The sequence below is a fragment of the Pteropus medius genome, unplaced genomic scaffold (genome assembly GCF_902729225.1).
Source record: "Pteropus medius unplaced genomic scaffold, Ma_sr-lr_union100, whole genome shotgun sequence".
Classification (NCBI taxonomy): Eukaryota; Metazoa; Chordata; class Mammalia; order Chiroptera; family Pteropodidae; genus Pteropus; species Pteropus medius.
The window spans coordinates 1,366,102-1,438,190 of record NW_024347732.1 but is presented as its reverse complement, the minus strand read 5'-3'; positions in this window follow the sequence as shown (position 1 = coordinate 1,438,190).

The window sequence follows — 72,089 nt, the reverse complement described above, 5'->3', positions numbered from 1 at the left end:
ATAACTTGTCTAAGATAATAGCTAATAAGTGTCAGGACTTGGATTTTACTGCAAAAATAATAATTTGAGTGAGTAAAGTCAAGGTGTGTGTGTGTATATATGTAAATATATATATATATAATCTACACACACATATATGTATTCTACAACAATAGCTGACTAAAGATGGAAAAAGAACTATATTCTTGTCAAAAATAAAACAGGATGCTTGTTATTAGCATTATGGATCAAAATTGTATAGAATTTTTTTAACATAATAAAATAAGGAAAAGTAATAAAATGTATATAAACTAATATAAAGTAATGAAATGTAATAAATAAAAATTGTTGTTATCTACACAAGGTACAATTGCCTATACAGAAAAACCAGGTGGATTTACAAATTAGAACTAATGAGAATTCAGCAATGATGCCAGATATATAAGCCATATATATTTGGTTATTTCTAAAACTAGAAACAGTATAGATTAGAAAACAATTTTAAAAAGAAAAACATAGCTATTAAAAATCATGAATGTAAAAGCTATTTAATTGCATAAGGCAATGGAAAAAATTATGATGTAATGTTAAGTGAAAAAATGAAGCAATTATATTTATATCTATATTATTATTTTGCTTAAAATACATATAAAGCCCTGCATTTTATGGGTTTTGGTTGTGATTCTTTGGTGTAAGTATATGAATAAAACATCAAATTAGTCATGAGAATTTGAGTGACTTTTTATTTTATTTTATTATTAGTTTCAAGTATACAGTACATTGGTTAGACATTTATATAGCTTATGAAACGATCCCCTTTATCACTCCTCTGGCTCTACACATAGCCATTACATTATTGCTGACTACATTCCTTACGCTGTGCTCCCCATCCCCATGACCATCTATCAAATACTAATTTGTACTTCTTTAGCCCTCCAACCCTCCTCTCCTCTGGCTGTCACCAGATTGTTCTCTATATTTGTGAGTCTGTTTTCAATTAGTTTGTTCTTTTTGCTCCTTAGATTCTACATATGAGTGAAATCATATGGTATTTACCTTTCTCTGTCCAGCTTATTTCACTGAGCATAACCTTTAGGTCCAAGCATGTCATGGCAAGTGGTAGGATTTCATTTTTAATGGTTGAGTAGTAGTCCATTATACATATGAATCATAACTTCTTTATCTAATTGTCTGTTGATGGGCATTTAGGCTGCTTCCATAACTTGACTAATGGGAATAGCACTGCTATTAACATAGGGGTGCACAGATTTTTATGAATTATTGTTTCAGTTTTCTTTGGATAAATACCCAGAAGTGCAATTGCTAGGTCAAAAGGTATATCCATTTTTAATTTTTTGAGGAACCTCCAGACTGTTTCCACAATGGTTATACTAATCTACAATCTCATCAATGGTGTGTGAGGGCTCCCTATTCTCCACATTCTTGCCAACATCCATTGTTTTTTGATTTGTTGATGATAGTCATTCTGATAGATGCAAGGTGATATCACATAGTGGTTTTAATTTGCATTTCTCTGATGATTAGTGACCTAGAGCATCTTTTCAGATGTCTATTGGCCATCTGTATTTCCCCTTTGGAGAAATATCTATTAAGTCTTCTGCATTTTTTTTTTAAATTAGATTGTTTGTTTTTTTGTTGTTGAGTTGTATGAGTTTCTTTTTATATATTTTGGATATTAACCTCTTATTAGATATATCATAAGCTAATATCTTCTCCCATTTAGGTGGCTGTCTTTTTGTTTTGTTGATAGTTTCCTTAGCTGGGCAAAAACTTTTTAACTTGTGATTTTTTTCACAATTCCCTGTGTTTTTCAAGTGCTTATATAAGCCATAGTTTGAAAATCAGTAAAAATCATATAATAAAAATTTTTAAGTGAATTGTCTGAATAGAACCTAAAGAAAAGTCTTGAACAGATGCTTTTAATGAAGTTGGCAATGGTTCTTCTAAAGGATGGAAGAAAACTTAATAGAGACACTAGTTTAGGAAGTGATAAGTTAAACCCCAGGATGGCCTTACAATCACTACAATGTTAATGTCAGACCAAGGCAATGAATTTGGAGAAAGGAGATCCCAATTCCTTGAAACAGTTCACTTTCCAACACCTTCTAATGTCTTCTAAATGATTCTGTGCATGGGCACAAGACTCGCATTTAAGGGAAAAGAAGAAAACAATGGACTTAATAATCAAGGAAATTGATGGTAAATCTGTTATTAATTTTGGTTTAAATTAAATGTAGGATTCAGGAAACATCAAATCTACATGGAACTTTCCCTCTATCAACAAGAGGTACAAGTTTTCTAAAGGTGGCTTGATTCTCTGATAAGTACCTTGGCACAAAAATAAATTTATGAAAAAAATATTTTAAAATATTAAATAAAGCATAATCTGGGAACTCCAATCCAGTATTTGATACTTCATATTTGGTCCTTTTGTATTGAAGGTGTCAGCACATGGATTTGGTATTAGTGAAGAGATCCATGGGGTCTTTTCTTTAGTGTATTCAAGGACTGGGCTGGTGCATATCTTTTGTGGACATAGAGTGTGGTGATTAGGAGGGAAGAACTTGCTTTAGAACAACTTGATTCGAGTCTTAGTTCTGCCACTTTCAGCTAAGTAATTCTGGGCAAATCATTCAAGGTTTCTGAGCCTCAGTTACCTTATTTATAAAATGTAATATCTATGAAGCACATTAACTGTGGGCATTTGAATAGAGAAGAAGCATAAAGAGCTTAGTATGACCTGGTATTTATGCAAAGCTTAGCTATTATTATATAAGGTAAATACAAATTGCTAAACTTTGTAAGGTACTCAATTGTCATGGATATGTTAATTTATAAATAAAGTCTTCCAGCTTACTTATCCTTTCCAGATACTCCAATCTTCAACAAATGTCCACTTTCTGAATTTATGTTCTGTGGTATCATGTGTAGATCAAGTCCAAAGTTCCCTATTCTTGAAGAAAATCCCAAAAGCTTTGAGGACTTTATATTTGTGTTATCTAACTCAGGTTGAGAGATGTTTAGAAAAGGATTCAGGAATAGGAAAGTCCAGAGGATGAGTGCAAGCCAGGTACTGATGAGTCTCCAAACCAAGAAAACTGACTGAATTCATCCAAGTACATCCCCAGAAAAAGGAAACAGAGCCAAAGAGCTGGAAGCCAGACAGCTTCTGGAAACAATAAAGGAGTAAAGTAGTGATGGGAGCAATGCTAGAGGTTCTAAATTCTGCTGAGGACCAGCCTAGCTGATTTTCTGATCGGTTGATTGCTGGACCTAATTTTGTAGTGAATCAGCTACTTTTGAAGTCAGGGTTGGGGTGGGGTGGGGTGTGGACAATATATTTTTCTAATAGCTGTCAAGCATGAAATTATTTTTGAAAGAAAAAGAAAATCAAGTCAATAGCTATCATAATAATCTGAAAACTATCACAAAATATTTTGTCTGCTTATTTGCTGCTGTGGCACACATGATGATAGGCATGAAATGGTTAAAAGGTGAAATTTTGGGTTGTTGGTCTCTGAAGGGGAGAAGTGACATCAATGGAATTATGCAGGAAGCATTCACATAGTTCTTATTTTGTCCATCTCAGACTAATCTGGAAGTTGCTTTTTTTCCTGACAAATGGCATTGACTTTGTATACCCACCCACTTTGGTATTTGAGCAAGATAACTTTTGCCTCTAAGAGAAGGCAGAACTCAACAAAAGCGGGAGGAAAACCATTCCCGGGATATTAAATACCCAACTACAGTCCTTTTTGGAGTGTATTAGAAGTACAGTTACTTTTCTATGGTTTTTATGGACTTAGAGTTTTGGCTTAGGCAGAAATTAGGAATTTCAGGCATTTTAGAGATAGAAGTCTTTATAAAAGACTAAACATATCAGCATAGGCCAAAACTATATAGAAACTATATGAAGCATAAAAGACTATCAGAACCTAGAAAACTAAAAAAAAAAAAAAAAAAAAAATCAAATTGAGCAGTGGCAACAATCTGTGCCACTAAAAACAGAATATTGTTTAAAAACTTAGTACTGTTTTGTTTGCTGACCCCTAATCTCCCAACCTGCATCTGTACCCATAAAAACTGCTTTTCCACCAATTAGAACAGAATGATTGAACTATCTTGCACCTTCCAATGATCAAAATATTCCATTACCTCCACTACTCGGGGACTCTGCTTCTCTACTGGCACACCTGAGTTTCTTCTGCTTTATTGTTTTCTTCCTTTCCCCAAAGACTAAAACAAGCTTTAATAGCTTCCATAAAAAACAAACAAACAAACAAACAAAAAAGATAATCGTTCTTGAGTCCATGTTTACCTTGGGTTAAGGCTTCAGTTTTTGCTTTTCTTTATAAAAAATATCTGAGAAGAATTGTGTATATTCTGAGTCTCTCCTTCTCTGCTCTCCTCCCTTTTTTCCTAGCCCAACTAGGTTTTATCCCCACTGCTATGTTTCACTTATGACTCTCATTTCACCAAATCCAGCAGTTTCTTCTCTGCCTGGCGTTATTTGGCCACTCAGAAGCTCACTCTTAACTTTAATTTGACCGCCCTTTCTTTTTTGAAATATATTCTTCTCTTGAATTCTGAGACATTACACTCTTCTGATTCTTCCTCCTCCTTTGTGCACAAAACAGTGAACTTCTTCAGGGATGCATTCACAGTTTCTATACATATTCTTTCTGTAGAGAATGTATCTTATTGAGTCCCTGGTTTTGAACATTTCACAATATCAAGGAGTATCTATTTATGCTTCTACTTTGATCTTTCCACAGGGCACCAGAATTATGGACCCAATTGTCTACTTAATACCTTTACTTTAATGTCTCATAAGTAGCTCAAACTAAACAAGTTCATAGTGAAACTGTTAATTTTTTAATCTTGATTCATCCTATTTTTAAAAAAAAACTAAATACCATTATCACTAAACTTTTCTCTCAGGTCAAAAATCAAGGAGCCATTATTACTATTTTTTTCTCTTGCTCCCTTTATCCAATCCAGTAGCAAGTGGACTGATATTGGTTTTACCTTAAAAATATATTAAAAAAATATATTCTCACCACCTCTACTACCATCCTGGCTCAAGTTACCAACATCTCTCACCATGGACCAATGTAATATCCTCTTAGCTGGTTGTCGTGCCTCTACTCTTGCTTACTCAAGTCTGTTTATACACAGCAACAAGACTTTTTTAAAATGCAAGTCAAACCATGTGATTATCCTTTTTAAAACTCATGCTTTTCATTTCATTTTGAATAAAATTATAAGTCCTTACTATGACATACAAAGTCCTATGTGAAATTGTCTCTGGCTGTTTTTCTGCCATTGTTTCCTAATTATTCCTCAATACTTAGTACCCCTTCAGTCATAGTTAGACTTCTTGTTGCTGGAACAGATCACATTCATTTCCCCACTGAGCCTTTATACCTGTTGTATTAAAGTTTCTTCTTTTCCTGGGTCTTTGCACAGCTATTATCATTCACATTTTTGCCCTAATGCCAACTCGGAAAGGACTCCCCAGACCACCCTAAAATAAAATAACAACATCCCCTCTTCCATCATTCTCTATGCTCTATTTTGCTTCATAGCGCACTTATCACTAGCTGAATTTATATGTTTATTAGTCCATTTGTCTGTTTCTCCCACTGAAATGTGAACTCCATGAGGACAGAGACATTGTTTTTTTCCCTGCTTGTAGCCCTTGCATCTTGAAGAATGTCTGGCACATAGAATTAAAACTAATGATTCTTGTCATGTATAAACAAAAATAGTGCATATTTATGCACATACAGCTGTCTTTCTCTTTTGTAAGAGAGAAGACTTTTTGCAATATTTAATGTGATTCACTGTCCCATCCCCAGAAAAATTGGGTTAACATCACACAGAATGAAAGGCCATCTTGTTTTTCCTTTTCCTTTTCAGTGCATGAATAAAAGCTAATAGGTAGATGACCAACAGACAGCCAACTTTAAACACAGAGGAAACAAACAGTGATTCTTTCAAGATTCATCAGCCATATGTAACTGTCTTGTCACATTCAGTAGCATTTACATTGCTATTGCTTCCTTTCTCTCACCTTGCTCTCCCACTTCCCATGGCTATCCATTTGGTAGTTGTAAGCCCACAGGCACGAGTAAGACAGGGCAATGGCTGAAAAACAGCTGGTATATTGCTCCAGGGAACCCTGTAATTTAATGTGCCAGTAGAACATGTCTGATGATTTATACATTGATAAATCACAAAGACTGCCTGGGTATATGTTGAGAAGATAGCATTAGAATCTACAAAGATGATTGTCCAAAGCACAAGCCAATATGCATTTAATAGATAAAACTGAAGGTCCTGGTGCTTCTTTGCACTTAAAACAAAAACAAAAGCAAACCTTTGGGCTTTAAAGATTTGTAGAGCTGTATGAGATCTGGTAGCTTCTTTTCTGAATCACATATGTATAAGAAGAGTCTAAGGTAAAAAAGTTATTAAACCTGCCCAGAGTGACACACCAGCCAAGACTGTGCCCTTATGTATTGGATCATATACCAATTTTCAGACACCATCGTACCTGTCTAATGACTTGCTTCCACCAGATTATTTTCCCACTAGAATTGCATGCCCCTCAATAACAATTCCTTAATCCCTCCATATTTATTTCATTTTAACTGTATCAAATTACTTTGACTTTGGATTTCATTAACATAGGCCCATAAGACATGGAAGAAATTATTTGTCCTGGTCTTCATTTCTACAGATATATGAAACACCATTTTCATGAGGCTTCTAACTAAAATCCTTAGTCATATTGATTTAGTGTGGCATTTTCTTCATACTCATAAGCAAAAATAGCTGTACTGAATTCACCTTTATAAATGATGTCAAACCATCCTTCCATTTCCATATAACTAGCTAACAGGTAGTCTGCATCATGGTTGGAGCACAGACCCTAAAGTCACATCCCAGGGCCTTACTTATTTTTCGATTTTCAACATTCACTAGACTTGTCGTTATAGGAAAGGTTCTTAATCTTCCTATATCTCAGTTTTTATATTTACGTAATAGGGATAATAATAGTACTTACCATATAAGATTTACAAGGATTAATTAAATTAATGAACATAACATGTTTAGAACAATATATGGCACATACTAAGTACCACATATATGTTGCTATAAAAAAGAAAATCTTTAGGTGATCCAATACCTTCCAAAGAGTCTTCTTTCTACCACACTTAAGTATTTACTGCAAGGAATGTAGCATATTTTATTTAGATTGACTTTCTGGAGTATAGCTAAACAGTAATAATAATTACTGAAATTTTCACAAATTTGTAACAAAGGAATTTAATTATAAAATAATCCTACTTTTTGTTCCATTACCAAAACCAGAAGCACAAACATAAGGCAAAAAAGGAGAAATCAAGACAACATCCTCATTATTTCAACATCTTAGGAAATATCTTTGAACAATTTGGAAATTCTATTCTGTTTAATATTTTGGCAATAATTTAAAAAGCAGTAATAATGTATGCTTGCAAAATCATCAGAAAATTTGTTTTAGTAAAAGAATAATTTAACATTTGACAAAAATTGTGGCTATCTTTAAACTTTCTCTAAGTAAGAGTTTATTAAAATGATAAATGTAGAATTTATTTACAAAATTCTTTTGTTAGTTTGTGAAAAAAAACTTCAAAAAAACTTTATTTTATAGCGAGAATGTAAGGAGAGAAACTGGAACACAGAGAATTCAGAAACTTTTCTAAATTCTTATCGTTTATGAAAGAATAACATCTGAGACTCAGAAAGCCAAGCTTGTTTCTAAAGTATGATGAGCAGATAACAGCATGGACTCTGAAGCCACAATTTCTGACTTCAAATCCTAGCTGTATGACCCTAAACAAGTTACTTAAGTTCTCTGCCTCAGTTTACAGGAAAGCCTCAATTTTCTCTCCTGTAAAGTGATAATAATATTAGTACCTGCATCTAGGATAATTATATGGATTAAATGAGTTAGTACGTAAAAAACACTCAGAACAATACTCGATAGTGAGTGCTCCATAAATCCTAACTCATTAATTTATCAATTTATATGTCAGAAATTTACTTTTTAAAGGACTTAGTATGAAAAACCACAAAGTAGAAGAAAAGGAGGAGGTGGAGGAGGAGGGGGAGGAGAAGGAGGGAGAATATAAGGAAGAGGAGGAGGGAGGAGGAGTGAGAGGGAAGAGAGAAGGGAAGAGGATGAGTAGAAGATGGAGGAGGAAGGAGGAGGAGAAAGAAGGAGAAGAAGAAAAGGAAGATGGGAAAGAAAGAAGGAAGAAAGGAAGGAGGGAGGAAAGCCCAGCATATTCCAAGATGTTATAGATAATTCATTGGCAATAGGCCCCATGCAGGTAACTTGTTAAAAACGTACTCCCAGGAGATAATGGAAGGAACCAGGAGGAAGCAGGACCTAAAAGGGTAAGAAGCTGACTAAGAATGCGATTTTAGGCAAGTTTTCAGCCTCAGCCTGATCTTACAGGGGAGCTATAGAGTATAAATTGTACTTCTGAGTTTGTCCTAATTCAGGCAAGAACTTTTTACTCCTCTACCTGTCAGTCATTGACTGAAATGCTTCAAAGACGTATAACTTTCACGCACTTTCTAAACCTTCTGTGCAAACAAAACACTCCAGCCAATGATAATTCTCCAAATTTTCCAGTCATGGATGGGGCAGCTAAAAGGAAAAATTCAGAGAGAAAGCACAGAGAGAAATGTTTACAAGGCTCTGAGGGATGTGAATGGGACACCATAGTGTTTACTACACAGGATTTGCCCAATAGGAGCTGATTATGGGTTTGTAGCTTTAGTGCTAGTAAAGGTCAAGCACAAAAAGAAGGAAGGCTCATCTGAAGAGGCGAGTTCTGAGTATACTTGTTTTTCTTAAGCATAGATAATTAAACCCAAGCATGTCTAAAGATTCCATAAACAGCAATTTGAGTGATTTAAATGGTTTTCATGATGTCAGGACAATGAGAAACTTTAAGTAAGGAGCAAACTAATATGCTGTTCAATTTTCAGTAGGAAGTTTTAGTACATTTCATTCTCCCACTTTTTTAATAAGCTCAGTGAGGGTGTGATGTTAATTTTGTCCTGTGTATAACATGTATAACATTTCACTAAGAGATCTGTCACACTTCTCACACTCTACATAGTAAGAAAATTCATGCAGATTGCATGTTTTGGTATTTAGTAAGTGGTATCTACATTTACATATTATTATGTGTATATATAAATACTTATGTGTATAGATATAAATATACATGCATCTACACACTTCTCATTTGCATCCACATTCACAGATATGTGGAACACAAGCCAGAGTGTTATTTAAGATGAATTTCTTGGATTCAGCTTTTACTCCTTATCAGGTTACAGATGCATAATGCTCTGCACTCTAACATTTCTTACCTAACCTAGACATTCGCCAGGCAAATTAGAAAAGCAATTAGTCATTTCCTTTATGGCAGAGAGTTTCTGACAAGCCAAGTCATAAAATAGCTAAGAAAATCTAGTTTCAACTTAAACTTTTTGCTGTTACCATTAAGATGAGATTAAGTTTACCTTTAGTGAAATCAGATAAGGATACTTATGTAAATAGTGTCACCATCACAGAATTAATATGTTATGAACTGTCTGCTCACAAACATAATATTATAGTGGAAGCAGAAGACTTAAGTTAGAATCTCAACTCTAATACTCATTCTATGACTTCATAATGCTATGAATGTCCATTTTTCAGAGCCTCATTTGTAAAGGGGCAATAACAATATAGGGTAATTATTAGAATTAAATTAGATGATATATGAGAAAGTACTTTTGAACTGTAAAGTGGTACATGGTTGTAAAGTTTTAGGTTTGTAGTAGCCATAGTCATGATCAAGGTCAAATTGATAATGGAGACAGAATACACCTAGCTCCCAATATTAATTTACTTATATTCTTCATGTGGCAGCTGTGATATTGTTAGATATACTCATTCTGTCTGACCAGAGATAACATTACAGATCTATAGAATTCACAATGAAAAGAGATATCTTTTAAAATTTGTGTTATTTTAGCATTTGCTAGTATTTTATGCCTTGTTATTTCCAAAGTACTATAAAAACATCTTGGTAATGACAGCACCCGTGACTGTTTTTTTCCTCAATCAGTAAAAGACATTTTGGAAGAGTTGTAATTTCAGTATATGTTTAACTAATTTATCTTGATGTGTATGAATACTCCTCTACTTGCTATATCTGACCAAGACAACAGAAAATTTGGGTGATATTTTCCTGATATTTTGGTGCTGTGGTATTTTAGAAATTGACTTAATTACACAAGTTTCAAACACCAAGCATTCAATGCCGTTCAGTATTTTTCTAAACTTCCGTAAACTCATTTTGACCCACACTCAGTCTTGCCCTGCTGATTTTCAAGCATGAATCCATTGTGGTAGTCTGACACAAGGTATCTGTGTACACTTGGGCAGGTTAGTTAGCCTCTCTAAGCTTCAGTTTCCTTATCTGTAATTATGAGAGGATACATATGCACTTCATAGGGTTAGATGCTATAAATGAAAAGGTTGAATTGGTTCTTGGCACACAGTAAACATTTAATAAATGTTGTTTTTCTTTCTTCCTCCTCTTCCTTCTTCTCTTCCTATTTCTTGTACTTCATTCTTTTTCCCTCGTTATGGCTGGTCTTCAGCAACCCTAGCCCCTCACCCTCTACATGCCATTTATTTTACACCTGGTATTTAAATCTGTCATATCCTAAAATCAGAAATACTCTAGGATACTGTGGTTTATGGCTTAACTGCTATCTAGCCAAAGGGTTAAGGAAACTGTGCGTTTATTCTTAGAAGAAATGGAGTGTTAGTTGCCATATCACTCAACTGCCCTCTGAAGGTGATATGGCAACTAACACCTTGCCCTCAAAGGTTGAGAACTCACCTTCAGAGGGCAGTTAGAGTGATATGGCAACTAACACCTCTATTTGTATGCCCACAGTCCTTGACAAGAGTGATAGTGTCAATATCAAATTATGAGAAAACGGCTTGGCAACATGGGAGATTGTTGCATCCATTTATCTTGTGTAAGCCATCAGAGGTCACTGGTCAAGTGTTGGTTGTCAGGTTTGACCCTGAAGCTTATCCTATTCAGGTGGAAACAACAGAAGGCATTGAGACCAATAAATGAAGATACTTATCATAAGGTGAGAAGAAGAAAAATTTAGAAGACTGTTCTCTGCTTCCTAAAATGTCCGTCAAGAAGAAATTCTCTGGGCTATGGATAGGCTGCTTTTCCAAAGAGTTTTATTATGATTTAGACAACTAGTTCCTTAGAACAAGGAAGAATATATATTATTATTATGATTCCTCCCCTGATTTTCAGTAGGCTTGTTTAGTTTCTTTAAGTCTCTGGTTCTGTAATGCTAAAATAGCATTCATAGCATCATGAAATCTAAACATTGAGGGACTTTTCAAGTCATTTAGTCTCCTTAATTTAAGAATTTTTTTTAGCATTTCTGAAAAATGGCCAAGCAGCTTATCTCATGTTCTTCTGTAATTATATTCTCTCTGATATTGATCCACAATCTGATCTCATTCAAGAATGGGTTCAAATACTTGTATTTTAGAAGAGAAACATACCTTAGAAATGATTGTATCTACACATTTCAAACTTTGTTTTTTTAACCAGGATCATCTTCCTCTTTCTATTTTTCCCCCTACTCCCCATGTACTTTACTTGAATCATATCTCTGGCTCAGGTGGTGGCACCAGCCATTAACCAAGTCAGAAATTCAGTGGGCTCCAAGTCCTTTTATTTGATTTTCATATCTAACTAGTCTATGGGCAGAACTCTGGAAAATATTGACACAAATCTAGAAAATAGCATTTCAGGAGTTAAGGTATAAAGAAGAACCCAAAAAGGAGAGTGAGAAAAAATAGTCAATGAGGAAGTAAACTTAGGAAGGACAAGTCATAGAACAGAGATAAAGTGGTTAGCAGTGCGAAGTGCTGCAAATAATTCACTTTTGATGAAGACTACATGGTGGCTGCTGGATTTTGCATTTTGGAAATCATGAGTAACAATTCCTGAGATAGTTGTTATGAAAAAGAATCCAGTCACAAGTTGGTTCCAAGGAGCTGAAGAGTGAAGAAATAAAGACATAAAAAGTTTTGACTTTTCTCACCAAAACCTTGACTGGAAAGAGAAGTAGAAAGATAATGTGGGACTAAACTCAAAGGATATATACATATATGTATATGTATATGTATATGTATATATATGTGTATGTGTATGTGTATGTGTATATGTATATATAATGTTTATACATCTTTTTTTATATATCATCTTTTTAAATTGGATGAACCTATATCCATTTAGAGGCTGACGAGAATGGGAATAAGTAGGGAACTATTTAAGAAATAAAAAAGAGAGGAAGTGTTTGAGGATGATCATGAAAGTGAATGGTAGAGATGAAGCAGAACATAAAAAAACATGCAAGGTGAAGAGTTGGCAGGAATGCACATCCCTACTAGCATGAGTCTTTAGCCAAAACAAAACAGGTTTTTGTTTTTGTTTTTATTTTTGTTTTTTAAATGTGCTTTAGATACTTATTAAGTTTAGGAAAGTTTTATAATTCATCTCAGAAGAATTGCATTTTCAAAAGGAAAATGCCTTGATGTCCTCTTGGTATGTAATAGATGGAAGTCTAACACAGCATGGCCTAGATGGTTCTCAAACTTTGTGGTCCCAGAACCACTTTATACTCTTAAAAAATATTAAAAGCCCAAAGACTTTGTTTATGTGGGTTATAATTATAGGTGTCTACCATATTAGAAATTAAAACAGAACTTTAAGAAATATATTTTAATTTGTTTAAAAATAACAATAACAAATCAATTAAATGCTAATAACATTATGTATTTTTATGAAAAATAATTGTTTTTAAGAAAATTAATGAGAAAAGTGCCACTGTTTTACATTTTTGCAACTGTCTCTATAGTTTCTCTTAATAGACAATAGCTAGATTTCCGTATCTAATTTTGCATTTAGTCTGTTTTAATATCTCATGTCACAAAGCTTCTGCAAAACTATACATTATTGAAAAATGACAATGAAAAAGGCAAATAACTTCTAACTTATGTAATGAAATAGTTCCACTCCCGCCCCCGCCACCCCCTTACAGACTCCTTAAAACAATCATAGTGACTCCACAGAGGTCCCCAGAGTACACTTTGAGAACTGCATTCTATGGTTAGGACAAAACAGAATAAAATTGTTGTGCATAATAGAGAAGGAGGAATTTGGAGTTTCTGGAAGGACATTCCTGGAGACAAGTGAGGAAAGTTGCAAAAACATATCAAAGAGGAGTGGTAGTCAGATTCTAAGGGAGTATTAGAGAGAAAGCTCTGAGAAAATGGCATCAAGCTGGGTCTTTAGGCGGCTGATTGCAAGTATAAAATTCCAGATCATAAGTAATGGTAAGAGTTTTAGGATAATAATGACATATATTCAATTTTTTTGAATAGTTCCTATTTATCAGTGTCCTAAATCAACTTACTCACTCGAACCATGAGTACATGTTTGTTACTTAGCAAAAAAGAATGGTAACTTCAAGAGTGTTTTTTGCAGTAGGAAGTTTCAGTGTAGACAGATTCAAGGGATACATATGCCATTCACAGCTTGATAAACACTTTGGTATTCATTACAGATATATAATTAGGGTTCCAATATTTTTCTTTAAATATCAAAGAAAGAGGTTACCTAGGCAGTGGTAATACCTGGGTGTGAGGTTGTGGGGTCAGGCCAGATTGCTTAAACCTTCTGGGTGCACCAAGCAAGTTCTCCTGAAAGTGAGAGAGGTGGAGACTGAGAAAATTGTTAAGGAGAGTAATAGATATTTTTAATAGTTGCTGAGAGATGCATTAATCAGTATGCTCCAGAGAACAGAACCAATGGAAGATTTCATATAGATAATAGATGATAGATGATACATAGATACATAGCCAGCTAGCCAACTAGATCATAGATTACATAGATAGATAGATAGATAGATAGATAGATAGATAGATAGATAGATATAGATAGATAGATAGATATAGATAAATAGATAGATGATAGATAGATAGGTGATAGATAGATAGATAGATAGATAGATAGATAGATAGATAGATAAGGTTTATGCCATTGTGGAGGTCAGCAAGTCTGAAATCTGTAGGATAGGCCTGCAGTTTGAAAATCCATGGAAAAGTTAATATTTCAGTCTTAAGTGTGAAGACAGTCTGGATGCAGAATTCCTTCTTCTTTGGGAGACTTCGGTCTTTCCTCTTAAGATTTTCAACAGGTTGGATGAAGCCGACCCACATTAAGGAGGATAATTTACTTTACTCAAAGTCAGTTCATTTAAAGGAATGTCAGTTAATAATGGCCTAGATGATGTTGAAGACCACTATTTCACTGTGTTACTATTCCATATGAATACTGAGATTTTGTTAAGCAATACTTAATAGTCTGAATATAAGATCAGAGAAGATAAATTATGGGAATGTCCCAGGATGCTGTTAATATCTTACAGTGCATAAGGAGGGTGAGGAAGATGATTGACTACTGACAGAATATTTATGTAATCACCACAGGTCAATGATAATCAGGAAAAGAAATGAGTCTGGAAGGTTCTTTATGATTGAGAGACAATAAAGTGATCCAGAGGTTTCAGGTCTCTATGAAGTAAAATGAAGGAGTGGTGGGAATAGGTACATGGGAAAGCTGACAAGTTGGAAAGTATAAAAAATGACTATCAAAGAATTAAGTGCTGAAGTTTGATATTGTGTGCTAGAATGATTCAAAATGATGACAAATCCAGTAAGTGGAGTAGTATTGATGACCTCTGGAATTGTGGATAATATGAAACCATGAAATTTGGCTGGTGATGTGTCTTTCACATGGCCACTGGAGCCACTCAGGATGGCAGCCAAACTTGGGATATAGAGGAAAGCTGTGAGTCATATGCTAATATTTATAATTAATGAGGGGGCATAATAAGAAAGTTGGTAGAGATAATGACAAGAGAAGTAGTCAGTGGTATGTGACCAGATCCCATGTACCTTACAGAGAGAGTGGAACATATTACAACTTGTAAACAGTCATGAAAAGCAAGAACAATGCTAGAATCTTCTCATGAGTCTTGTGGGGTTATGAGTGTTAGGATAATAAGATGACTCTATTAGGGAGGGTATAAAAGAAATAGTATGATGGCTTTGGTAGAGGACAACATGGAGAAAAAGTTTAAGTGTATAACTTGTTCTCCATGAAATGGAAGTTTGAGAAGGTGCAATTAAAATTTGTCAGAGCACTGGAAGTTCTCGAATTTCTATACAAGAGAGGTTTACAGGCAGAAAACTGGTGGGAAGCGGGGTCTTGAAGTCTTGTCTGGAAACTGCATTTGCGGAACAGGAAATTAGTTTCCTAAGATGGCTGAATGCTAAAACCTTTGTAAACCTTCCTTTAGCTTCTTTGCTCATTTGGATGGAGGTGAGGGAAGTCCAGAAGAGTGTGAGATGAGAGAATAGAAGATCTCTGGGGCTACTATTTTAACTAATGGTAATAAGAGGTCTATTGAAATGAGCTGGCATCCAGATTCCAAGAGAGTATTCCATGACTGTTCAAATGGAATCACAGCATATGCGTGCATGCTGTGGAGGGGTCACTGCGGAGGCCAGGCTGAAGTAGACTCAGGTTTTGTGCTGGCAAACCAAGGGCCTAGGAGTTTGGTTCATCCTTAACTTATCTTTCAAAATTCAGTTCAAAAGTCACTTTATATAAAATTATTTTCCTGATCCTTTCTCTCATATACAAATGATTATTTTCTCTTTATTTTGAATGTGTTTACATGTTTTTATCAGAGCTCTTACAAAACTCTTTGAAATATATCCATTTCTTATCCCCAACTCTAGCCTTCTTGAAAGCAAAGGTACTATTTTACATGACATTTTGCCTGTGATGTTAGTATCTAGTACATAGTATCAGCTAAAAGTTATTTTCACATAATAGTGTCAAAGCTGAGTTAAACTAAGTAATTCATTCATTTGATAAAAAAATTATCGAACACCTATTATGTGCAGGATCATATTGGCTTGGAACTACAGATGTGATCATGGCAGAAAGTGGTTTGGGCCTTCATAGTGCTTACAATCTAGGAAGATTCTTAATTTCTTGATTTCAGCAAGTTCAGTATGTGTTAAGGAGAAGCATGAAAACTTTGAAAAGGTATCAGTGACAAAGCCATGCCAGGTTCAGACTTCATTCAAGTCACCTTAGGATGCTGTGGGCAGGAGATTTGCTGATTTCACAATCTCTTTTAGGCAACATTATTTATTGTCTCACCTCTTGACCTCATATTGTATGTCTGCCCTGACACATCCCAGCAAAACCATGGCACTGAGCACATAGCCCTTTTTCAATCAGAGCAAGGCTAACTGTTAGGACAGCAGGCTTCACTGGGTTGGAATTATGGCTTTAGGACTAGAGAGAATACTCTGGAGAACAGAAAGAGCACAGATTGTATTAGTCGACATATTTCTAGGTGAGCATTGGCAAAAGAGAAGTAAATCATCAAGCACTCGAGATGAATACAGGAGAAAACAATATGGTACATGTTGGGCAATTCAATAAATAAACAAAGATATTTAAACAGCATCACTTAGGCAGTTCATTTGGTGAAAGAAAATGAGACTTAAGTTTCAGGAGAACAGCAAAAGTAATTGTCAGCTTCGCTTCATTGACGTTTCTCTCCTCTCCACTTTTCTTTTCCTTCTCTCTTTCCACTCCACATTTGAAGGTCTTACCTAGATCTAGCTCTTCTTCATTACTACAGAGAGAGATACTTTTAAGTTTGATAAACTCATTGGTCTACCAGCGCCAGATGACCATGGCCTGTTGAGTCCCCTTCACTTGGCCAAGAAGGGATGCTAGTTCCAAAGCAGGCAGCTCCTTCTCAGTCCTTTCAGGAAGCAGTTCATTCCATGAGACTCTTAAGGGATAATCTTTACACTCTTTTCTGTTTGCCCTTCATCATGATTCTATTGTCAACCATGTGAGTTCAGCTGTTAACTGCTTACTTGAAAAAAATGATCTCTTCCTCACTCTCATTTTGCCCAGCCTGGCAAACAAATAGCTTCTGCCATTACTCACAGAGAAAAATGCAAAAAAATGGAAACTAAAGGTATGAAGCATGAGAATCTCACTAATGCCCGATGACTGATCTTGTTAGCACTCATAGTGCATCCTCAGATTTTTCCAGAATCTTAGATCTCTCTACTGAACAACCACAAACATACACACAAAAGCACTTTAGAGCAGGCTGCATAGCCCTCTCACACCCTCTGCTTACAGCTTGATTGTCAGTCTCATACATAAACCCAGACAATGCTCTCAATAGGCGTCTTTTGGGGAGACAATTGCTGAAAGCATGATAACGAGATTTGTCACCCTGATGTGGCTGCTGTTTCAGCAAGCATTTCAATAATGAAAGAAAGTTTTACTAATTGTAAATGTGAATGAATTTCAGCTGTCTCTTCTTAAAAAAATTCTTTTGGAAGAAAGCCAATTAAGATCATCTGTCTAATGCATCTATTCACTCTCACTGCAACAATATGTCAGTTATAATGGATGTCTAATAAACGCAGACTTCTCAGGACAGGGTGCTGAGCAAGCTGAAACAGGAGAGAGATCAAAATCTCTACCTACACAGTGTTTGGAGGTGACTGATAAAAACTTTTCTCTGTGAAATTTTAGTACATAAGGCAGTAGAGCTAGTGGTGTTTAAAATATGTCAACACACCAAGATAGCGTGGGTTTCAAAACAGTGATCTGTAGTATTCAGAGCAAGTTTCTTTCCTATCGATGGCCTGGTACACTAATTGTCATCTTTTCAGGAAAGTGTGGAAGCTAATTGTCAAAATTCATGGCCTGGCTACTAGGTGACTTCTTCCTTACATTCAGAAGAGAAGCATTTATGTTAAGGAGAATGAACAAGTGCCTCCAAGAAATTGGAGCACAATCAATTTGCTGGCAAATTCTCTTTCATTAAGAAATCTTCATGCCTCTTGAGAGCTCAAGCTGTTGAGAGGATATTGCATCCTAGAAAGAGACTGCTTGAAGTCTCCAGAAATCACTAAGTTTAGAAGCAGCGTGACTGAATATACAGTACATCATTAATTTCTCCAAAGGTAGATGTACACAGTGGCTCCCTGAATAACATACTTTGGAGGTAATAGTCTTCTCTTATGGACACTGGAAAACTTAATTGTACAGAAAATCTTGGGGAAATTATAAAGGAAGACTATGTCTTTCCATTAACTTAACATTCATACCATCCTAGTCCCATGAGCCAACAGCTTTTTCTCAGTTACAAAGCAATCCACATGGGACCACTTATTCTTTCATAGGTCATATCCATCTGCCTGTTACACACTTTGAAGGGGATTATCTAACCACAGTTTCAGTACATAAATTCTATTATTCTACAAACATGGAACTTTATCTCTCACTATCTCAGGTGCTGTTCTAGCTACCATTGTTTATTGAAGGCCAAGCTGTAGTTAGTCCAGTTAGGGCACTTGGGAGCCATAGTGAAGGGTCCTGTTTCTATTGAGACATTCAAGCTACCATTGAGACTAAACTACTTCACTAATGTCTCCAGTCTTGCCATTCTGCTCACAATAACACCACTGCTGCCCTTACTAAACATGGAATTGATCTCAAGTTACATAAAGTAACTGCTCTGCAAGCAAATAAGTATTGGCTTATACATTTTCTTATCTCAATAGTTTAAAACTCAAAGAGGAGAAAACGTATCTTTTTTCTCCAATTTCCCTTGACCTATAATTCCAGCCACAATAATATATGCAGATGATTTCAAGGATATTCAGTTGTTGCTGGGTTACATGTAAAAGAATCAGTAGATGAAGGAATGGTTTTCTCAGTCCGTTTTTCTTGAGAATAAACAACGTTGAAGAATCTGATGTTTCATACTCCCACATGTAAAAAGAAAGCATGAAAAACAGGAATAAAATTTTGAAAGCATGAAAAACAGGAATAAAAACAGGAATCAATTTTGTTTATTGGTATTAACAGGGTTTACTTACTATACATCTATTTTCACAGTGGTGGTCCTAGGCAGAGTGGCCTTGGTTTCTTGGAGTTATAAGCCTATATAATATAGAATAGGTAACTACATTAATTGAATTTACCTTGGAATTAGCTCACGGTTTTCACTTCACTTTGCCATGCAAATTCTTTCTAAAATATAAAACCCTTTTTAATGTAACTGTTTTATAAATACTTCAAATGAAAATTTGATCAATCAATTTATATATTTAGGTAAAAAGTATATCTTTTTTAAGTTATATTTTTGAAGATTCAATGTAGTATTGATATGATTAATAATAATTTATTTTTCCATTATGAAAGTAATGTGATTACATTAAAACAATTTGGAGAATTGACAAAATATACATGATCTTATCCCTTGGACATAATCATTTGTAGCAATTTGCTATTTTTCTATTCATTTTTTCTATAGCTATAACTGTCATATAATTAATTAGAGTATAGGTAGCATTTAAATACTTTAAATAAAATATTATAAATATTTTTATTATTTTTATTGAAAATTATAAATAATCACCATAACCTATAAAACATTTACCTTATATGTAAACCAAAAATAACAAAATTTATATTTAAAAATGAAATAAAATGTTTTTGCCAATAATATTCTAGATAGCAATCTTAAAAAATTGAAGGTACACCAAACATGACTTATTTGTTTCTTCCTTTTTAGTATAATAATTTTATTTATTACCTTTAAACATATAATCATCACCATTTGTTACATGTAATGGAGTCTTGTCTGGATAAACTGGAGCTGTTGGACTGTCAGTAAATCTAATAACCTGTCAATAAAGGTCATGCTCAGTACACATCAATGTAACCTGAGAAGTATAATTCTTAAAGCTTAAATTACGAGTATTTCCATCAGTTCTTATATGATGTTTAAAGTACATACTACTAAGCCATACTACAAACTAAACCTAGACTTCTGTAAGGTGGCTTTGATACTTAGTACAATATAGTGAATTAACAATGTTAAGATAAAAAGTATTATTTGTGTGTGTAAGCCTTTCCTCTTAGGTAAATGATCAAATTTATTTCTACTTCTATTCTTGCTTATATAGCTTTAAAATGTGTTCAGTATCAAGCAGATAGAGAATTCACTGTATATTTTTTCTTTATGTTTCAATTTCTACATCAATAAAATAGAAATGCCTACTTATTGCTTGCATACAAATTATATCCAAAATAATTATTTATAAAGAACTTGAAAATATAAGAAGCAAAACAGATGCAACAAAATTCAAATTTATTAAAATATCAATAACATAACAAAATTTAAAAATACAGATTATCATCAAATACTCATTTCTGTAGCACTTTAGAGGAAAAATAGTACAATGGAAGGGATATGGAGTTTAGAATTAGTTATTTGGGTTTATTTTGGTTTAAATCCTGGCTCTATCTCACTTGGTGCTTATTCTGAACAAGTCACCCCACTGCTTTGAGCTTGGTTTTCATCATCTGCTGAAAACAACATAATTGTGACACAGTGGTCTCCCTAAATGTTTAGTCTTTGCAATAGACATTGTTCTAGGGCTGTGCCATCCAATATAGCAGCCACTAGCCACACACAACTATTTAAATTTAAATTACTTAAAATTAAATACAATATTAAATTCATTTTTTCCATTACACTAGCCGCATTTCAAGGGTTCACTTTGTGTCTAGTGCCTACCATATTGAATAGTGGAGATACAGAAAACATTTCCAGCATCACAAAAAGTTCTATTGGACAACTGGGTCAGCACATAACTGTTCTGTGAAAAAAAGTTGTTTGTTAAAATATTTTAGAAACATTGGATTAAGCGACATGAAGCCTGTTTCTACACTGCAGTACATCTTGGAGCCTTTGACATGTGTAACATGCACATCTAAAAGAGTGACATTCTGGCAAAGACTGTTCCTTATCTGATAAAAATTTATCACACACCCAAGTTTTATTATTTGAGATTATGTTTTCCTCCATATTACAAATCGTTTGTAATATAAGTAGATTGCATATATAAGAAAAATAAATTATTTATTTGGAAAAAAATCCTTTGATCTCAGGGAAAGTGGATATAGCTTCTGGTCTAAGAGCACACAGGAGCCCCAGCTCTGAAATGCTAGTACAAATGCTAATATGTTTCTGGAAGAATTTCAATTCTTGATGAAAGAGATAGATAGATGAGGAGAACACTACAGAACTTTCTCTTACCTTTTTTTCCCGGCTTAAAGAAGATGTGTGAGGATGTAATTCTTTGAGCCGTGGCATTCTTGTTGCAACTGTGAGGAAAAGGTAAGAAAATTACAGAGACACTGACACAGAGCTCTGATTTTGTTGAGTCCCTAACCAATCCTGGAGTCATCTATCTCCAGGCTTCTTGTTAGGTGAGTATTAAGTGACTTAATATCTGTAGGGCACTTTGAATGCTTCCTGACACATAACTCAACATATAAAAGTGTTTGTTTTATTACGACTTATGTCACTCTTGAACAAATATTAGATTTTTTGAAGTTAAAAGTGTTTTCATATATGGCGAATTCTGCTTTACTGCCATATGAACTTATACATTAAAATAGTCGTTAGTGATATAAATCTGAACACCTTCAAATAAAAGCTGAATTTTTTTTTTTTTAAGTTTTTGTATTCCCAAGGTGATTTGACTAAAGAGTACTTAAATATTTGTTGTTGTTGTTGTGGGTCTAGTATTCTCAGGAACATATTTGGGAGACAATCTTGTAAGAATAATATAAAATACAAGTGTACCTTTTGAAATATCTCCCCAGTGAATACACTCCCAGTAGAATGTCTCTTGGTTTTTAATACCCAAAGATTAGAATATGTATTTGTATGTAGATGGATAAATATAAATATATCTTTCAATATAACACTTTTCAGCTGATAATATAAATAAAACTGTTGTGAACATTTATATAGAATTATTTTTTGACATATGTTTTCATTTTTTTTTAGGTAAATACCTTGGAGTAGAGTTGCTGGAATATAGAATAACTTTAAAAGAAATTGCCAAACTATTTTTCAATGTAGTTTTATCATGTCAAGCCCCCATTGTCGATGTAGGAGCGTTGTTCCATATTCTTGCCAGCACTTGGCTTTGTTAGTCTTTTTACTTTTAACTATTATAATGAATATTTTCAGTATATAATAGTGGTTTTATTTTTATTTTCTTGATGACTGATTATCTTGAGTCACTTTTCATGTGATTATTGGTGATATATATTTATTTATGAAGCCTATAAGTATTGAGTTATAGAAGTTTTTTTTTCTGCATGGAATTTTTTATGGTAGACATGTGTTAATAATATTATCTCCCAGATTATGGCTTGTTTTTTGTTTTTCTTGATGGTGTCTCTCAAAGAGCAAAATTTGCTAACTTTAATAAAGTCAAATTTATCATTTTTTTCTTTTATAGTTAGTATTTTTGGGGCCTCATATAAAAAAATTTTTGTCTACACCAAGATTTTTTTCTAGAAATATTGTAGACTTAGATTTAACATGCATACCTCTGATCCATTTCAAGATAATTTTGCATATGGTGTTATATAATGGATGAGATTCTTCATATAGATAGGTAGATAGATAGATGATGATAGATAGATAGATAGACAGACAGATAGACAGAGTTTCCCAGCATTATTTATTGAAAATTTCTCATTGAGTTACTTTGAAAATTTATTCTAGACTCTGATCCTTTTGATTGATATTTATGTCTAAACTTTTGCCCAAATCTCTGTCTTAGTTACTATAGCTTATATTAAATATTAATGTAAGGCAGTGTAAATTCTCCCAACTTTATCTTTTAAAAATCATTTGACTATTCTGAGTACTTTGTATTTCTATGTAAATATTAGAATCATATTGTTAATTTCTATAGGAAAGCCTGTTGGGATTTCAGTTGGGAATAAATTCAATCCATAAACTAGTTTGAGAAGAATACAGTTCTTTATAATATTGAGTATTCCAATCCATATACATGTTTTCTCTCTCCATTAACTTGTCTTTTAAAAGTTTCATTAAGCAAAGTTTTGTAATTTTCAGTTTTTTGTCCTACACATATTTAGCTAAATGTATTTTTAAATATTCTGTACTTTTAGATGCTATTGAAGTGATTTTATTTTAAATTTTTATTTTCTAATTGTTTTGCTAATATGTAGAAATATAACTGATTCTTGTATATTGACTTTCCATCTTGTAACTGTTAAATTCACTATTAGTTCTCTGGGTTTTTTTCCTCCCTCTGTGACTTGTCTATCTTTTTTAAAAAACGGTCTTTTGAAGAATAAAATATTTAATTTGGAAGAAGTTCAAATAACCAATACATATTTTACTTTATAGTTTGAGCTATCTGTGTCCTATTTCAGAAACATTGCTTAAGCAGAGATGATTCTGTTTCCTTCAAAAAGTTTAATAGCTTTGATTCTTACATTAAGTCTTTGATCCAGTTTGAGTAAATCTTTTGTATATGGTGTGAGCTAAAATTGAAAATATTTTTGCTTATAGCTATAATTGTTACAGCATCATTTTTTGAAAATATTCTCCTTTATTCATTAAATTGTCTTGACCCCTTTATCAAAAATCAAATGACTATATGTATGAGTCTATTTACTAACTTACTAATTCATTCCTTTTATTTATAGTTGTATCTTTACTCCAATTCTAGACTGTCATCATTCACAGAGCTTTATAACATATTCTAATGTCTCGTAGTATATGTTCTCCAACTTTTCTCTACTTTTACAATGTATTTGAATATTTTAAATTCTTGTTCCTATGTAAGATTTGAAATAAATTTATCAGTTTCTATAAATAAGCCTACAGAGATTTTGATAAGGATTACATTGAACCAATATATTATTGTAGAAAGAGTTGAAATTTTAACAATATTGAGTTTCCCAATTCAAGATCATAATATATTTTTCCATTTATTTAGGACTTCTTTACATTTTTTTTTTTAGTTTTCAAGGGATAGGTCTTGCAAATCTTTGTCAAATTTCTCCCTAAATATTTCATATATTTAATGTTTTTAAATGGTACTTTTTAAATTTGACTTTTGATTGCTCATTGAGAGTATATAGGAACACTACTGAATGCTCTTGGTGGTCAATGTGATCTTTCCACTCTGGCTGTCCAGAACATGGACTTCTCCCTTCTTGTGTCAGCTGTGGAAACTACTCAGCTTATAGTTTTCAATAAGTAGCTGCTGTTTCCCCAGTAGTTGCTTGTTCATTGCCTGTCCTCTTAAAGTTTTCTTGTGATTTTGCCGATTGATATTTAGCCAAAGATTCCAAAGGATCCTTATACAGATTTCTGGAACTCTTTCTTTGTGGTGTTTCCTCCTCTTCATTCTTCTGTCCCACAAATTGTAGCTATCGTAGCCTTCTGAAACTCAGATCTCTGCTCTCTCATCTTGTTGAGATGTCTGTCTTATGTTTGGGCTCCTTCTTTCTACACTGTGGTTCAGAAAGTGCCTCCAGGCAAAAACTGCTCTACTGTAGTCTCACCTCATTTGTTTCTTTTCCCTTAGAATCACAGTCCTGCATTATCTAATGTCTGAAAACTGTTGTTTCATATATTTGGTTCAGTCTTCTTGTTTGTGGTGAGAAAGTGGTTTGGCACTAACAGGAAGCAGAATAATTTGCCTAATTTTGCAATGTGCACTATGTCGACCAAGGGAATGTGAGCTGTGTGTTTTCTACATTATTGATATGTCTAAGAAGTGCTGTGTTATTACTTACAAACTATTTATTAACAACCATATTTATTGTTTGATAATGAGGTAATGTTTTCAGTATTTTGCATTCTAAAATGATAAAGTTTTTACTACTTTATAAGTGCTTTACTATTTTTTAGTAAACAAGAGTAACTGGTTTAGGGTTTAACCCCAAATAAAATGCATTATATATTTTTTTCTATTTAAAATTACAGGAAATAGGCTCCTGCTTAATTATATCATGGACAAGGTCTGAATTCTAGAAATTTCTGAATTACAAATGTTAACTGGGAGATGTCCTTATGTATATAAGGCATCAACCGTTCTTGCACACACCTTATGTGTCTTTTTCACATCTATATCCTAAGAACTTAAAACAGTGTCTGGCACGTAGGGAGGGTCCATGAAATATTTGTTGACTGAATGAATGATAAGTGTTCAAGATGGAATCTTCTGTCATCATCGTCATCATCATCATCATCATCATCATCATCATCATTATCTTTTTTTGGTATTTGTTGCAATTTAATTAAATAAATCATAATGAACTATTTCACGTGATAGGTTGAATTTTTAACTTAAAGGAGCCATGTTTCTTCGCCATAAGATACTAGGAATTGAGAAAGGATAATATTCAGTCAATAAGCACATTTATCAGGATTTAATGAAATTAAAGTTATGTGGGACTATTGGTTGTATTATTTAACTAAATATTTAGAAATATGTCTACACTATGGTCAGTTCTATCAATTTTTAACTTCTTAAATATGAAAGCACATTAAATTAATGCCAGTTTAGAGATAAACACTTGTGCTCTCAGAGCCTATGGATTTTTGGCCCTGTCCCAATCCTAACATTTGTGTGGCTGAGGCTAAGTGTACAAATGCATTTCACAGGTCTAAATATAAGTTATAAATCAGTTACTAAACAGTTCAATAAAATATACTCTACCCTGCTGCCTTGACAAATATATTTCCATAATGATTAGAAAACCAGTTTTGAATTTAGAATTCTTAGTTGGTCAATGCATTCTGATTCCACAGCTTGCCCTTTTTTTCCTCACCCTTGGCTCTGCTCTACTCTATGAGGATCTTTGTATACACACTTGTTAACACTCTGTCTACAAGTTCAAGCTCTTTCCACATTCTTTGTGAACACCTGTCCCTTAGCCACCCCTTGGGCATAGAGACATTTATACCAGCAGTGAATTCACGCTTCGGAAGGACAGACCTAAGGACAAGTTCTACCCAGGTCATGGAAGGTGCCTCTCAGTCATTTGGGCAAGTTATTCTTTGGCCTGAGTAACAGGGGTGGGAATATGGCTTTTGCATCGATATCTTCCTTTGGTACAGTAAATTCCCCTCACTTAGAAAAAGGCATGGCACTGGAAGGCCAGAAACAGACTCAAGTCCAAGCCCAGAACAGGGTCCCAGAGCAGCACTTTATACCCTGAGATTTTAAAGTATTCTAAGCATATGAAAGAATGTAAAAATTGTGAAGTTAAACTATTCACATAGTGGATTTTAATAGCAGATACTTCCAGTTGTCTGACCAATATCCATATTCCTTTTTTTCTTATAAATAGAACCATGAATTTGCTTAAGGTAGCAATATTATTAGCTTAGAAGCTATATCTCCAGGACATCTTTGCATTTAAGAATGACCATGTGATATGATTCTGGTCAGTGAAATGTAAGCAAAATTTTAATGGAAATTTTTTGTGAAAGCTTTGTTCTCTTTATATAGTCTCTGTCCTTTCTTCGTTGGTTCTTTCTTTTTCTTCTTGTCTGAAACACATATGTGAACTTGGAGGTGGAGAGATATCTTTATAACCATGAGATAAACTCAAAGATAAAATCACATAGTAAAGGTGACATAGCAGAAACATAAAAGAATCCTGTTTCATTGATAATATTAAAGAGTTGTGTCACCAGCCTTCTTATGTGAAAATAAAATGTATCTGGCTAAGCCATTATAGGCATGTCTAATAAGTACATCCAAAAGCAACTCATAGTAAAATGTAACCAATTAGTTTATGTAAACTTTATGTTTTCAAAATATGTGTGCATTTGTATGTTTCTTGTTTGCTTATATCAATAATAGGAGAATGATCAAGTTTATGAATTAAATTTATGAATTATCTTGTTGTCTATCCACTACATTTTAAACTCCCTGAGTGTATGGACTGGATTTTTTAAATAGTTTTCTTCAGTGTTTTCCACATAATCTAAAATATAATTACATCAATACACAAAGATAGAGATGTTTAAAAAGTATGGAAATAGATCATGATTATAGAGAACAAACTGATGGTTACCCAATTAGAGGAGGATTGTTGGGCTTGGTGAAAAAGGTAAAGGATTAAGAAGTACAAATTGATAGTTACAAAATAGTCACAGGGGTGTAAAGTACAGGGAATACAATTGATAATATTGTAATAACAACATATGTTGCCAGATGGGTATTAGACTTAAATTTAAATCACATTTAAATTATATAAATGTCTAACCACTATGCTGTAAACCTGAAACTAATATAATATTAAATGTCAACTGTAATTGAAAAATAAACATTAAAAAAATTAAAATATAAAAATAAAAAGTATTTCTCTTAAAAAAATATCAATTTCTAAATACTGAGTTATTTTTATTGTGCTATAAATAGTTTATAATCAAGGTAAGTAGTAAAGCATTAGTATCTTGAACTAAAATATAAATGGAAGGATGCTTTATAATTTCTAAGTTGTTCTTGCATATTGATTCTTTTTTTCAAAAGAAAAAAAAAAAAACCTAAGATTTATTCTGAGATGTTTGAATTTTACTAGTGAAAAGGTAATGAACAAATATTTTTTCTTGATGATTCACTAATAATAACAAAAAATTAGGCTAAATCTATAAATATTTAAATCACTTATTCTCAGAAATGGAAAAATATTTTTATTTATGATTTTGTTAAATATCTTAACTATTGTCTTTTTTGGTGATAACAAAGGCACTCAATATTTATATAAGTCATATGAATTTGCATAAAATGAGTATCCTGGATATAATTTTCTATAGAAAAACATAGGACTTTAGTGAAAAATCATCATACATAATGACAGAATTTAGGATCTAATATATGGGAAATTTACTATTGAAGAAATATGTTTCTTCAATACTTAATTGATTAAGTGTCCTTTATCTTTTTGAGAAAAGAAAGGCTCTAGTCTTTAATTGTGCATCAATGTCTTATCATATGTACATACATATGAATATAAAGTCTGTAAGACATATCCATATTTTTACTTGAAGTTTTTTCTGTGTCTACTTTGAGATCCAAATCATTTTTTTTTTGAAAAAATAAACAAGATTATTTCTCTCTAGTTTAGAAATTTTTAGATATTAGATTAGCAACCAGAATGGGTTAGAAGTCGGGCATACTTAACATTTAGATTTTTATAGAAAAGGTGATTGAATATGAAATCATCAGTTCTTTGTAGGGAGAAATGTTTTATCATCTCATTTTTCTTTGAATGGAGCACAGTTGGTCCATCAAATTCTAGTTCATTTCTGAAAATCACTCTGTGAACACATGCCATAAATTTCAACATATTCAGCATTGCACACTCAAGATGATGTTCTGCTTCTATTGACATCTATAAGTTTCTTTTCCGTTTTCCCTCATCCAAATTAAAGGTATAAGAAATGGTGTCGAATATCATTTACTTACTTCCTCAGAGGATCTGAACAGAAACTGTTATCTCCTTCAAATCTTTTGTGCTATTGTTATTGAAAAGTTTTAGGAAGACCTGAACTGATATACTTACTGTTGACCTCAGGACAATGGTAGCATAATTTCTGTCCTGAAAAAAAACATAAAAAATAAAAAAGCTGGAAAGAATACACATTCAGAGTTAAAAAGAAAGCCTGCCACTGTATTCCGATTGACAAAACTCAACATATTGCATCAGCTGAGATACAACTAGGTTTTTAAAAAATACCATTGAATAAATGATGCAATTTTCATATTTATGTCACTATAACCCATAGGTACAACATAAGAATGTTTGCAAAGAAGGAAAGTTAAAATAAAAGTAAGCTGTTTTCCTAAAGTCTTAAATATATCAGTATTCATAGTAAATTGTATTAAAACTGAAAATGGGTTAAATCTTTTAGTAAATATTATTGATCTTCTTTTTTAAGCTTGTATTAGTTAACTAAGGCACTCATTCATTATCCTGACTAGAAAAGGGAAAACTTAGTTCTGTTTCCTCCTGCTAAGATTGATTGTTCATTCACTCATTTATTCATTTAAGAAGGATTTTTTTTCAGTGCCTCTATATGAGGTGATTCCTACAAATAAATACAAAACCATGAATTGTAAAATAACCTAAATATGTGCAATGCACCATGGGATCTCAAGGCAGAGAATTATTACTTCTCTCTGGGGAAGCAAGACAAAGACTCTTGAACCGAGTTCTGTGTGAGGTGTTTCAAAGTTGAGCAGAAGAGGGTGCCTGATCTGAGTGGAGCCATTGGAAATGAGAAGTATGAAGACAGTAGAAGAAATGAGGAGTCAAACTTGACTTGATGTTAGTGGTATGGGAGAGGGAGACCTCTGGTACAAACAACTTTGTGAATGATGTTGCTATTTACTGAGAGGCAACTGTCTGAGATTGTTGATAATGAGGTAACTTTGAGCATTGCTAAGTTCTAATTGCCCAAGACACCTCTGAGAGCAGCTTCCAATAGGTGGTTGGATCTATAGGTGTGGAGCTCATGAGAGAAGATGGTGCTCGAGTTAGAAGTTCTTAGCATATAGATGATCTCTGAAGCTTTCAGAATGGATGGGCTCCCTTAGAGAGAGTGTGTAGAGGGGGAAGATATGAAGACCAGGACAAGCAATAGCTTCATTAGACTGGAGCATAACGTGGGCAAACGAGAGCAGAATAAGGAGCTGGAATCAGGAGTCCTCTGAATGTTGAGCTGAAGAGATTGGAGTTTGATTCCTAGGTTTTGTGGAACAATTGGAAGTTTTTAAAGTGCAGTGGCTTTGTCAAATCTTGGTTTCAGAAGGTTAATCTGGAATGAAAATAGCTAAAGCCAGATGACCCAATTTGGAAGAAACTATTGATGAAAGGTACTGAACATTTGGGTGAAGAAGACCCAGATCTTCAGGCTCTGGAGGAGGTGTGCAGCTCAGAGGCATTTCAGTGGTAGCTCTATAGGACTAGACAACAGACAGAATATGGGGGAAAGAGTTCCATGATTGGGGAAGACATTAAGCACCATCAATAAGAGAGTGCTGAATCTGAAAAGACTATAGAGGGATACTGAGTAAGCTTTTCATTTTAAATAGGTTGCATTGGAGGGGAGCGAAGACACCCTACAGACTTGGACACCTGATCACAGCTCTTATCAGAGCCAAAGAGGGCTGTGAAAGATGGATGTGAAGATTGGGAGCAATATTAAGAGAGGTGATAGCTGACTCTGCGAGAATGTTTTCTGTCAGAGAAATACTGTCCACATTGAGGCCTACAGAATAATAGAAGATACATTTAAAAGAAAATCTTGGAAAAAGTGAAATGCTCTGTGTTTTAATTGTCTTTGAATAACCTTGGTCTATACCAAAGTACTAGAAGGATAAATGACTTTTTTGGACTTATTATAACCATGTTAAACTGAACACCAATTCTGAATTTTGTATTGTTTTCTTTGTCTATGATTTTAAAATAATTACTTTTTAAAAATCATTTTGTTGAGTTTTTTTAATATAATGTTTTAACTTGAGTTTATATTTCAAATAAAGTTCTCAATAACACTGTGGCTGAGGACAGACTCATCCAAAAAGCTAGAGCAGCCTCTCAACCAAGCCAGTTAAAGGCCACCAGTTGCCTGCTATCACTAAGGTAATGCATGCACAATGCCTAATGTATTATTAACTACTGCAAATGTACTCTGAGTCTTGTCATTCCACTGAACAAGTATGACAGCCTGCACTGTTTTATAAGACACCTTTCAAAATCAGCTCCTAGTTTTGCCTTACCTGCTGACACTTAAAAATAACTGAGTTGTTAACTTGTTTTCATCTCTTGGAGCAAATAAAAATAAAAAAGATGCTGTTAGCATTTGGGGCTTGGAGTCACAGTTGGTGATTTTTTTCTCACTTTCCTTCTTGTTGTATTTTATTTTTAAATCAAAGATTGTTATTTTTGCTGATTGGCCAATTAGAAGAGCCAGTGGCTGCTACCTACTTCTAAGACTTGATTCTATTATAAAACCTCAGAGGCTAATGCTGCTTCAGTCTCGCTCTAAAGAGACATAAAAGGATACACTTGCAGTTAAGTCTCCTTGCAGATGAAGGAACAAACCATTGATCACAATGAGAAATGCTGAAAACTGAAAAGAAATCCAATTTATTTTAAATAAAACTACTCTGTTCTCCAGTGACAGATTCCAGAATCTGACAACAGAAAGGAACTGACAGCAGATGTTTTAGAGCCAAGACACAGAGAGACTGAGTAATAGTGTAGAAAAGAAATTGCTTTGAACTTCACCTCTGCTTTAAATACTTCAAATCAATAGGTCACAGAGCTCTTTAATAGAGTGATGAGGTCTTGCCCTAGCAGATCTGCTCAGTGACAAGCTGATGTGCGTCCTAGCAGCAGGGTCATAAAAATGGCAGGCTGCTCCCTGAAAGGGGGCTTTGTGTGAGCAGGGTCCATTTGGAGTGACTACCCTATATGGCCACTCTTGAGAGCCAGGCCCTAATAGTCTCCATCTAAATGGGACTGACCTCATGAATTACCTCAGGAAACTTAATCTATAAACTAGCTCCTTCTTATGCAGACTGATGAATTCTTGTTTATTCCTAAATGGCTGTCACAAGACCTATTCATCAAACTCTTAAGGGGGAAAAGGAGGCTCACAGAAGCCAGCCTCAAGTGCAGCACCGTTAAATAATCATTAGGCTTCACGGCTGGTCTTGAGACCCACTCCAAATCCACAAAGCAGGCTTCTTTTTCATTTTTTAAACTATTCATCAGAACTGTATTTAGATGAGATTCTGACCTGATAAAGAAAAAAAAGAGTGCTTTTTTGTCACTATCAGTTTTATGGATGTGTTCTTTCCCTTTTGAGAGTTTTTTTTTTTTTTTTTAACAAAAGTAAAAGAAAATAAAGGCAGATGGCCAACTCTTTTCAATATCCGTTTGCTTTATTTGAGCAGTTTAATGTAGTGAAACAGAGTGAAATGTTGCTACTTGCTAAATGGTAAACAACACCATTACCCAGAATTCTGCTGTAGATTGGTACAAAACAGAGTGCTGGTGATTAATTAAACTGTTGTTGTAATTGTAATGCATGATACATAATAGATAGTGTGCCGTGTATTTTAAAAGCAGCAAATGAGCAAATAATAACTTTCCTACATAGTGCATCTCCATTGCTTGTCACTAATGCATTAATAATAAAAAATAAAAGGCTATTATGCAACTACCTAATAAAACAAATGTTTCTGATGTTCACCAATCTGTAAAACACATGCTAGCTAAGCTACACACCATGGCTGCTGTGAGTCAGAGGTCCCTGGAGGTGAGAGGAAAAATTTTCTCCCCAGTGGACTTTCCTGTCTACTAAACTACAATGTTCCCCATCTTAATAACAGTCACATGTGTGACAGTCTCCTATACATATTTTATGGTTTTGTGAAATACCAGCCTGGGTTACAGAAATGAACACACAAATACCCTTTCTAGGGAAAATATAAAATAAAAAAAAAAAGATCAATTTTGTGATATCATTTTCATGTTTTGTCTACTTTTTCACTGACTTTATTTTTTAAGTGAGAATGTCAAGGTGATCATTTCTCCTCCCCAATTCTTTATAGCTGAAGTTCTCTAACATTTGATTTGGTAGGCAAAGAGAGAGACCCAAGAGAAGATAATCAAAGTAAACTAATGCATTATGACCACTAGTTTGGGATAGTTGAGATTAAAATGCACAGATGGAAAGAAGGGCTCATATGATTTCTGTGAATATGAAAAACTTTCAGCACAGTATTTTTTCCCACTCCCCCACCTCATTTAAGCTAAATGATCAACTTTGGAATTTTTTTCTCTAACAGCTTAATTGAGGTATAATTTATGTACTGTAAAATTCACTCATTTTAACTGCACAATTCAGTGATCTTTAATAAATTTAGAGTTGTGTAATCGTTGCCACAATTCAATTTTACAGTATATTTCTATCACCTTCAAAAGATTCCACATGTCCATGTACAGTCAATCCCTTTTCCCATCTCACTAATCTATTTTATGTCTGTATAGATTTGCCTTTTCTGGACCTTCATATAATGGAGTCATGCAATATTTAGTTTTTTATGTCTGGCTTTTATTTAGCACAACATTTTTGATGTTTACTCATGGCATATATCAGTATTTCATACCTCTTTGTAGCTGAAAAGTATTCCATCATGTAGATAGATCACATTATGCTTTTCTCTTCACCATGTTGATAAACATTTGAACTTATGTTTTCATTGCTCTTGGGTAGATTCCTAGGAGTGGAATTGTCCTGTCATATGGTAAATTTTTTTAACCTGGGATTGTAAATGACTCCTCTCTCTTTGGAAAATGATATTGAATTCCAGGACTGAAGAGTTATTACTCATTTATAATTTAATGGGACCGGGGGACACTTGGTCCACTTGCATGTCCACCACTTGCACCCATGTGACCACAGCCACAGTCATATTGCTCACTTTACTCTTCCCCAAAGAGTGGCTTTCTTCCAATGTTCAAGGCAAGAGAACACTGGAAACCGCCAACTCAGACTTGGTTAGCATCTGTTTGAGAAATTTGAATTAGGAGACTTGGGTAGACAGATAGTATTTTGGCACACGGGGAGGAAGCAGGCCAGAGGCAGTAGCGTCTGTGAACCTCTCCTCCCTGGGCCTAATACTGTTCCATGAGAGGAGGGTGAGTGAACTGCAATAGTACTTTGTCAACAAGACGTTCCCTTTATGTCATGCTGCTTGAGCAGGCTTTTCCCTCATTGAGTGGGACTCCATGTTTTCCACCTTGCTCAACCATTTATTCCTAGTGATCAAGAAGGCCTCTGCCTGTTCCAGTGGCTAGGGATTATTTTAGGATACATGGGCACCTTGGTGCTTTCTACTGTCAGCCTTTGGCTTAGAGTGCTGATAAACTGCATTCCTTCTTATCTTCACTTTCTGTAAATAAACACGAATGGCAATTTTCCTAAATGTAGTCTAGTAAAACTTTGATCAGTGTTATGAAGCAAAATGCAGTTGATTGCTGCCTGCCATATAAGTAATGCATTTTAACACTGGCTGTCCTCCTTTAATAGTTTAGGTAGCATTTAGTCATAGGACTTGTGTGTGTGTGTGTGTGTGTGTGTGTGTGTGTGTGTGTGTGTGTGTGTGTGTGTCCTTCCTTTCCTTGCCAGACACAAAATGTTTCCCTCTGCCCCACAGGGGGATTCAATAGAGCTCAAAAAATTAGTCGAGTGAAACAAGGACACCCTGGGAATTGAAAACAGTATAAACCTTGTAGAGTAAAAGCCTCAAATTTCTTAAGGATTCAGGAGTTTCATGGAGCATAGATACTTCCTGGTGGTAGATGAGAACAGTTACGTATAAATAACTGTTTGCACAGGGTATGTGCCATGCACAGGATCTGCCTGCTTGTATTTGTTTCTTCTCTGTGACAGCATGATTATTAAAATAGCATAAAAGCTGGTTGATGCTTTTACTTACCTAAGATTGTTCATGCTGGGGAGCTGGGATATGACACAGAGAGTGTTCCTTGGGAAACACATACATAGAGCATATTGCAATCAGAAAAAGGACAGGTGTATCTCCATCATGGTAACGCCAGGTTTGTAGGACATTCCTTACAGGTGTCTTCCTATTGCAGCTTTGGCAATGTAACCAAGGATTAGGATGTACTTAGGGTGAAAGTTGTGCCAAAGAGGTTAATTAGTTTTATTCTTTTGGTTGGCAGGATCTGAGACTCACATAAGCTACTCTAAGGGAAAAAAAAAATCTTATTTAAGGATGTAAGTGTGATGAGAATTAGAAGTGAAAGACCATCCAGTGCTGAGGAAAATCTAAGGACCTGTGGCCAGCATAGTATCTCACTCTCACAGTACATCAATTATGGGTCTTTCTGAATGCTTCACTCATTCTCCACCATTGCTGATTGGTCATTTTCTCCATCTTCTGCAGAATTGAGTAGGAGAGAGTTCATCTGATTGGCCACATGAAAACCATCACCAATACTGGGTAGAGTGCTTTGCTTCAAGTCACCTCATAGATTACTTGCCAAATTGCAGATGATTCTTGAGCCACTTTTCAACTCTGTACATTCATTGCACATTTCTGCACAAAGGCTGGGCAAGCACTACCTTCTTGAGTTTGGAAATAAAGCTTTTTTTTTTTTTTTCTTTGTAAATAAGGGGAAGTTGAACAGGATGGGAATGTTATTAGAAAAATAAAAGGTAGCTTTCAGAAAAGTTAAATTATCTCTCTTGAGGATGCACATGTTAGAAATATTTTCTACATATGAATTATTACACTTTTCACCTTGTACACACAGGAAGCCTAAATCTTGTAGAGCCTAGGGCCTCTGACACAAATGTCATCATCCTTGGCATGGCCTCCATCTAATCTGCACTGTTTCCCTGACACCACAAAGCTCTGAGAACCTACTATCACGTTTATTTGTTTGAGAATCACTTCATTTAATGACTATCAATGCTCATTACCTGAATAAGAGCAAAATTTAAATGGGACTCCTTATTAACTTAGCTAATGAGACAATTTCTAAATGAGAAACTAATTCAAAACACACTAAATTTAAATGACTTTTTAGTTTTCTTTCCTCTTAATTTCAAAAATAAGAGCTATTTCTTTTGGTAGATAAGCAAAACTCAATTCTTCTGAGATAGTTCAAAGAACGTGTGTTTAGATCTAAGGTAAGTTGTAAAAAAACCTCAATATTAAAAAAAAGTTTAAAAAAACACCTACAAACATTTATATGAACTCTCAAGAGTGTGAGTACCATGTCTGTGTCCCCTCACAACCTTAATGTCAGCAGCAGCTTCTGCCTCCTACCATCTTGGAGCCCCAGAATCTGGTTTCTTTCCTCATCATGGCAGCTAAGTTCATCTTGTTCTTGTTCTGTTTTAGAGGACCCTGCTCTTGGTGGATGTGATGACCTGGGTTCCCTCTTTACCAAGTAAATAACTCATTAACGATTTGCATCTATTCTTCAGTGCCATTAATCTGAAGACTAATCTCTCCCAGAGGGGGGAGATTCAATTTGCTTACCTTTTTCTCTGCCCTGTTCTGTGTAGGATGTTTTTATCTGAGAGACTATTGGGTGCTTTTTCACATGCCTGTATAATCAGTGAGCTAATAATTGTAAATGTGCCCAAGAAATAAAATATTTCTTTTTTACCTAGAAGAAGCAATCCTGTATGTGAGGAGTATGTCACACACATCTTTTTTCAAAACTTTCAGCCTCCAAAAGTCAGTCTTCTTTATCTTCTTTTCCATTAATAATCAATCAGAATGTGAAATTCTTTCAAAGTTTATGCTTAGAGAAACTGTAGTATTCTACTAGAAAATAAACAACTCACATGCTTTTTTCATGGGTTGTTTTGTTGTTGTTGTTGTTTGTTGGAATTGGTTCATCTCAAGTACCATTTTTTCTCTCAGAACCTTCTGCACCAAAGAATGCTAATTCATATTAATTTATTTTACAGTACTTTATTGGGTTGAAATTACTGTTAATGATTTATTTTTAAAGAATGTTATGACATTGTGGGATTCTACAAAACTATGAAAAACATTTTAATTATTTGGTCTCCTGAACTCAGAAAAGTAGAGTGATAGTCAAAATGAGCATGGAATGAGAATAGTCTGCTTCCTTTGGAAACCAGGTTTTCTTCATAAATATTAGGTAATAATAATTTCTTGTAGTCACAGGCATGTTAATGTAACTCCATCCTTAACATTGTATTAATAGAAATTCTGTTTAAATTGTATTCCTTTGACCAATTAAGAATTTTATGAGCATGGTTTCTACATGACTTTTATTGAACAGTACTATTAAATATCATCATTTTGATTGCATTTATTAGGCATTATACAAAAACTACCTCTTGCCAGATAGGAGGAGGGAGGAGGAATAGTGAAAAAGGGGAAGAGATTAAGAAATACAAATTAGCAGCTATAAAAGCAGTCATGGTGATGTAAAGTAAGCATAGGGAATATAGTCAATAATGTTGTAATAACTACATATGGTGTCAAATGGATACTAGACTTATTGAGGTAATCACTGCATAAGTTATATGAATGTCTAATCACAACATTATACACTTGAAACTAATATAATAGTGTATGTCAACTGTAATTGAAGATTTTGAAAAAATAAAATAAAACTCTATGAAACTACTCTGAATTCAAGTTTTTAATTTATTTAGAAAATGAAAATTATAATTCGCATTAGTTTTGTACATGTGGTTATAAAGCTGTTTCAAGAACAATATAATATCTGATCTGCAAACCTATCATTTGAAAGAAGTAGGATGAGAGTTTCTGAGTTTAAATCCATTAGAGAGTAAGTGTTGAGCTGAGATGAAAACTCAGGTCTCCATTCCCTGAGTTTAATAGTATCCCTTTCTAAGAGTCAATGTTATTGAAACAATAGCATCTCAGAGAAAGGGAGTATCTTAATAGTTCCCAGCTCAGTCTCAGTCAAGAACCCAGTGAATAGTGAAAGTTATATATAAAGATAGTCTGTCAAGTTATCAAGGGAATAACAGCTTATGTTCCCATTACATGTGTGCAAACTCATCATTTTTGGTCAAAGTTGTAATCTCAGCATGCTTTCTCTTGGAAATGGTCTGGCTCATCTCTCTTTGCTCCCAAATGGTCAGTGTTCAAACACCTAGTAACAAGAATGACAATAAAGAGTAATATGTCAAATATAATTGGGAAAAGAAATTTGCTGTGGAGAAATGTAAAAACCTTGTGCCACAGAGGTCCTTGCCAGAGGTTGACTTGATTATACTTTTATTGGTTGATGTTCCTCTCAAAAGTCTATGAACTATATCTCATGGGACATCAATCTTCTCTATTCACAATGATTCAAGCAAAGATGATAAAGACTTTTGCATGAAGAAGGTACCTAGGAGGACTATTTCTATTTCATTCTACACTCTTTCCATGATGGAGCCATTATGGTCTTGGGAACACCAGGTTTAGAATGATCAGACAGCCTAACAGAGATACCTCACTGCCCACCAGCACAACCCACTAAACCTTTAGCTCTCTGTAAGTATTCGGTTAGAAATAAGGTTAATCAGATTGAACCAAAATAGGAATTTCCACACGATGAATTTTGACCTGCTCAACATTGAAGGGCCATTGTAGTATGGCAGATTAGTACTTTGAAATGTTAACTAATATCTATTTTTAGTGTTCACCAGGATCCCTTGGCTTTGGAGGTTCAGAATCTTGTCTCAAGCAAACAAGATTTGTGTACTTAAACAATTATGGGTGAATATATGGTGGGGAAAAGCAAGACTTGCCATGCCAAATTCTGCTTCCTGCTGCTGACATCTAAAATTTCTAACTGGCAAAAACTTCTTACTTTTTGGTTAGTTGGGGTTGAAAAATTATAGGAAAAAAAAAACCCCTAACGTTTAGTAGCTAGTCTGTCATGGCAAAATTAATTGTTACCCCAGAAAGTAAAAATTATATCCAGATTAATATAATCAAAGTCATCATTATCCTTTTTAAATGTTGCATACATTACCCTAATCTAATCTACTAAGTGTTGGTCTAACAGATCAACTCAGCAAATTCCAGATCTATTTTCATCCGTTTATTTTTGTGTTCTTGGTTGCTTTTTTTCTCATATTAGATTATAAGCTTCTCAAGGGTTATTGTGTTTTATAAAAGTAAGTTTTCCATTTCACTTCTCACTAAATCTTCCCTGCCATTTTAATATTTCTAAAATACTGTTTCAGGAAATAGAGAAACCAGGCCAAGAGGCCCCCTTTCTCAGGTATCCAAAATATCTCCTCATTTTTGTTTCATCTTTATCTTTTCCTCCTTCCCCAACTTTGGTTAACTGATTTCAAATCTTGAACTTGGGAAAGTTTTAGGACCAAAGTGTAGGCTGCAAATAAGGCAGGTAAAGGGCAGAAGCCTCGCAGCTTCAAGGGACTCAGAAACAACACTATAGAAATTACATGACAGTCTTTTCCAGGCACTGTGGTAAGAAGGACTCATGTTCAAACACATTCATTCTCTGTCATTCAGGTCATGATTTAGAACTTAGGTCACATGCTCACCTCTTGGATAAGAGAAAGATGAATTTCTTTGATTGACAGTACCACCAAGCTATGTTCAATGGTACAGAAGGAATGCCCCCAAAGGGAAACCAGTTACAGTACCAAAAGGAGGAATTGGTGTTACAAAGCCAGCCAGTAATATATGTTCCCTGTAAGCCATCTGCCATTTTGACATTTGTGAATAAAGAGTAGAAGTACCTCTAATAGCTATGTAATAGTTCCACTTACTTCTGTGTTTTCAGGTTTGCAGATTCCATTTGCACAAAGGATATCAGAATTGCTCTTGTGCAGATTCCATTTGCACAAAGGATATTAGAATTGCTTTTTAGAAGAAGAAACAATTTAGCAGATCCTAAGACGCTAAGATTGGGCCTGAGCCAGAGATACTGAGTGCTGAACATTAACATTTGGCCAGTGACCATGAGGTCTCCTATATACAGTCTTATCTCTTTTGAAAAGAGTTTTCTTCCCAGCCAACTTGAAAAACAACCCCAACACACCCATTATTTAATGTGCTTTTGTAAATATCTTCTGCTGACAGAACGTTCTATTGTAAAGAAAACTGCTACTCTTCATTTATTGCTGAGATCATCACAAGGAACCTAAGTATTTAGAACATCTCAATCCTCACAATTAAGTTAACCTTACGTCTCAAATAAATGATATATTTTATTTATTAAACTAAATGATCACTTGCATTTATGATTAAAGAATGAAAGATGGGCGTTTTTCATTAGAGTCTAAAACTTCTAGTCTGCAACAATAACATTCTGACTTAAATCATTCTTAGCATTCTACTGGACTTTGTGCACCAGTATACTGGATCTTTCAGTGGGACTAAAGACCTATCGACTACTTTCTATATAATTGCATTAACCACTCATTTATTTATACCATTTATTAGAAACCAATTATTATAGAATACTCAAAACTCACTTAGAGACCAATTCATTTAAAAAATTAATTATACAGTTAGGTTGTATAATGTGTCAATTAGCCTAAATGATTTTAGCCTTTTGGAAACTACTTGTAATTTATAAGCATATCTCATGAAGTTAACACAAATGATATGTAAATAATTCAGCAACCTACATTTTCATTCGCATCATTTCTTGTGACAGCATTAATAAACACTGAACATGGAATATAGGAAATGCTACAACTCATCAATTCCTATGTACTTCACTGCAAAGAGTACTTGGGTAGGGGTAGAAACACAGCTGTGGGTTTGTTCCTTCACATAATGTAATCTAGAGGCATTCAACCAAAGCAATCGATTTCAGGCCCAACTTGAACACAGACACAACATACAAACATATGTAGTCACGCACTCAAAGGGACACACAACGTATACACACTTACAGACCCACAGAGAGCATAAAAGAGCTCATTACACAAGGCCAAAGGAATCGACTCCCAATTACTTGTGAGTATAGGCTGGTAAAATCCATACTGTAAAGCAGTTTTCTGTTTCAGTTTCATTTTTATATTTGTTTCATTATAGTATTCTCCATTGCACTTATCATAGTTTATTTATAGTAGTTGTTTGGTTGTATTTTTTTTTTTCAGAAGAACATCAATAAAATACCCACACAGATTAAAACTATCATTTTATAGTAATTTCTACTGTGTCCAATTATTTACTTTTTTGAAAAAGAATTAATTGTTTTATTCAGTTTGGCACCTTCTCTTATTTTGTCTAGTGGAGATTTTATGAGAAATTTATTACCTCAAAGCTGGCACAGAAAGTAAGAGTCCCAAATCATTCACAAGCAGAGTCATCAGCTGTTGAACATGGAGAATAGGTCCTCTCTCGACTGATATTCAAATCCTGCAATTTCCTGCAGTTTTGTCCTCTCTAAGTGGAGTGTGAAGTGAAATGTAAGCTACAGAAAACTGTAGGAGAAAATAATGCCAAATTCATTTAGTGTATTATTAAAAACCATATGTATGTTAAAGACAAATTTCATGTTCAGAATTCCTGGTATTTGACTCAGATATTACTGTAAAATTTCTGGAATCTTGACTATTTTAACTGTCAGAAGCTACTGTCAGACACTTAGGCCTTGGCACTAATTACTGTACCTCGTTGACTTGTCTTTAAATTTTCAGTACTGCAAATAACTTCAAGGAAACATTTAAGTAGACTATTGACAATCAAAATGAAATACCACAAGTAATCTCTCTGCATACTGCTATTTTTCTGAAGTAAAAACTTGGATTGTTTCAAAATATATTACTTTGTCAACCTTATAACCTAGATAATGGCAAATTTTCATTTTAAAACACTAAAATTGTATGAGAGCAAAACAAATCTTAGAAGCAAATTCACATGCATATACTTTCAGAAAATCATTGTCATTCATCACAAACAATTGGAAAGCCTTTTCAAAAATCTAGTCCAACATCGTTTTCCTACTTAAGTGAGTATTTATTTTCAGAGTTTCGATTTTCTTTTGCATTTTTTCAATTTTATAAGACTAGTTGTTTCTTACATTTTTCTTCAAAAATAATTAACCAACAAGAATTACATTGGATTTCCACATCTTTTTGTGATACCACAGATATGATAAAGTCATCCAATCTTAGAGAGATTTGTCTCATGTCTTAGAGTGCTCCTTCTAGAACCTGGTTGCATGAGATAAAAATCACTTCATTTTCAATGGGATTAACTTAGAGGAATAACAGATAAAGAAGATCAGAAGATTGACATTATGATTGAGAAAATAACCTATCACATACTATTTAGGTTGACAAAATGGAGAACTTTGGAATAAAATCATGCCCTTTTGAACAATGGCACCAAATAATTGGTCAACTTTAGGAATTAAGTAAATAATTTACCCTGAAGTTCAAAAATAGTAGAAAGAAAAGAAGAACATTTTCCGGTGAATTAAAAAAATATGAATTGCCAGATCTACTCCCGTGTTCCTCACAAATGTTTCTATGCACAAACATTTGGTGTAGAAATTCTTTTCGGTCTAAGAGAAACTTGTTCTATAACTTTCAGAATGGGGTTAGAGTGTCCCCATTTAATGTATTGAATGCTGAGAATAAAGGAAGACTGTTGAGGAGAATAGGAGGAAAGGAGCAAGGAAAGGGAAAAAAAATGAATGTTAGTTCTCACCTTGCAGAAACTGAAGTTCTTGGAAATTGGGCAGCAGAATTTTATTTAATTCCATTTGTGAGATGTGCTTGAGTGCCCTAAATCCTTCCAGGGTTTCTGGATGCTGAATGCAATCAGCTGATACTAGAGATTGTCTCAGGGAACTTGCACTTGATTTCTAAATTTTATGTTTAAAGCAAATTTGGTCTTATGGAACATCAGAAATATGATTAGCTACGTAATTCAGGTGCAGGCAGAGTTTTGATCGAATCACAAATGTGTGGACAAATCTGCCCATGACTAAGAACAGCCATTCCTAGAGGTAGGTAAGTTAGTTTGGTGATCTCTAGAGGTTTTGCGTTTTTTCTTTCTTTCTTTCTTTCTTTCTTCTTCTTCTTCTTCTTTTTTTTTTTTAGTTTAAAAAGCTTGTGGCCTCCTGCAGAAGACTACACAGATGGAAATATCATGATAAATGGTTACCTGGATTTTGAGTGAACACATTTTATACATCATAACTAGAATCCAATATCTTGTGTTTGCTTTGCGAAATACATGGAATTAATAAAGTAAGTTATTGCACATAGAAGGGGGTTTAAACCACACATGTCTAAGTGTTTGGTTGTCAGTGTGTGTGTGTGTGTGTATGTGTGTGTGTGGGAGAGAGAGACAGACAGACAGACAGAGACAGAGAGAGACAGAGAAATACAAAACACCTAAGAGCATTTTTCATTAAATTATTTTCTATTTTTTGAAAGATTATGATTGAGACTTAAAATAAAACAAATACTTCTAACTCTTTTTCTTTTAAGTTGGTCAAGTTTACTTTAGCAGCAGTCTTGATTTTAAAAAGAATGACAGAAATGTGCGTTTTCTTCCTCCCTTCCTGGTTTATGTTTCAGATCTGTACTTCCTCAGCCCCTCAAAACACGGGGAAAATGTGCTGTGGCCTTAGGATTGTCAGATTTAGCAAATAGAAGTCCAGAACAGCCAGTTAAATTTGGATTTTATATTTAAAAATGAATACTTTTTAGTATGAGTGTGTTCCACTCAATATTTGAGACATACAAAAAAAATTTTTTGTTGTTTATATAAAATGCAAACTTAACTATGTTCTGCATTTTATCTGGCAACCCAATCTGGCCTCTCTGCCTGTGTTTGTTTCTATGACTGGCTAATTTGACAGACGATGTTCTCTATACTGTTTATCTGCATTGCTCATTAAAGATTTAGTACTTTTCAGACCCTTACCCTCACCGGAGGCACCATGACCTTAAGCTTCTCCCAGATATACACAACTTTTCTTCTGATGACAAACCATGAAAGCCAGGAGAATTTAAGATTAAAGTGACAATCATAAAACAACTTGTTGCACTGAATGTCTTGATAAAATTCTCATTGTTTAGAATGTTAGATGTCAGTGAAAGAAAAAGACACGAGGTAACGTGTACCAAACTCTCCTCACTAGAGCTTGACCAGTAAGATCTGAAACTCGTTGGATTTGAATATCAACTCTTCTACTTACAAGCTGTATGAGTAGAAGCAAGCTATTGAACTCCTGAGTCTCAGCATCTTCACTTTCAAATTGGAGATAATGGTAGGTAATAATAACAGCTACTCCAGTAGGAGGATTAAATGAGATAAAATGTGATAACTTAGCATGGTTATAGTAACAGCTATTTCTATTACAATTTTTACCATTACCACTGTGACAACAATTACTATCACTAACATGCAAGACATTGTGGCAGACAATATAAAGCAGTCGTTAAAGAGCTCACAGGTTGTTTTGGAGATAGACCACCTCCTAAAGAAACAAAGAACAATACAAGCCAGCAGGTTCTAAGTGCCAGATGAGGGTCACAGATGGATAAACTACAGGTGCTCAGAGGAGGAAAAGACATTGGTCACATCCCTGGAAACATAAGAGGATAGAATGGTTTATGTCCTATCATTTTCCCCTGGGAACTTTCCTCAAATGAACACTTCCAAGTGTAGATAACTGATTAGTTGTTACACTTCTAGCAGCTGCCTCTATTTTCTCCACTATTACCTATAACATCTTGGGTCCTCTCACTAATGGAATTGTCCTCTCTAGAAGCACTAATAATTTTCTCCAGGTTAAATTCGAAGTCCCTTATTTTTTTTCACATGTTTCCAAAAATTGTTTGATCATCTGTTGATTATGCATCTTTCTTATCATTCTTTTCAAAATATACTATATGCATTTTCCTGTTTGGCTCTCTTTTTTCTACCTTTCTTCTTTGGATGTCAGTTCCATGCCTTTTCTTTTTACTCTTTTCTACACTTTTCACTTTTTAGCTCATTCATGAAAATGGATACTATTGCTCATTGTATAGGAATATCTTGTCCCTTCTGAAACAATCCTTCCTCATAAATCACTAAAAGAATTTAGTATTTATTATTTATACTCATCATAATTATATAATACTGGAAAGAGTATATCTTAGTAATGTGGTACATTTATGAAAATATTAGCAAGACTGTCAGTAGTCTTATATCAAGAATGAATTCATAAAATTGGAGTCAATATAGAATTACCATTGTATTGAAATGGGTAAGTGACATATGTCCACTTAACTAAATTAATATTTCCAATTTAATTGAATCATTTGGCAAGTTTCCTGGGCTGACTCACATGGTTCTCTTTCCTGCTCTCTCCTGAAAAGTATATTATTAGGTTGTCATTTCAATAAACATTAAAAATGGCGAGCTTTCTGTTTTGTTTTTGTTTTTTGTTTTGTTTTTGTTTTTGTTTTTTTTTTTTACAGTGATACCCATTCACTTAGACCTATCATTTTGTGAAACAAGTATGCACCAGGGACTGTAACGGTAGAACAATAGAAGGAGATGAAATGTTGAAGGCGGTAGGCACTCAGAGAAAAAATGGTGGTGGAATAGTTTTCTAATTTATCAACGTAGGATTCCTGCAACAATTTTTAATAAAATAAATTATGCAGCCTTAATTATAGAAAGTAAGATGTTTAGCTCCTAAAAGGCAAAAGCTTTCCAGAGCACTAAACATGTGTCTGGTTCTCATGGTTCAAAATAACTAAAATGAAAGTCATGCCCCTCATCCAAGGTTTCACATGTGGCATGAAATGTTCTTACTGATATCAGACTAATAAATCGGCCTACCTGAGGAAGACATTTGTTGTTTTACAAAACTAACAAATTAATAGAACTTATAGGTTTAGGCAACCTACTCTTTAAAATAACGGTTTTTCCCAGCATGAAAAAATTGAAATATGTGGCTCCTCCTGGGGACCAAAGAGGACTTGGACAATATTGAATAATAAAGTAATCAATCAATTGATTACTTGTCTTTTAGAATTGAAGATTTACTCAAAGACATGGTTCATAAGCGACTTTCCTCAGTCATTTTCATTTAGGGGGTTATTTTTTTTTTTTAGTAGGAATAAAAATTTATGTAATTTATATAAAGCTTTGTCATTTGTTGTAAAGTTTCTTTATATACATGATGAAGGGGACAGGGTCAGCAGTCAGAGTATGTGGGTTTTGGTTTAGGCTCTACCACTTTCAAGATCATCAGTTTTCCCATCTGTAAAAATGGAATGCTGATATTACTCAGGATTGTTAAGAGAACTCACTGAATTTGCCTAATAATTTGTCCATTGATATTCATATAGGTAAAAGGAATTAATATCACAACTATCCAAATTACATAAAAATAATTGTCATTATTATAATAAAGTATAGACTTTTGAAGCAAAAAAAAAAAAGAAATGGTTTCCTCATGTTTGTCCATCATTCAGAAACATCTGTCAAGGTATATGAAGGGTTTAGTTTATCAATTAATTACATACATACACATGAGCATCTTGAACATGGCAATCAAAAAATATTTGCTAACAAGTTATAAATTGACACTGATGAATATTGATATAAAAAAATTTCACCAAGTAACTGAAGTTTTTATGTAGATAATACAAAAACAAAAGGCCCTTTTTAGCACTATATCTAGATTACATACCCTTGTGGTGGGGCAGATTTTGTACTGATATACCCAGAAAGGCCTACCTGTCATTTATGACCAGCATCCATTATGATGGGCTGATGTCCATGCCACAGGTATTAAATATATTTAATTTCACCTCTACTTATAATTATATAAAGACATTTTCAAAGTTGCAAAAAATAGTTGGTTGATATCTAATTCATTCTCACCCTAGTACGTCATCAGAGAGTTTCACTATTATTTTTTATTTAATTATCTCATGGAAAAGACCTGCTCTGTTTTCTCTCCTTTTTTAAGGAACATGCATGATAAACTTACACAAAAAATCTGTGGTAGTGGCAAATTTTCCATTGGTGAAACTTTTTGTATCTTAAATGTTCTTATTGGCTTCATCTACATGGTGCTAAATATCTACATGAAAATTTAAAGATATTAAATTAAAAATATTCAGATGCTTAAAAATATGTTTTGTAGTTCTACCTTTGTTTATTGGTATTCTTCTTGTATGTGTTTCAGGAATGTCTTGGATAATAAATTAATTAATTTCCCACCTCTGTTAGCAAATATGTATTAGTTGCCAAATATTTGTGGTGTGTTGACTGGTTAGCAAATATCCAAGTAGATAATTGTTTATATTGATGATTAGAGTTACCAGAAGGATCATTATTACTAATTTTCCTTTTGCCTCAGGCCCCAATTATCTCAGAATGGCACTGTTACTGATCCTGTGTCATTTATAATTTTGATATTTTGTCATATTTTAAAAAAGTTATTTCTACTATGTGATCTTGATGGAGGGGTAGACATATAGATCAATAGAACAGAACAGAGAACCCAGAAATAGACAAAAACAAATGTGCTCAATTGATTTTTGACAAGGATATCATAATAATTCAAGAGAGAAAAGATAGGCTTTTTAATAGATAATACTAGAGAAATTAACCATCATGGGCAAAAAGTGAACCTCAGCCATTACATCTTATGCAAAAATTAACTCAAAATAGAATTAAATATAAAATATAAAACTATAAAACTTTTAGAAAAAATAAGAGAAATCTTTGGAATATGGGGCTACACAAAGAGTTCTTAGATTTGATAACAAAAATACAATTCAAAAATTTTAAAAAATTGATAAATTAGACTTTATTAAAATTTACAACATCTGCTATTTTAAGACATGATGAAGAAGATAAAAAGACAAGCTACGAACTAGGGAAAAATATTTTCAAAACACATACCCAACCAAGAACTAGTATTTAGAATACATAAAGAACTCTCAAGTTCAACAGTAAAAAAAATATATCTATACATACAATTAGGAAGTGGACAAAAGAGACGAAGAGATTTTTTTCTGAAGAGGATACACAGATAGCCAATAAGTAAAGGAGCAATGTTAAATGTTATTAGCCATTAGGGAAATGGAAATTAAAACCAAAATGAGAGATCACTACATACCTATCAGAATGGCTAACACAAAAAATAGTGACAAAGCCAAATGCTGGTGAGGTTGGAGAAAATGGATCACTTATACATTGCCTGTAGAAATACAAAATGATATAGCCACTCTGGAAAACAGTTCGACCATTTCTTAAAGATCTAAATATGCAACTACTGTATCCGTGCAAAAATTTCACTTCTTTAAAATGACTTTTCCTCTTTTTTTTCTCTTTGATTCAAATAAAACTTGTCTAGTATAATAGCACCATGACTCGTTTCTTTCCTTTCCTTATCCTTCCACCTTTGCACATACTGCACAACCACTCCCTTAATCATTAAGCCCATAGATCAGTATCAAATAGTCTTATGAAAAACTTCTCAGTTATTTTTTTGATCACAGAAACAGAGTTTTGGTCAAATTAAAGATAACATCTTGACATCAGCTGTGTTATAGCTCCATACCCATGAAGGTGGAATGACCGTACCAGCATCCCCTTTAAAGCAGACAGAATGGCACCACGACTGACATCAGGGCCTGAAGGAATGATTAATTGCCTCCTACCCTTGCCTCAACGGATCAGTAAAGCCCACAATCCCAATTCCCTTAGCTACCATGACTAATGAGTTTTCCCCCATATAACCTATCCCCTAGAGGCCATGGGGAAGCCATATCTTTGAGTGCTAGCTCACCTGTGTCTCCAGGATTGGCACTGTTACTGCCTGGGGGATGTGAAATCTGTCATTGCCCCAGCAGCATGAAGGGGGTCCTTGATTCTTCTCTGCTGCCACAGTAAAGAATTACAGGTCAGTGAGATTTAGAAAAAGTAATATTTATTGAAAGTACATTTTAGAAGGAGATGGGCTACACTAAGGAAGGCTGCAGCCCTGTAGAATTTGGAAGGTGAAAAGATAAGAGTATCTTTTCAAGGGAGGAGCAGGTGTTCAGTGAAGAGAGCTATAGCCCCGCAGAAGTAGGAAGGTCTGTTTATATTTGGGGTATGATGAGAGGGTATGGTTGACATGCGAGGTCACCTTGACTGACAGCTGGTTCTTATATAACCTTTTGCTTACCCAGAATTCAGTCTGTCATAATTAGATTTATGAATTTTGAGTATATGTAAGATATTATAATGATGGTATAATGAGGCTGAGGTTATGGGCAGGTTAGGGTAGTACTTTCTGCACATGTATTTGTTGCTGGTTTAAGCCAGCATTTTTTATAGCCTTTGTGCCTTGGGATGTAGGGGAAATTCATAACTACAAAATGGTAGATGTTTCTGGGAGGTTCTTAAGAAAGTTCTTCAAAGGAGGTTTCTATGGTTACAGAGCTAGACATTCCCTCCTGTCACTTACGCCTCCCTAACTACCTAACAGCACCATTTTCTTAAATAACTCTCTACTTTTTTTTTTTTTTTTTTTACTGTAAACCTCTGTTTGTGTCTTGTTTAGCCTTAATGCGTGCAGGAAAAATGAACCCCCTTTAGTTTGCTAACATTACCATATAACCCAGCCCCCGGGCATTTATCAACCTAAAATGAAAACTATATACACACAAAACCTGTATATGAATGTTTTATAGAAACGTATTTATAATAACTCCAAACTATAAATAAGCCAGATGTCCTTCAATGAGTGAGTGGATAAACAAATTGTGGTACATACATATCACAGATACAATTCCGCAATTAAAAGGAACAAACTGTTGATGTGTGCAACAACCGGGACAAACCTCCAGAAAATTATATTGAGCAAAACAAGAACCCCCAAAAGATTATGTACAGTGTGATTCTGTTAATACAACATTCTTGAAATAACAAAATTATTGGAGAAGAGATTAGCGATTGCCTAAGACTAAAAAGGGAATGGGCATGACAAAGAAGTGGGGTGTCTATGAAAGAGGAACACTAGGGCCCCTTGTCATGATGGAAATGCTTTATATCTTGACTGTCTCAATGTCAATATCTTGATTGTGATATAGTACATGATAGTTTTGCACAATGTTACTATTGGGGGAAACTAAGTAAAGGATAGTGGTGGGGAAATTTCTCTATGGTATTTCTTACAATTATGTGTGTAACTACAATTATTTTGAAAAAATATTTAATTAAAAATAAGCTTTAAAAATAGATTATATTGAAATATTATTTATCTTGGTTTCTGAGTTTTTTGGTGTCCCCTTAAATTTTACACCTAAGAAGAATGACTTTTTCGTCTCACTCTAGTCTCAGACTTAGAAGTCAGATTATATGAAGGTGAAATCAAAAGAAATAGATATTAAAAAGAACCATCAGAAGTTTCTAAGGAGTACTCTGCTTGCTTACAGTAATAAAATGTTTTAAAATATTTGGAGAAATAAGAAAGATAGTGGAGGATACTAGAAACGACAAAAAGTTCAAGAAAAGTTTAGAGCCATAAAACTTGGGAACAGAATATTCCTTGCAGTACTTGTAGGCAAGCACAAAGAAAAGAGATATTATGCAAACGTAGATATTTAGAGGAAAAACCAAACAAGGATTTTGTTGTGGCTGTTCTCCTTCTGTCACTCCCTCCATCTCTCCTGCTGTGAATCTTATCAGGAGAAATCTTAGAATTTTAATGTCTTTCCTCCCACCTCCATTTTACACAGTGAGTGATAATTACACAGTGGCCAATTGATTTCTGACTCACCCCTTTGCAGATTTGCCCTGCAACTTTGCATCCATTAAAAGCCTCCAGGAGTTGAACACAGCGACAGCAGAGCCCACCTTCACCCATCAGATCATAAAGTTGAGTCATGCAGCTTAAAATAAAATAAGCAAAAAGCAGATGGATAAAGGACAGAATGTAATGTATTTAATCTGTCCAAGTTTGCAAAGAAGCGATTGTCTTCTTAGTTCTAGAAAAACAGAGTAAGACAAACATTAAAGCTGTTTTTTTTTTTTTTTTTTTTTTTTTTTATCCTGGACACTGTTTATATAGGTCATCTGGAGTTTGGGGTAATTCAACTCTCATCTTGTTGAACTGTTTTCTTGCAAGTAGGAAACTGAGCCAACCCACTTCTCCAGGAAGGCAAATCAATATGAAACCAATATGAAACTCATATGAAACCAATACTAGACCAAGTGAGCCCCTCAAAACCTGGGGTGTTCATCTATAATAAAAGAACTGTCAGATCTAATGGACATGTATAAAATAGTCCAGTGTAAATTGTTAAGCAGCCACCACTATGAAAACACAAAGTGGTAAAGTAGCATCATGGAGATTTTATTCCAATTGGTTTGTTTAGAATCACTGGAATCCTAGACAAAGGATACAGAAAAAAAAATGATTTGCCTCCACTGAGAGAGTACTCTGACATAGAAATCAGGAAGCCTGGCTCGAGCTCTTTCCCTGGAATTTAATTTTATTCCAGTTTAGATGGTGCTTGAGTATATTTTAATGATGTATCAATTAAGTCTCATTACCAACTGCCAGAGAGTAAGCATCCAGTAGAAATCTATGTGCAAGTATGAGGAAGAGCTGGGCAGCTAAAGGATAAGAGGCTATGAGGAAATGGGGAAAATAATTAAAAAGCGAGTGAAATTAAGGTTCAGGCCAGTAACTTTTTCCATTATGTTTAATCATATAACAGGGGAAACATTAAAAATATTCATGTTTTTAAAAAGAATGTATTCAAATAGAAGAAAATTGGGGATGATCAGAAAGAGAATTGGCAGTTGGTCGAACTCCTCATTGTTCTGCATGTACTTCCTTGGAGAGTCTAAGTTCCAAAGAGGGGAAAATACTGCTTGGCCTACCAATAGGTGAAGGCCATTCCCCTTATCCACACAAGCCGAGCTTTGTGCTTTGTCTTCTAGTGCTAATCTTTGCGGCCTACTACTGTGAGTCAGGAACTGAATGAGGAAGACAATAAAGAAACCAGCTTCTCTTTCTCATTGTATGTCTGTTTTTGACCATTCCAAGACTTTACCAAGTCCAGTACACTTCAATGCTTACTTTTCTTCTCTGAATTTCTATCCTATAGAGCATGTACCACACATCTCAACACTTAGCTTTCTCATGTTTTCATTTTCATTTACCTCATTTGTTCATCCATTTGGCCAACTGGATCTTAGCATGGGTAACATGACGAGCAAAATTGCTATAGTTGCTGTTTTCATAGAATTTATCATTAGAAAAGGGAGAGATTTTAATCAGATTCCCTAAGAAGCAAGGACCCCCCATGAATTGAATGATTTCTCAAAGACCACAGAGTGTGTTTAAATAGCTTTATGTGAAAATATGTAATCTCAGGGGTATATTGAACTCATCCACAGTAGTGGTTCTTAAAGGAGATTTTCTTTATAAAAATACAGATGCTGAACATATAATTTTACTTTCTAGGATCAAAAGATGAGACTTTCTTAAATGGGATTATTATAAACTATGGTTATGTCATGGGCAATAAGAAATGAAATTACCCAGGCTATAACAAAATTAGAGATTGGAACATGCTACCTGCTGTAGTTCTAAACATGGAGACAGAGAAAATGGAGAAGCTGGTCAGCAGAGAGAGAAGAATGAAGCCAATACCCAGAAGAACACAGCAATGAGGTATGGTGATCAACTATCTCAGTGTACCTATACTGAAGATATTTCCAAGACACTGAATTTTTAGTGCTAAAAGAAAGAACATTCCAGGCAAGTTGAGATGAGTTGCTTATCTTGTTAAGATTTCCTGGAACCCAGCTTTGTTCTTACACTTAATTCTATGAGTGATTTCTCTCATTGCTTATACTTTTTCTAATTTGGATTTCTGTCACTTCCTTGCAAACCAGAGTCCTACTAAAAAAATAATTAGGTTGTGTTTTTCACTTTATAAAGAATTTTTGAGTTTCACAGCAACTCTTTAAGACCAAGTAGATAACATCTCCATTATAGAGAGGAGAAAATAAACTTGAAATCCTGGGAACATTTATCAAGATCATATGGCTAGTAGGTCAGATAACAAAGCTGAGTCCTCTGTCTCCTATCAAAAGAGTTTTACACTTCCAGGAAGGCTCCTTCTCTGTGGGCAAGGGGTTTTAGCATATTGCAGAAATGGATCAGTTACAATCTGTACTTTTATTATTTTTTAAATTTTTGTAAATAAGTTTATTGAGGTTACACTGCTTAATACAATCACATAATTTTCAGGTGTACATTATCATTTGAAATCTGTATATTCTATTGTGTGTTTACCACCCAAAGTCCAGTTTCCTTCAGCTACCATATATTTGATCCCCTTTAGCCACTTCACCTTTCCCCTACCCCCTTATATTTAACCCCCTTTACCCCGTCTACCTCCCCCATCCTCTCTCACCCCACTAGTAACCACTATTCTATAGTCCTCTGTTAACCACTATTCTATAGTCCATGTCCATGAGTCTCTGTTTGTTTGTCCTGTTCATTTGTTGCTTTTAGGTTTATATCCCACCTATAAGTGATATCATGTGATTTTCAACTTTTTCTGTCTGGCTTATTTCACTTCGCATGATTATCTCAAGGCTGAGTAATATTCCATTGTATATATATGCCATAACTTCTTTAGCCAATCATCTATTGTAGGACACTCGGTTGCTTTCATGTCCTGGCCACTGTGAATACTGCTGCTATGAATATCGGTGAGCAAATATCTTTTTGGATATGGGTTTTCAAGTCTTTGGGGTTAATACCCAGTAGAGGGATTGCTGGATCATATGGTAGATCAATTCTTAGTTTGTTGAAGATCCTTCGTACTGTTTTCCATAGTGGCTGTACCAATTTGCAGTCCCACCAGCAGTGTAGGAGGGTTCCTATTTTTCCACATTCTCTCCAACATTTATTATTACTTGTCCTGTTGATTACAGCCATTCTAACAGGTATGAGATGGTATGTCATTGTAGTTTTGATTTGCATTTCCCTAATAACTAGCGATGTTGAGCATCTTTTCATATATTTTTTGGTCATTTGTATGTCCTCTAGGGAGAAGTGTCTGTTTAGGTCCTCTGCCCCTTTTTGATTGGATCCTTTGTTTTTTGTTGTTTTTATTGAGTCGTTTGAGTTCTTTGTATATTTTGGATATTAGGCCCTTATCAGAGGCATTGCTTGCAAATATATTTTCCCATTCAGATGGTTGTCTCTTTACCTTGTTGATGGGTTTTTTTTTTGTTTTTTGTTTTTTTTTTGCTGAGCAGAAGCCTTTTAGTTTGATGTAGTCCCATTCATTTATTTTTGCTTTTATTTCCATTGCTTTTGAGGTCAAATTCATAAAATCCTCTTTAAGTCCAAGGTCCTTGAGTTTAGTTCCTATGTTTCCTTCTATGCATCTTATTGCTTCAGGTCTTATATTTGGGTCCTTAATTCATTTTGAGTTAATTTTGGTATGTGGTGATAAACAACAGTCTAGTTTCATTCTTTTGCCAATGGTTTTCCAGTTTTCTTAGCACCATTTATTGAAGAGGCTTTCCTTTCTCCATTGTATATTTTTGGCTTTTTTGTCAAAAATTATTTGCCCATATAAATATGGGTTTACATCTGAACACTTGATTCTGTTGTACTGGTCCGTGTGTCTGTTTTCCTGCCAATATCATGCTGTTTTGATTATTGTTGTTTTGTAGTATAATTTAAAGTCAACAATCTGTACTTTTAAAGAGACACCTCCACTTTGCTATGTCTGGGGGTTGCAAACACTTCCTATACCCTACATTCTTTTAAACTCTACAATTGTCATTCATTTTTCCTTTCTATGGTCTTCATTGCAGCTTTACTGCATTAAAAAGTGAGAAAGTAAGTATAACCAAAACCCAGTAATTATCTCCCTTTGGAGCATTACATACATTATCTAATCTAATCCTCAAAGCAATTGTGTGAGGTAAATTTCACTAATTCTTTTAACAAAAGGAATCTGAAACTCAAGGATGGCTCAATGAACACGATACACCACATCAACAAAATGAAGAATAAAAATCATTTGATCATCTCAATAGAAGCAAAAAGAGAATTTGACAAAATTTAATTCATTTATTATGAACACTCTCAATAAAGTGGGTACAGAGGGAACATATCACAACACAATGAAAGCCATTTATGACAAACCCAAAGCTAACATCATATTCAGTGGTGAAAAGCTAAAACATTCTCTTATAAGATCAGGAACAAGACAAGGATGCCCGCTCTCATCACTTTCATTCAACATAATATTAGAGGCCCTAGCCACACAACAGGACAAAAAAAAATAAATAAAAGTAATCCACACTAGAAAGGAGAAAGTAAAATTGTCATTATTTTTAAATGACATGATACTATATAGAGAAACTCTGAAGTCGCCACCAAAAACTTTCAGAACTAATAAATTTAGTAAACTTGCAGAATACAAAAATAATATTCAAAAATCTGTTGCATATTTATATACTAATAATAAATTATTAAAAGGAGAAATCAAGAAAACGATTCCATTTACAATTACATTAAAATAATAAAATACCAGAGAATAAATTTAACCAGAGAGATAAAAGACTTGTACTCTGAAAACTATGACTTTGAAAAAAGAAATTGAAGAGGATAGGAATAAATGAAAGTTTATACTATGTTCACGAATGGAAAGAATCAATATCATTAAAATGTACGTACTGCCCAAAGCAATCTACAGAGTCAATGCCATCCTTATGGATATACCAATGGCATTTTTCACAGAGCTAGAACAAACAATCCTAAAATTTGGAACTTTACATGGAACCACATAAGACGCTGAATAGTCAAGAAATCTTGAGAAAGAAGAATGAAATTGGAAGTATCATGTTTTCTGGTTTCAAATTATACTATAAGGCAATAATAATCAAACAGTATGGTACTGACACACACACACACACACAAAAACAGACACATAGAGCAATAAAAGAGAGAGCCCAGAAATAAACCCATGATTATATGGTCAATTAATCTATAAAAAAAGAGGCATAAATATACAATATGGAAAGACAGTCTCTTCATAAATAGTGCTGGGAAAACTGAACAGCTATATACCAAAAAATTGAAACTGGATCAATCTTTTACACCATGCAAAAAAATTAATGCAAAATGAATTAAAGATTTAAATGTAACACCAGAAACCATAAAACTCCTAAAGAAAACATAAATAGTAAACTCTTTGACATTGGTCTTAGCTATATCTTCTTGGATATGTCTCTCCTAACAATGGCAATAAAAGCAAAAATAAACAAATGGGGCTACATCAAACTTAGAAGCTTTTGTACAGCAAAGGAAACCATCTACAAAATGAAAAAGCAATCCACTGAATGGGAGAAGTTGTTTGCAAATGACACATTTGATAAAAGTTGATCATTTAAAATATATAAAGAACTGATAAACTCGACATCCAGAAAGAAAGAAAGAAAGAAAGGAAGAAAGAAAGAAAGAAAGAAAGAAAGAAAGAAAGAAAGAAAGAAAAAGGGAAAGAAAAAGCCAAACAATCTAATTAAAAAATGGACAGATGATCTAAATAGCCATTTTTCTAAAAAAAAAACAAAAAAACAAAAAAACAAAACAAAACCAAAAAAAACCAGATGACCAACAGTCACATGAAAAGATATTCGACATCACTAAAATTCAGGGAAATTCAAATCAAAAACACAATGAGCTATAAATTCACACTGTCAGATTGGCTATTATCAAAAAGACAAGTAACTAGAGTTGGAGAGGATGTGAAGAAAAGGGAATCTTTGTACACTGTTGATAGGATTGTAAATTGGTGCAGCCACTATGGAAAATAGAATGGAGGTCCTAAAAATTTTAAAATAGAACTATCATATGACCCAGCATTTTCACTTTTAGATATCTATCCAAAGAAAATGAAAACATTAATTCGAAAAGATATTTGCACCCCCTAGGTTCATTGCCTCATTTTATTTACAATAGCTAAGACATAAAAGCAGCCTAAGTGTTCATTGACAAATGAATGGGTAAAGAAGTTGTATAAATATACAATGGAATATTAGTCATAAAAAAATGAAATCTTCCCATTTGTGACAACATGGATGGACTTAGAGGTTATTACACTAAGTGAAAAAAGTCAGACAGAGAAGGGCAAATATCATATGATTTCATTTATATGTGAAATTTAAAAAGCAAAACAAACATACAATACAAAACAGAAACAGTCTTATAGACATAAAGAACTAACTTATGGTTGCCATAGGGGAAGGGTGTGGGGGAAGGGCAAAAAAGGTGAAGGGAAATATGAGTTACAAATTTCCAATTATAAAATAAGTCATGGGGGGTGTAATGTACAACATAGAGAATATAGTCCATAAAATTTTAATAACTTTATATAGTGACAGATGGTTATTAAACAATGTGATGATCACTTTGGTATATTGATATTGGATAACTGCGTACACCTGAAACTACTATAATATCATATATTAACTATATTTCAATTAGGAAAAGAGTCAGAATCTCAGAGATTATTAAGTTGCTTATTAAAAGTCACACAGCTATTATTCAGTGGACCCATGACTAAAAACCAGAGCTTCCTTCTCCAAAATTCATTTTTTTTCTCCATATACAATACACCCTTCTAGGTATGTAGATCACACTGTTTTGGAGCATACAATTTATTTCATAAGAAAAAGGACAGTTTGTGTAGACTTTCAAGATGGAGAAAGGTCAATGACAATGTCAGGTGACTATGGATGCTCAGTCCTAAGGCTGTCCTATGCAGTATAATTCTAGAGTGGTAGAACAGGAGAGATCCCAAGATAAATAGTAGTTTCTGTTTAAGATTCATTTATATTCTGGAATTTTCCCCTTCATGTATTTGGAAGGGTCTCAGAATAAATATTCCTCAAAAGGAAATAAAACATTTCAAAAGGAGAAAAAAAAATAGGCATAATCTTTTGTTTAATGTCTACTATTTTTTATTTCATAAGTAATAAATATTTATTATAAAATATAATAATCAAATTGTGAAATTATTAAAAAAATAGAGGAATAAAACAAATTATAAAATGTCATCTCTATACAAATTTTGCTATTTATTCTTCCAGGTTAAACACACACACAACAGTCACACATATATATTTTTAACCAACATATAATCATATAAAAATGGTTTTGTAACAGTTTATTTTTCTCTTAACAATAAATTATGAATATCTGTACATGTCAATGAACAATAATTTTAATTTTTTTTTTTCTAATAGCACAGAGCATCAGTCTCTTCCCAGATAGATGGCAGTGGTTGTTTTTATCTGTTGTTTTCTCTTTCCCATCCCCCATCACCCAATTCAGGCCTATCCATGAGTAATACAGTATCTGATGAACTGAATTGTTTAGTAAGCTAATGTTCACTGTCCACAGCAGGAGGCCTGCACAGCTTGGTTGATGAGAAATGAACTGCCTGAAGCGATCTTTTAATGGCAACTAATTTCCCATATTTGATTCTCAGCTTTGCCAACTAATATCTAGTTGAAGCATGACAAGGCATTCACAGTTTCTTTTGAAAGTTCTTTATATGAGAAACTAAACAATGTGTGGGCCATCGTGACCTTTTGAGATATCCTGACCTCTCCAGACCAAACTTTGAATGGCTGGGGGTCAATGATCTTATTAAAAAAAAAAAAAAAAGTTTAAGGATGTGTCTTCTCATTGAGCACTTTCTCTTTTTAATTCTGTTTGCAGATAATTTAGTGATGGAATTACTGGACAACAAATTTTGTAAATGTCAACTAAATTTATTTAGAGAAACCATACTTCTATCTTTTTAAAATGTTTTTATTTTCTCTGTGGTCTCCAAATGGTTCATACCAGTCCACCTTCTTTGCACTTAATGCATATAAGATATCTAATATGTATTAAGCTCCTCTATCTTTGCCTTAAACAAATCCTATTACTTTATGAGTCTATCCCATTACACAGTGATTATTGAATAGAGCTCAACTTAATTGGATACAATCATATTCTGGTATATAGAATTATTATCCAGAAAAGTTAGTACTTTTAGTTGTCAACAATATCCTTATTTCTGCTATATTTTACATTTAACTTCCCCCCACCTCAATCTACAGAAGAGTTCATTAATGTTTCTTTAAATGCCATAAATTTTTTTTAAAAAATTGTAATAGCTATATTATGACCCAATTCAAGGGAAAATATTTTTAAAGATCGTTTAATCACAAGTTTTATAGGGAGAAAAGTAGGTACAGGGTAGCTTAGTAAGCATTGGTAGGTCTTAAGTGTTGGTGAATGCATATGTGCACAAAGGAGTGACTGTGCACATATGTGCACACACACACACACACAGACACTGAAGCTTTTTATGTCATCAAAGGAAATTCTACCTCCTACTCCCCCCACCTCCTGTTTACAATCTCTATTTCACATCCTTGGTTCCCGGAAGCCAGAATTATGAATATTTTTTATTTTGAATTAGATTACTATTTTTCAATTCCAAGACAACTTCTCCACTTTATTTCTACTCCAGTAAGAATGAGGATCTCAAATGGTACTATAAATCATTTGCAAAAGCCCAGTCTTATATAGGAAGCATTGCAAGTTTCATAGAAGGAAAAAAGTCAGAGGTTGTCAGGGAGCATGATGGGTTGTATGGGTTCTCAACCGAAACTGACTAAAACACAGATGTGTTCCCGTCGATGAGTGAATCCTTACCTATTCATTTTATGGAATTAACCTTCCCACAAAGCTAGGTTCAAGTGGTTCATTTCATTCCAGCTCTTTGGGAAGAAGTGAGTTCATTGAGTTAGAGAAAGATCAGACCAGTTACTTCTTTGTCCCAATACCCTTTTAAATTGCTCAAGAAACAGTTTACCTAGTTTCAGACTCACTGATATAGATCCACTAACAGAATGGTTGTCTAATATGAAAAATTTTGCTTTTCTATGAAAAAATTAAAAAAAAAACAACAACTAAGAAATGTCATCATTTTACTAGAATGTCCTTACCTTGAAGTGGTACAAAACCATATCATTCAGTGCTTACAGAAGTTTGCTCTGGATTCCTACTGATCTTGCTTTGAACCTCAGCTCTGCCACATGTTTTTGTTATGACGTTGGACAAGTTATGTGACCTTTTGAAATCTCAGCTCTTCAATCAGTAAAATGGGAAAAATAACAACAGTCATAACAAGTATGTCATGAGGAATAAATTATATGAAGTATACAAAGTTCTTAGATGAGTCCCTCAGACATAATAAATTATTATTAACTGTTATAGTTACTATATTATTATCACCATTATCATTTTATCTGCTTTCAAAGTCCAGTCAAGTTAGGCATAGGATATAGGATTTTAGATACTTGGTTAGTTCACAGCCTGATTTTTTAACATTCCATCTTGATTAGATGATATTCTCATACCTAATGTCCATCAACAATTCAATTGCAGGCATTAAAGACTTTGGAAAAGCTCCGCCTTTCTACTTCCTTGTTATTTGTTTGTTTTACTTTTTTTTTTTAGGTTGTATTCTAACAAGTGTAATTTAACCACTGTCTTTAAATCCTATTTTTTTAGTTCATTGCTGATAAGGAATAGGTAGAAGAATGGCTAAAAAAGTGTCATCGATTGCTGCAGAAAAGGAGAATTGGCACTGAATATTTTTAAAGAGTAGACAATTGTGGACAGAAGATGATATTCATAGGCTATAGTGTCGAATTATTACTCAATAAAGTGTCTTTTTTTTCCTTGCTATATTAATATGGTAGCCATTAATCTCATGTGGCTCTTTAAATTTAAATTAATTAAAATTAAGTAAACTTAAAAATTCAGTTTCTGAGTTTCTACTAGCCATACTTCAAATGTTCAGTAGCCTCATGTAGCTGGAGGCTACCATACTGGACAATGCAGATTATAGGCCATTTCTATCATTGCAGAAAGTTCTCCTAGACAACTTGGTTTATTCTAGGATACAGAGAGAAATTGACCAGCTTCTGGGTGGGTTGAGGCTTATATAGTGTGGATTCTTTCCACTGTCCTAAAGTGATCACACTACCCACTCTTCAAATTTAGAAGACTAATCCAGCTTGACCCAACCCTTGGATCTTAGACTAGCATGAAGGTACTTTGTTCCATCCAGAGATAGTCGGGTAAACTGGCTCAAGGGTGACTCTGTCGAACATGACTTCAGTTGAGTTGGGTCACCTATTATCAGGTGGTAAGAGAAAGGGGGCCCAGGATGTCATCCCACTGATACTGGCATTGTTTGTAAAATTTTTAATCTTTTTAGTAAACATAGTTAAGTTTTTCCTTTCCTCCTTTCTTCGGAGAAAAACCCTCTCCCTAGGACTTAGATAATTACCTTGAAACAGGTGACTCAGGTCCTCTGGCTATTGATAAGGATCATTGAAACTCAGCATTCTCCTTGGCCCATTATAAGGCAGGAATGGCTTTAGGCTGAAACAGGGCCCTTAGAATCCTGAGAAGAGAGGGGACCTCTGACTCAAGGATTTTTTCTCTCTCTCTTTTTTTTAACTTTTATGAAATGTATTGACCAAGCCTGTTTTCCTTTACCTGTTTGATGGGCAAATTAATGATAGAAACATAACTAGATATTTGATTCGAATAACAAGTTTGTAATTTTTTCCTTGTCTAGGGACTGAGGAGGCACTTAGGAAGGAAACCCAAGACCCTGTCCTGACTAAGGAAGAGTGGAAAAGGGCTCCATGAAACCCCAATAGGCAGGGACTAGGACCCTCCTCAGCAGAAAGCAAATACAGAAGAAGAGACTCCTGTCTATACTAATAAAAAAGGGTTCGAGGCTCTTAGAAAAAGAATTAGGCAGGAAAGTTAGATAGGGGGTTTTGAGTCACCTGCAAAAATGCTGAGGTCATCCTATTCTAGAAAGGGAACATCCTAGTCTGGCCACAATTAAGCAATCCAGAAGGCATTTTGGGGCTAAAAGTAACTCATACAAGGAAACAAGCAGAAAATTGGGTACTAGTTTCAGCCAGTCACTCGCACCTGTGCAATGAAGGCCCCAACGACCTACAACTCACCTGAGCCTCATTATACTATCATTATAATATGATGCATATGCTTGAAAGTTCATTAATATCATTATAACCTGCTGAATTCTGGGAACGAACATGCGGGGAAAGCAAATGGTGTGTCACTGAGTCCTGTCAATCTTAGCTGTCAATCAAGATAGTCCATTCTTCTAAGAAAAGTAAATAGGGATAAAAACTCCAAAGGCTTTGTTACTGTGCCCTTGAGCACTCGAGCCTTTTGAGCTGCTCTTGTCTTGCTCCGGCTGCTTCCATGTCTGGAAGTGTACTGTCGCTTTACTTTCCCTTCTAATAAAGCTATTTTTTTCTGTATTTCAGCGTCTTGTTCAATTCTTTGTTGGAGACATCAAGAGCCTGGACAACGCGCCAAAAGAAGAATCCCACTCTCCAGCAGCAACACCCAGCAGAAAAGAGGACAGGATGTTGAACAGATCAACACTAACAGAGAAAGGTCATAATCCCACTAAAGTTCATCTTGACAGGGATCAACACAATTTACTGAAGATTGGCACCAGTAATACAAGATGCAATGAATAATAATAATCATTTCTACATGAACAAGACTATTACCTTTATTTTGAAGAATTGTGATTTGGTGTTTTTAAGTGACTTGCCTAAATTTGGATATCTGAAATTGACATAGCTACATGGAAATTTAATCCAGGTTTTTTCTGATTACAAATAATGTGTTTTCCCCCCTAAACTAGAATATATTGTAGCTTTAATAATAAATATTAAAAGTAATAATAAATATAAAATTGCTACTATCTTTGCCAATGTGATCATTTATTTTCCTTTTGGGATAACAACTTAACTTTCATTAGCATGAACATCTCATTTACACATGGACACACAACTTTAATAAGAATGTCATACATGTAATATGATTAAAACTATTTTGTTTTTTTCAAAATAGGGTGCTATAGGTGCCAAGCAAAAGTGGGGCTGCCCTGTTATCTCTCAAAAACTCACCTGGCATATGCCAACCAGGTACTGCTTATGTAAACAGATCATTAGGTGCACAATTATCTCATTTGAAACATAAATTAAGGGCTGAGTGGAAGTGATCCACGCATGTGCAGTTTTGTGAGTGTCCTCATCCCTACGCCCAATATGAAAAAATTAGCTCTCAAAGTCTTTTCCCATCTATGGCTTTCTGTTTCCTTTGCTGATAGCATCCATTAAAATCAAAAGAATATGATGTGTTTTCTGGACATAACCAATACATTAACTCTGTCATTGCTTTTTGAGTAAACATGAACATAAAACCAAACTCCATCTCATTGTATCCAGGCAGAGTAGTTCTCCTTTTACCTCAGGCTCCAGCTACTATTCTATTTCATAATTGTTTGCATGGAAATAATGAAGGCTTTATTTTACTTACTTACTTACTTACTTACTTACTTACTTACTTATTTATTTATTTATTTATTTATTTATTTTCCAAATACTTTTGGCAAAAATCTTCCAAGCTGTCTTCTTTATGACAGAATATTGTCCCTGGCCCATTTATATGCTAATTGTTGAAGTGTTACCTTTCACTGACAAGTATTTACATGTTAATTAACTTAGGGAGGAAGGTTAGAAATACTAGTTTTCCCTGTTGAAAGTGATAAAGAGGTTGCTCTTTCCTTTACAGAAGAGAACAAAGACAGTATCATAAAAGAATATTGTTTAATTATCTCCTCCTAAGAATTAAAAATATGTTTTCAAACCATCCTCTCTGTAGAAGAATTCTCCAGATTGTGTCCTGAAGCACGAAAGAAGCAAAGAGTAAATATTCTTCCTTTTAGTCTGAATTGCAGGTGAACACATCTGGTGCAGGGAATCTAGGTTGGTGATAATGGAGGAGGAAAAAATGAGAGAAAAAGAAAAGCAAGCTTGGAAATAGTATTTTTAATTAAAAATACTTGAGAAAGGTATTGAAAAACTACATAAATGAATTAGAAATAGTTTCTTGACCTCTTACGTTATTATACTGGATTGCCTTTGTGGTGAGAAAGAGGAGTGAGTGGAGAGCTAGATAGAAAAGATATGTGATAGGGAAATTACTGGCAGCCAGATAGGAAGAAGTTATGAAAACAAGAGTTTTCAAATGAAAGTACTTTTCAAATGAAAAGTACTTTGAACTTAATGAACAACAACAACAAAAATCTTTACTGTAAAGTGCAGTCGATCAAATGGGAGTGTTAAAAGACAAACTGAGGCATATTAAAAATTTTGAGTTTTATTTAAGCAAAAACTGGTTAAAATCAGGCACTGCCGAATTGAAAATGGTTAGGAGAGCTTGACTGACAGGAGCGAGGGAGAAGACTTTTAAAGAGCAGAGGCAGAAGAAAAGCAAGGAAATTATTTGATTGCCTTGGCTTAAGTGGATGCAATATTTGGAAAAGCCTAGTTGGCTGTTTGTTATTGGTCATCCTTAAGGTTTAATTTCTTAACTTCGAGGCATTATAAGCTTAGGTTTTGGTGTGCTTATATAGTCTCCTAGGACATTAAAGCCACCTCAGTCTAATGGCCTCCTTCTTTAATTAATTTAATAGGAGCAAAAAATAAAAAGACACAGAAAAGTTTATCTTCATCTCCATGTGGAAGGACACTTGAGGAAGTAGGTATTTAGCAATAGTTGGTACTTGTGCCTTCTAAATCTTATAAACTCATAAAATTTCATGTTTACCCTGATGATATGCATAGAATTTTTAAAAGTGTTCAACATTTTAGGTGAATACCAGCACCTGATACCCAGGATTGCAAGTTTTTGTCATCCTCTGGATGCTAGCCTCAAACCCACTCAAGCAGCAAATCTTAGAAATTTTACCTCATCTCTGTCTTTGAAATATGTCTAGCCCCTGCCATTTGTTTCTGCTACCCTTTTAGATCCGTATCACTTGCCATCTCGATATCATTAAAGATATCCTACCTGGTCTCACCAACTCCAGCTTGGTAACAATCTCCAATTCATCTTCCACACTTCAGCCAAAGTGATTCACTGAATTCCCAGCTCACTTACTATCTGCCAAATACTTACTGGGAATTTTCCACATCTCAAGCTCAGTGCTAGGTGTGCAAATTTTAGGTGATATTTAAATGAATTTAATACAAAAGTTATATACCTCTTCACCTGCTAATTGGTAATCATTTTTATAAAATATAAAAGAATTTAAGAAAACTAGGCTGGAAGCTGTGAAGTTTGGGTTTGAGGTATTTTATGTGTTTAATGCAATAGAGAAGATAGAAATGTTTGTATTTTTTGTACAAATTTAATTATGCAAAGTTTACATCATTTTTCTCCAATAGCAGAGATCTGCCCCACTGATAGAGGTAGCTTTAGTAAAGCTACTGCTCAGAAAAAAATGGAAAAAATAGATTTATGTACCATCCTCTCCAACTTCTTTATTCTTTAAAAGGGAAATAGTGAATGCTGTAAAAATGGTGAGGTCAGTTTGGGGAGAGAGGTGGGAACATGTGTATGTTAATGTATAGAGGAAGAGAAAAAAATGAAGACAAAAGATAAATTCAAGAATTGTGGAGCGGAGGGGGTAGTGTAGGGAGAAACAAGGCAGTCTAAAAAGAGAGAAAAAAGACAAAAAGAAAATTCTGATCATTTCAAAACAAAAAAAGTAGTCCTTGATAGAGAATATGAAGAAATACAGAGTAGATGCTTTAATATCTATTTAAATATGTTTAAAGTTAAACTCTGGTAATAGACACTACGGCAACTAAAGAATGATACATTCCCTTCAAAAGACTCTTTTGTAATAAGGAAAAATGATTTGCTAATAGTGTTTTATTCATAAATCTAAACATTGTATGAAATCTCAAATTTAACAAGAATAATATGTTGAAAAATGTGTTTATACATTTATGCATCAAACGTTTGATGACATATGAAGAATTAATAACTAACATAGGCCAGACTCTGTCCTAGGAAGTGGGAATCTAATGATGAACCATGGAGATTAAATTATGATGGAATTATCCTACTTGTTTGTTTTTTTTTTTTTACCTGCTTTAGTAATGTATCTTTAAAATAAAAATTATTACTACTTACTTGTTAGAAGTAAAATAAAAAATTATTACTACTTACTTGTTAGAAGTAAAATAAAAATTATTACTACTTACTTTGCTAGAAGTATTTTCTTATTGCAGACAAGATATCAAGGAGAAAACTAATAAACTTATTTATATTCTGCTTAAGAACCCAACTCTAAGAGAAACAGGAACAGACTCGTAGAGAAAGTTTTATGTTAAAAAAGGAAAAGATTTCTATAATATCTGATATTTTGTTCAAGTTCTCTCATAATCCACATGTACATAAATAGCACATTAGAATCTCCTCATTAATTTTTATACTTACATTTTCAAGTAAAACTGAAATGGAAGAAATTAACTTGTTCTGAGACTTCAGAGCTTTTGTATACAAGGAGAAAAAACAGTTCACTGCGTGTTCCGCCAGTAACTATGGTAATTATTTAGTATTATGAAGATGCTTTAAGATATGAAGTAAGTAATTGTTCTAATTCTCAGTAAACATTATTTTTAGGCGTCTGTTTCTCAAGTCTTCTATTGTTCAAATTATATCTCCCTTTCCTTTTGAAAACTAGAATTAATGATTGAGTGTTCATGTCAGAATTTTCCCCTTTTATGTTGTTCACTCGAACCCCACTGTTCATATTTACTTGAAACACACCCGATTATAAAAGATGAGGGCACAGTTATTACGTTCTCTCCCTGCCTGGCCACTCCAAGAGTGAGAGCTAATCTCAAGGAATATTCATTCTTACTTCAGCTGCCTCATTTGATCAACTCAAGACTGAGTCCAACAAAAGTAGTCTATTTTATGAAACTAATTTTCATTTCTCCTCATTAGTTTATACGAGATCAAGAATGTGAAAAGACAAAGAATATAGTGTGAGGAAAACAATTGTTTCTCTGATCTTTTGCATATTTTTTTAAAATTTGGATACTTGTGCATTTTTTTTTCCTCATTCTCTGCTACTTGTCTTCCTCTGCTTTTGCCCTTTCTAAAGAGGAAATTAGAAATTCTATGGTCTGAATGCTGAGATAATCTGATAGGCCTCCAGATTTTCAGCTCTACTGTGGATCAGAATGTTATACTCTATCAAGGAGACTGACATTGGCACTATCATTCTAGAAATTCAGGAGAGTCTTCACAGAAAAGACAGAAGGAGTAAAGTCAGGAAATTGTGAATATGTGTATAAAATTGAGTAATTGTGTATTTTTGATCACATATGATAATTATACATTTCTGCTAATTTTTCCTCTTGAACGCAGCTATTATGTTATTCAAAACTCATTGCCTAGTAAAGCTGAAATTCATTTTTCTAATTCATCTGTTTTGTTTACTGTAACACAGAAGAAAATAAATTGAGTACTTTCCTTTAGTACTAGAATCAAAATAAAGTGACCTTGGAAAGAAAACAAAGACCTAGTGTCAAAAATCTTTTAATTGCAAGAAACTAAAAACTTGACTCTAATTGACTTTTTTAAAAGCAGGAAGAAAAAGGGGTTTATGTAACTAAAATGTCTTGAAGTAGTCAGGTGAAGATTAATCCCGTGGATTTACAATGCCCCTCAGAGAATCCATTTCTTTCCCTCTTTCCTCTGTAACTTCCTTGGCATCATAAACTGGCTACCGATAGCCAATTGGAACTATTTATTCTTTATTAATATCTAGCAGAAAGAGACAGGTTGTCCTGCAGAATTATCTTGGAGAATCAACCAAACTTCTTAACCTAAGCCCTTAGCAAATGTATCTGAATGTCTCATTAGTCCAATTGGTCTTGTTTTCTGAACCAATAACCATGGTCAGGAGGATAAAACCTGAATGTTGATTGGCTGAGCCAATGAGGACCCACATACGGAGGAGGAGATGAAATAAGTACATAGGCTATATGAGTGAGATACCATTGCCTGAATTATATATGTGTGTATATGTATATGTATATGTAAAGTATACCATTGCCTGAATTATATATGTATATATATATATATACCTAAAGAAAAGGGTAAATGGATGCTGGCAGGTTCAAAATAGTAAATATTCATCTCAAGACTAAAAATCAGAAGGGTCAGAAAATTCTCAAAATGTCATTTACAAAATGATGAATAGTGATGCAGTAAACATTAATTCAATAACATTTTAAAAATCTAGTAAAATTAATTTTACATATGTAAGATGAATTTTATGTAAGGTGAGTTTTACATACGTATATATGTGTTTGTTTTCTGTATATTACGATGTTTTTGACATCTTAAAAACTTTTCTGACTAGAGAGAGATTGCCCCTCCTTGGGCTAGCCAATTCTTAGAAATACAAAGCATTCCTTTGATATGCAGACTGAGCGATCCAGATCCATACTTGCTCTGTCTGGCCCATACACTCCAGGGGGATTGCCCCCTGGATATTCCTCTCCCTTAATCCAGGGGGATTGCCCCCTGGATATTCCTCTCCCTTAATCACCCCCGGACCAGGTACCAGGCAACTATCCACCACTTCTATAGTTTAAAGCTTGCTGAAATTATTCAAGAAAGACAATTTAAAACTATTCATCTGCCTTGCATTGTCCTTACAGAAACCCCAGTAAAATCTCTAGCTCCAGCTTTTCCCTTGCTCCTGCCACCTGCCCCAAATCTGGCACTTCCCTGACCCTGCCTGGCATGTAGGGACACCTCTCTAGGATCTGAGTATAATAAACTTTGTTTTCCCGAGCCTCTCCTGTGTCTCTTCCTGTGGTCACACCTAACTGACCATCACATAACAGAAACATAAGAACAGTGAATTAGCAGACCAGTTTTATATGTCAAAGAGAATGTATGAGCGTTACATTTTATTGAGTAGTCCGCAAGTTATGTAATAACTAGTAGTGACTTATCCGTGTAATGCAGATCAGTATATGGGTGTGAACTACCCAGAAGGTACAGAGGGCAGAAGGTCTGGTACAGCCTATTTCATAAATTATAGCTCTAGAGTTAGAATTCTAACATGGCCCTACAATAGTGATGACTTTAGCACAATTTTGTACATTTAGAGGAAGTTCTAGATGTTGGGGATGTCGAAACATCTTCATTTAAACAATAATTTTTATTATAGTGTGTAAAATGTGTGATTCTTACTCTACAAAACTGGACACACAACTATCATATTCCTCTATTTTCTTTCTTTCTTTTTTTTCAAATTTAATTTTATTATTAGTTTCAAGTATATAGTATACTGGTTAGAAATTTATGTTGTTTATAAAACGATTCCCCTAATTGCTCTTTCTCTTCTCTGGCTCTCCTCATCGCCATTACATTAATGCTAACTGCATTCCCTATGCTGTGCTCCCCATCTATTGACTATTAATTTGTACTTCTTTAACCCTTCACTTTATTCTCCTAGCCTTCCAACCTCCCTCCCCCTCCGGCCGTCACTAAATTTTCCTCTATATTTGTGAGTCTGTTTTTGATTAGTTTGTTCTTTTTGTTTCTTAGATTCTGCATATAAGTAAATTCATATGGTATTTATCTTTTTCTGACTTATTTCACTAAATGTGATAACCTCTAGGTCCATCTATGTCTTTGCAAATGGTAAGATTTCATTTTTTTTAAGAGCTGAGTAATATTCTATTGTATATATGAACCATAACTTCTTTATTCAATTGTCTGTGGATGGGCATTTAGGTTGCTTTCATATCTTGGCTATTGTAAATTGTGCTGCCATGAACATAGGCGTGCATAGATCTTTACAAATTATTGTTTTAGTTTTTTTTTTTTTTGAATAAATACCCAGAAACGTAATTGCTGGGTCAAAAGGTATATCCATTTTTAATTTTTTGAGAAACATCCAGAGTGATTTCTATAGTGGCTGTATCAATCCGCAGTCCCACCAATAGTGTATGAGAGTTCCTTTTACTCCACATCCTCACCAACACTTGTTGTTCTTTGATTTATTGATGATAGTCATTCTGATAGATGCGAGGCAATATCTCATGGTATTTGTCTACATTTTCCTGATGTTGAACATTTTTTCATATGTCTATTGGCCATCTGTATTTCCTCTTTGGAGAAGTATCTGTTCAGGTCTTCTGCCCATTTTTTAATTGAATTGTTTGTTTTTTTGTTGTTGAGTTGTATGAGTTCTTTACATATTTTGGATATTAACTTTTTATCAAATGTATCATAAGTTAATATCTTCTCTCATTCAGTCAGTTGTTTTTTTTTGTTTTGTTGATGGTTTCCTTTGATGTACAAAACTTTTTAGTTTAATGTAGCTCCATTGTTTATTTTTTCTTTTATTTCCCTTGCCCAAGAAGATATATCTGAAAATGAATTACTGTTAGAAATATCAGAGAGATTATGCCTGTGTTTTCTTCTAAAAGTTTTATGGTTTTGGGTCTTACATGTAAGTCTTTAATTCCATTTTGAGTCAATTCTTGTACATGGTATAAGAAGGTGGTCCAGTTTCTTTCTTTCTTTCCTTCTTTCTTTCTTTCTTCCTTCCTTCCTTCTTTCCTTCCTTCCTTCCTTTTTTCTTCCTTCCTTCCTTCCTTCCTTCCTTCCTTTCTTTTTTTTTGCATGTATCTGTTCAATTTTCCCAGCACTATTTATTGAAGAGACTGTCTTTACCTCATTGTATATTCTTGCCTCCTTTGTCATATATTAAGTGAGCATATATCCTCTATTTTCTTTAAATCAAACTAAATCTAATTAATTTCTTTGGTGATGACAGAGAATGCAATCTTAAACATTAGTAAGATTATTACTTCTCATTTTCCTTCTCCTTCTCTTCTCTTCATGACCTTTCTCCTACATTAACTCTATCTTTTTTCATAACCATAGCCCCTTCAAATTGTTCAGTCTTCCAGCGTTCATATCCCAGTAAAGTTTTATTACACTTTGAAACAAAAAGAAAGAATATGAACCAAGCTACTACATTCAATAAGAAAGGGGAAAATGCAATAAGAATAAACCACAAATTAATTCAAATTACCACATATTACTATGGGTTTCACACTAGAAACAGTTATGTTTCCTGAAATATACATTATATCCCCTCCATTCACCCCTCCCCCCAAAAAAATTCCAGTAAACTAGATTGTCAAGGGAAAGTGTAAAAATTCTTCCCTGGAGACGTTACTAATAAACCTGAAAACTTTCTATCCTAGAGAGTTTAAGAAGTACCTTTCGATTCTTGAAATTCTTTTGCTTCTTTCATACTCCAGACATTTCTACATGCTGATCAGCCTCTCTGTAAGGAATGCTTCTCCCCTTCCTGCTCCTCTCTTTACCTAGTTAATGATCCCAGCACATCCTGTGTTTTTCCTTTAAGGTAAAGAGTTTGCAAATAAAATTCATATGTAATTAATTGCTTAATGTATATCCTCCTTGCTACACATTCAGGCTCATTGGCCAATAATTAAGTTCTATCCTCAGATTCCAGCACAATGCCTGTTATATAATAAATGTTCCACAAGTATTTGTCAAATAAATGATTATCTCACCTGGTAGAAAGAAAATGACTTAGAAAAAAGGAATAATATATTTTTGGAGTGCCCGGCACTATGCTATGATTTTTATCCTGAAGTGATAGATGGCATTACTTTCATTTTGCAAATCAGAAAGTGAAGCTTTGCAGATCGTTTAAATAACTTGAGATCACAGTTGGTAGGTACCAAGAATATTTGCTTTAACTACTAGAATGTTCTTCCATGGTCCCACTCTCAAAGCAATATGTCTTTTCCAGCAGTCTCTGGAACAATGAAAGTGGAAAATACAAAATATTCTTTTCACCCCTTAGAAGGAATAGACAGAAAAAGAAACATCCTGATAAAAAGAAATAAGGGAAAAGACACTTGCACTAACACTAAAAATCTAAGGAAAGGCATCACATTTCTGGAGTCCTGCCATGTTACCCACTGCCTTCACCATGAACTGGAAACCAACATTGAATCTAGATCCCCACAGAGAATAAATTTGTATGTAGTAGGGAGTTCAAGGTTCTCTGATAGCTGGTATGCTTATTTCTGCAAAGTCAAAGGGACCATTCACTATGTTGACTCTCTGGGCTCAATCAGAGATTTATTTTTATTCTATGAAAGTAATTTTACTGGGATGGCTTTTCTCTAGTGTTCCCTGTAGAAAGTATAATACTGAGCAAGGTTCACGGCCATCTCTGGGCTTGCCAGCATGAAGGCACTTTCCACCACGCACACACTTCAGCACCCACTGCCTCTAGTGATGATACTCTGGTAGAGTGTACAAAATTCTCTC